Source organism: Schistocerca americana, chromosome 5 (assembly GCF_021461395.2).
Source record: "Schistocerca americana isolate TAMUIC-IGC-003095 chromosome 5, iqSchAmer2.1, whole genome shotgun sequence".
NCBI lineage: Eukaryota > Metazoa > Arthropoda > Insecta > Orthoptera > Acrididae > Schistocerca > Schistocerca americana.
The window spans coordinates 333,155,518-333,227,606 of record NC_060123.1 but is presented as its reverse complement, the minus strand read 5'-3'; the positions used below and the strand labels follow the sequence as shown (position 1 = coordinate 333,227,606).

At 41.4% G+C, this 72,089-nt stretch overlaps 1 protein-coding gene across 1 annotated transcript; it reads right to left on the bottom strand.

The window, feature by feature from the left end:
• Positions 1-16,524: 16,524 nt before the first annotated feature.
• LOC124615447 (cytochrome P450 6k1-like) lies at positions 16,525-42,784 on the bottom strand. The gene is made up of 5 exons (XM_047143339.1): positions 42,748-42,784; positions 33,567-34,466; positions 26,794-27,024; positions 24,144-24,395; positions 16,525-16,924 (listed from the first exon to the last, which is right to left on the bottom strand). Exons 2-5 carry the CDS (start codon positions 34,456-34,458, stop codon positions 16,746-16,748), a joined length of 1,554 nt encoding a protein of 517 aa, XP_046999295.1. The 5' UTR covers positions 34,459-34,466; positions 42,748-42,784; the 3' UTR covers positions 16,525-16,745.
• Positions 42,785-72,089: the final 29,305 nt, after the last annotated feature.

The window sequence follows — 72,089 nt, the reverse complement described above, 5'->3', positions numbered from 1 at the left end:
AGGTGCAAACGTGTAACTCTTTTGTATCGGCTGTGAATAAATAGTTCCCGCTATTTAAGGTCCAACCCTCGTACATTGTTTGCTCTTCAACAAAATCTTTCTTTTGCTAACCGTATGCCTCCTAGTAGTTAGAGTCTGTAGTAGTTAGACTCTTTTTATTTAGGTGGCTGTTGTTGCTGCTTGCTGTAATTGCCATAGTTCCTGTGATGAATATTTTCTGTGAGGTAAGTGGCTCATAAAAAAATGGGGTTCGTGACTGAGATGAGTTTAGGCACTTAACAGAGCTGGATGTAGTTTCATATTTCTTTAATTTCATATTTTTGGACTTATATTATTGTTAGGATTTCTTGCAATTCAGGGCCATTCTTTTGTGATAATTATTGGAAATCATGTTGTCGCTGTATAGCAGTCAGATTGCGTTGGGCTTGTAAATTGTGGGTAATAAACGAATAGTTGTCTTTGTCAGAGAAAATTCTGTAGGCCAATGTTTAAATGATAAAAATAATTCAAGTTCCTTCCCCATACCTGAAAACCTCAGTTTCTGCTAGGACCAGAGCGATATCGACTTTGAGGAAATGTAGCTTCCATTTAGAGCACGTGCAGAAGCAGCTCACGAACTATTAATTCCTCTCTATTGCAGTGCTCTGTGAACTGCTCAGCCGACCACGCTGTGGGGAATCGTCAATGTTCAGTGGTCGATGGGGGAAAACCGATTCAGGAACTAAAGATGATAAAGCAGATTTCTTAGAATTTACGTGTCTTTATCATGCCCATTGCTACGATTGTGAAAATGTCGTTACCAGAAGATAAAGCGACCACTCATATAAACCCAGATAACGCCAAATGGAAAATCTTTTCTGTCAGTAGAAAGACAAAGGTAACAGTCTTCGCTTTATTTAACCAAATACACCACAGAGGGTCAGATCCCGATTAGTGGAGAGACACATTCGGCTGTCGAGTGATTCCACTGGAAGCGACAGTACAAAAGGGTTTGCTATGCAGACAGCAGCTAATAGGAGAGTCTGAAAGTGTGATTGGCTGGTGATTTACGCCGATAAAATTTTTTCGGACTGCCGCCGCTTCCAATGGTTGTATATGCACGAGCGTTTGGTCTAGTGTTCCTCGGCCATGGCCAAGCCGTAACTGACAGTCGTTTACTGCTTTTCAATGGCCAGGAGAACTCGTAAGCAAGCTAGTGGGTATATAACAACTTTACGTTGTATATAAAACACCGCTTCAGAAACTGTTAAGATATGTTTTGGTTTCCACTGCCTGTTATATATACACATCAAAAAAGTTTAGCATCACCTCGGTTTCGAAAGATCCTGAACCTGTACAGAAAATTGGAATAGAGATCAACATAAACATCATTTCCGCCCATTTTATTGCTCAAGAAAACCACAAATTGCATGTTATACCACCATACAGCTAGACCTTCAGAGATGGTGGTCCAAATTGCTGTATTCACCGGTACCTCTAGTATCCAGTAGCACGTCCTCGTGCATTGTGCATGCCTGTATTCGTTCCAGACGTTCATCAACGCACTGTTGGTCCAGATTGTCCCACTCCTCAACGGCGATTTGGCGAAGTGTGATTGGTGTGTCACGTCGTCCATAAACAGCCCTTTTTAATCCATCCCAGGTATGTTCAATGGGACTGATGTCTGGAGAACATGCTGGTCACTCTAGTCGAGCGCTCGTTATCCTGAAGGAAGTCACTCACAAGATGCGCACGATGGGGCGCGAATTGTCGTCCATGAAGACGAATGTCTCGCCAATATGCTACCGATACGGTTGCACTATCGACCGGAGGATGGCATTGACGTTTTGTACAGCCGTTACGGCACTTTCCATGACCGCCAGCGGCGTACGTCGGCCCCACATAGTGCCACCCCAAAACAGCAGGGAACCTCCACCTTGCTGCACTCGCTGGACAGTGTGTCTAAGGCGTTCAGCCTGACCGGGTTGCCTCCAAACACGTCTCCGACGATTGTCTAGTTGAAGGCTTATGCGACACTCATCCGCGAAGAGAACGTGAGGCCAATCATGAGCGGTCCCTTCGGCATGTTGGTGGGCCCATCTGTATCGCGCTGCATGTCGTCGTGTTTGCAAAGTTTGAGTCATAAGACGACGACCGGTGGCTGCACCAAAAGCAAGCAATATTCAACATGGTGGCGTTGCTGTCAGGGTTCCTCCGAGCCATAATCCGTAGGTAGTGGTCATCCACTGCAGTAGTAGCACATGGGCGGCCTGAGCGAGGCATGTCATCGACAGTTCCTGTCTCTCTGTATCTCCTCCATGTCCGAACAACATCGCTTTGGTTCATTCCGAGTCGCCTGGACACTTCCGTTGTTGAGAGCCCTTTCTGTCACAAAGTAACAATGCGGACGCGATTGATCGTCTAGGCATGGTTCAACGACAGACAACACGAGCCGTGTACCTCCTTCCTGGTGGAATGACTCGAACTGATCGGCTGTCGGACCCCTTCAGTGTAATAAGTGCTGCCGATGCATGGTTGTTTACATCTTTGGGCGGGTTTAGTGAGATTTTTGAACAGTCAAAGGGACTGTGTCTGTGATACAATATCCACAGTCAACGTCTATCTTGAGGAGTTCTGGGAACCGGTGTGATGCAAAACTTTTTTTGATGTGTGTTCATTGAACGTACTCAGGTTACCTGCATTATAACGTAGCAGAAAGGTTTATTAGTAAATGTAGATATCGTTACAACGGAAGAACATTTAAGAAATCGCTGCAAGACTCAGACGTGCCTAAGGTTATTGTAATGTAAATATTTCTTAAATGTTCTTATTGCAGTAACTATCTTCTCTAATGGAAGTCTATTACGTAAGACCAGTAAGCTGAGGGTGATCGTGAAAATTGAACCATTTCGTAAAAGCAGTTGAGATGGTTCTTAGATACACACACCTTAAACTATTAATAACTGTGACAGCACAATTCAGAAGATGAATAAATTTTCCTTTACTTTACTACTTGATGCTGCTGAAAGCCTGAGAAGATTTTATTCATCTGATAGAAGTATTTTTCGATATACAGGAATCTTACGAAAGTAGTGCTTGGTTCAAATTTCACCCCGGCGAAAACGGTATTTGTTAAATTTCATGTGACGTTATCAACTCATCTGAAATATTCTAAAGTTTAAAGATATTGTATTAGTGAGTTATCTGGACCTGAAAATTAACATGGTAATGCATTAGAAACATTTCAAAGCACGGTGTCACAGGACACCGAATATTTTAAAGTCCATTAGTCACAGATCATGAATGCCAAAAGTATGTCTGATGCAATTCTACAAAGCTTATGTGCAATCCAAGCTCTTTTGTGTACGAGGGCGTTCAGTAAGTAGTGCAACGCATTTTTTTTATGAAAGATGGTTGATTTTACATAGGATTCAAATACGCTATATTATTCCCCACTCTTTTGGCTATAAAACCCTATTCTTCAATATAATTTACGTTCAATGCGAATGCCTTAGGCCTGGGAGGGCCTATTCTCCCGCAAGGTACCACTCAACCGGTCCACGTCGCAGAGAACATCTTGCTGTATCAGTAACCTCGCCGTCATCTAGGAACTGTTTCCCGTGGCGTACTTTGGGAAAAACAAATGGAAGTCGGAAGAGGCGAGACCCGGGCTGTAGTGCGAATGAAAAAGAACAATCCAACGAAATTTTCTGGGTTTCTCTCGGCTGAGCAGACTTGTCTGAGGCTTTAGGCTGTCACGGTGAAGGAGAAGTTTGTTTTGCGTTTTTGTGGCGACGAACGCGCTGAAATCGTTTCTTCAATTCCTGATGGAACCACAATACACTTCAGAGTTCATCGTTGTATCGTGAGGGTGGAATTCGAACAGAATAACCCCTACAGAGTCCCACCAAGATCGTCGCCATGTCTTTACCGGCTGAGGCCGTGGCTTTGAACTTTTCCTTCGGATGAGAGGTGGTGTGGCACTACTCCATGGAGTGCCGTTTTCTTTCGAGTTCGAAATGATGACTGCATGTTTCATCACCTGTGACGATGTTCGACTACAAATTCTCACCATCAGCCTTGCAACGCTCCAGCAGTTCCGCTGTGCCGCTCTTTATGGTCTTCTGTTAGGTGGCGAGGAACCCAGCGGGCACACACCTGTAAGAACCCCAACTGGTGGACGAGTGTGTCAGCACACCCAACAGAGACGTCGAGTTCTGCAGCGAGGTGTTTTATTGATCTGTCGGTCTGCCCCGAATGATAGTGTTCTCTACATCTTCAACCATACTCCGCAAGCCACCTGACGGTGTGTGTCGGAGGGTATCCTGAGTACCTCTATCGGTTCTCCCTTCTATTCCAGTCTCTATTGTTCGTGGAAAGAAAGATTGTCGGTACGCCTCTCTGTGGGCTCTAATCTCTCTGATTTTATCCTCATGGTCTCTTCGAGAGATATACGTAGGAGGGAGCAATATACTGCTTAACTCCTCGGTGAAGGTATATTCTCGAAACTTTAACAAAAGCCCGTACCGAGCTACTAAGCGTCTCTCCTGCAGAGTCTTCCACTGGAGTTTATCTATCATCTCCGTAACGCTTTCGCGATTACTAAATGATCCTGTAACGAAGCGCGCTGCTCTCCGTTGGATCCTCTCTATCTCTTCTATCAACCCTATCTGGTACGGATGCCACACTGCTGAGCGGTATTCAAGCAGTGGGCGAACAAGCGTACTGTAACCTACTTCCTTTGTTTTCGGATTGCATTTCTTTAAGATTCTTCCAATGAATCTCAGTCTGGCATCTGTTTTACCGACGATCAACTTTATGTGATCATTCCATTTTAAATCACTCCTAATGCCTACTACCAGATAATTTATGGAATTAACGGCTTACAGTTGCTGACCTGCTATATTGTAGCTAAATGATAAAAGATCTTTATTTCTATGTATTCGCATTGCCATTCCATGCACCATGCGTCAATTCGTTGCAGAACCTCCTCCGTTTCAGTACAATTTTCCATTGTTACAACCTCTCGATATACCACAGCATCGTCCGCAAAAAGCCTCAGTGAGCTTCCGATGTTATCCACAAGGTCATTTATGTATATTGTGAATAGCAACGGTCTTACGACACTCCCCTGAGGCACACCTGAAAGCACTCTTACTTCGGAAGACTTCTCTTCATTGAGAATGACATGCTGCGTTCTGTTATCTAGGAACTCTTCAACCCAATCACACAATTGGTTTGTAGTCCATATGCTCTTACTTTGTTCATTAAACGACTGTGGGGAACTGTATCGAACGCCTTGCCGAAGTCAAGAAACACGGCATCTACCTGGGAACCCGTGTCTATGGCCCTCTGAGTCTCGTGTTCGCATGATCCAACACTGCAGGAGTCACAACAGTGTCCGGTCAGCTGGCATGCAGGACATCCGACATGTTTCCAGGACCTTGTTGCGATGATGACAAATCTCTTGCCCAACAACTCACCGTGGTTTTGTTCACTGCCAGGTCTCCGTCAACATTCTGCGAGCACCTGTGAATATCTGCGTTGCTCTAGTTTTCTGGCAAGGAAACTCAACGACAACTCTCTACTTGGAACGCACTGCATTTTTTCAACCGAAATTGGGCGAGAAAAGAAAGTGTTGCAGTAGTTATTGAACGCCATTCGTCTGTTCAGTGTGTCGACGTTATTTGACCTTAGCGAATGGAATTGTCGACAGGAGTTTTCAACAATAGCATTATACCCGGGCTCTGTAATGATGCTGGTTCAAAAAATGATTCAAATGGCTCTGAGCACTATGGGACTTAACATCTGAGGTCATCAGTCCCCTAGAACTTAGAACTACTTAAACCTAACTGACCTAAGGACATCATACACATCCATGCCCCAGCCAGGATTCGAACCTGCGACCGTAGCAGTCGCGCGGTATCCGGACTGATGCATCTAGAACCGCTCGGCCACCGCGGCTGGCAATGATGCTGGTGAATTGCTGTTTGCCATCAAGTGGGATCTTCTCATTGTTTCCTAAACGAGTGGCATCCACTCGTTCCCCAATCACCGCCCTTTCTTCTAATATCCGTCCTATAACGGGGCGACATTTTTGAAGGGTCCTTGATCTGCGAAGTCACCAGCTATACGTGGAACAAATAATTACTGCGATTGGATGCTGGTACATTGCGTATTCTCCCCATCTTGGCTACTGAAGAAGCCCAGAAACTATTCATAAAAATGATGTTCATAAATACATCTCTAAATCTGTGCTCAACAAATAAGCTAGTACTGCACCTTCATCGTATGCACAGGTGATGTATACGCTGGCTAGCTGTATTTGCATCTCCCTGCTACGTCCAAAAGCCGGGGCCTGGTTGTAGCCAGTTCATTCCAGACTTTACATGACACTGCAGTTGTGACACGAGGGAAGAGAAATCTGGCAATGTTGAATGGTGATGTCATCGAAAATCAGGAAACGATGCAGACTGCTCCAAAATATCCATAACCATACTACTGTCACGTATGTAGTCTCTTATTATAGCCTATTAGGAATTGGGCTGGTAAAACAAGCGTAATACTTATTGATGTAAGAGTACTTGACACGTGAACTCTATTTTGGACTATGAAGAGAATGTAATAAGCGAAATAGTGAGGGTATAGAACACTAAAATTAGGTAGATAAAGTAAGGCACAAGACTTGGTAAATTTGTGTGTTTGTAAAGATTTAGTTAATGTTAAATAAGAATCGTATGAATATTGGATGAACATTCACTTCTTATCTACAGTTTCTTGAATGCTGGCGAAGGAAACAACGTGAGCTCTGTAGCACTTTGTTTTGCATAGGAAAGGAGACTGTTTTCTGGACAAGCACAGCAGTCCTGCACGTCTCTCTATGTGCCCATGCTCTGTAGCGTGAGCCGCTGACAGAACAATAACGACAGGTTGTACTAAAGGAACAGTGAAGTGATCATTACAGAGGTCGGTAAGAGCCACCAATACGATGATTCATTCTACCCTTAGAGTGTGCTTTTGTTCGCTGTTTTGAGATCCAATCTTTTGTGTTTTGGTCTGCTACAAGGAAGAATCATATTAGATTTCAGAACGCACGTAGTACTATATTTTGTTTAGTTCTATACTTCGGGTACCAATTACAGATAAAATACCGTCACGAGCGTATTTTATTGCAGTACCACTGACTGTACCGAGTGAGGTCTTTCCCTTCTTCAGATGGGCGAGGGCTGTAAGAGAGCTTGTATCTGTGTCCACCAGCTACAAAATCATGTAAATACTCCTTAAGTAACTCTTCTGTATCTAACATTTCTCACAAACTGTTATAACATAGACCGAACAGATAGCTCATTTAACATGCTTGTCACCGGTCTGGACACGATAACTAATCGAATGAGAGTAAGAAGGCGATTAAGCTTCTTTTTTTCTGGGGCTGCACCGTTGTCATTAAGCCACTTCTTCTCTAGAGTCCACAGCATCCCCAAAGCGCGACTGTAGAGTGTAAACAACTTTTTCGTCACAAGGAAAGACACTCGCTCGTAATCACGTCTTACTGATGCTCTGTGCTCCCACTTCGCCCTTCATATAAGTAAATTCAAAAACTTCGCGCGCAGTGTGTCGTTCTTCCTGCACTACTAATTAAATCATATTTGTCCACGAACATCTCTCATCGTTGCTGTAGAGAGAAGTGAGTCATGGCTCTGAGCACTATGGGACTTAACTTCTGAGGTCATCAGTCCCCTAGAACTTAGAACTACTTAACCCTAACTAACCTAAGGACATCACACACATCCATGCCCGAGGCAGGATTCGAACCTGCGACCGTAGCGGTCGCGCGGTTCCAGACTGGAGCGCCTATAACCTCTCGGCCATCTCGGCCGGCGAAGTGAGTCATGTTTCTAGGTTAAAAAACAACATGTACCATTACAGAGGTAGTCTTACGTTTCACAGATGAAGTCCAGTTTCAGACTGGGGGCCGAGGGTAATGTTACAGTATACTGTGTCGTGAACGAATACATGTCAATATTTTGTGACGGCTCCCAAACCCAAGGTCCTCGGCGGTACTTTTGGGGCAGCCACCACAAATTGTATAAAGCGTGGGTAGTGACCAGGGATAGCTATGTCTGTTGGCCGAAAAATAATTAATGACAAGAACAGCACCAGCTAGAATGAAGAGATAACTTATCTTTATTTCTGACGAAACGTGCATCAGCAATACAAGTCCAAGTAATATCCAAGAGTAATCCGTGTACTGAGCCTAGTCGAATACAATAGCAAATATCACACTGCAATGGCTCCGCTATAAACTCCACGAAAATCTAGCAATAGACAATTGACAATAAATTGTCCGTCTCGGGGCCAGCGCTCCTCCTTATATGGAAAAGGCAGAGGGCGCTGCGGACCCGAACTCAGCCATGGCGCGACCTCTTCCGACGGCGGTAACGCCCCGAGACGCTGACGGCCGCGACAGGAACTGTGGCCAGCGATGTCACGGTCAGGGAGCGCGTTGGGTCCGTGGTTACAACACAATACGTTGTTATAATCCTTGGAGTGCACGTGCTCATTAACGGATCCTTTCCTGGTCATTCATTACTGACATACTTATAGATGAATTTACGCTGATATTTTAAAAGCTCACTTTCACGTAAAAATATATTTTACAGAAATTCCTCTGATACGCATGATTCTTGGGTTTATAATCATTTAAGCCTTTTTGCTGAGTCGCTGCTGACTACTAGTCATGAACACATAGGAACTGGAGAAACACAAAACAAGATATACTCGAAGTTCCTTGGTGCTCGAGTGCTCAATATCTAGTTAAAAAAAAAAGTGTGTGAAATCTTATAGGACTGAACTGCTAAGGTCATCAGTCCCCAAGCTTACACACTACTTAACCTAAATTATCCTAAGGACAAACACATACACCCATGCCCGAGGGAGGACTCGAACCTCCGCCGGGACCATATACTTCCTCTTTTATAAGCTTTGTCATTTCTGTATAGCGAAAATTCACAATAGTAAAATAAAATTCCCGTAGCGTTAGACCTCTACATGCTATGGAGATGGAGCAAAACACATGCTTGATTGTCTGAAGTGCAAAAGCTCTCATGCTACAAATGTACACAACGTTACACTAACAAGAAACGTGCATAAAGTGTTTTGTTTCAGAGAAGTGTGTAGAGGCAGCAAGTATGTACACTAGGCTTGAAGTAGGAAAGGATTTCAAAAAATCTGCGTAGCATTCAGACACAATACAAAGAAAATAGACAGGAGACATTGCAATATATACCTGTATATAGCTTGATAAAAAAACCCTTAGAGTAATATTGATCTTAACGAAAACTACGTATAACACAGGAAAAACTAATAACAACAATTGTCAGAGCAGTAATATCAGTGAAATGGAAATCTGTGACATCTCTGTATATCTATGTCGGACTCTGAAACTTCCTGGCAGATTAAAACTGTGTACCGGACCGAGACTCGAACTCGAGACCTTTGCCATATGCGCGCACACCTCGATGCAGAGCGAAAATTTCATTCCAGAAACATCCCCCACGCTGTGGCTAAGCTATGTCTCCGCAATATCCTTTCTTCGAGGAGTGTTAATCTTGGTGTTCTGCAGGAGAGCTTCTGTAAAGTTTGAAAGGTAGCAGATGAGATATTGGTGGAAGTAAAGTTGTGATGATGGGTGGTGATTTGTGCTTGGATAGCTCAGCTGGTAGAGCACTTGCCCGAGAAAGGGTAGACGGCTCAGAGCCGTGACACGACGGGGACGTGCTCGGCGCCCGAGCAGCGCTCTGCGTGCGTGGTTTTGTTTACACGTCAGCGCGCGTTACTACGTTGCTATCTTTCTTTATGTTCTGACCTGCAATGAAGTTATCTTAACCCTGTGCGACTACGAAGATCACCTTTCAGTTGGAACATGCATGGCCTCGACCGCACGAAGTGTGACGGTTTATTCGCGACGAACTTCATCTTGTATCTCAAGATGTTGTAGGAACTCACTTCTCCATCAAGAATACCGTCATGTACTGAAGAAGTTTGCATTGATGTTGTGTGATGTTTTACTAAGGGACTGAAATTCAACCACCCTGATTGCCACGTCGGAGAGTTTCGTTTGATCACGCAGGGTTCGGGATCCGCACCCTGCTTGTTTTCGAGTTTCATTTTGAGGTGCACTAAGATCTACATCTACACCTATGTGATTACTCTGCTATTCACAATAAAGTGCCTGGCAGAGGGTTCAATAAACCACCTTCAAACTGTCTCTCTACCGTTCCACTCTCGAATGGCACCCGGAAAAAACGAGCACTTAAATTTTTCTGTGCGAGCCCTGATTTCTCTTATTTTATCGTGATGATCATTTCTCCCTATGGGTGGGTGCCAACAGAATGTTTTCGCAATCGGAGGAGAAAACTGGTGATTGAAATTTCATGAGAAGGTCCCGTCGCAACGAAAAACGCCTTTGCTTTAATGATTGACACTCCACGTATCATGTTTGTGACACTATCTCCCCTATTTCGCGATAATACAAAACGAGCTGCCCTTCTTTGTACTTTTTCGATGTCATCCGTCAGTCCCACCTGATGTGGATCCCACACCGCACAGCAATACTCCAGAATAGGATGGGCAAGCGCGGTGTAAGCAGTCTCTGTAGTAGACCCGTTGCACCTTCTAAATGTTCTGCCAATGAATCGCAGTCTTTGGTTTGCTCTGCCCACAATATTATCTATGTAATCGTTCCAGTTTAGGTTATTTGTAATTGTAATCCTTAAGTAGCTGAATTTACAGCCGTCAGATTTGTGTGACTTATCGTGAAATCTGATTTCTTTTAGTGCTCATGTGAATAACTTCACACTTTTCCTTATTGAGGGTCAATTGCCACTTTTCGCACCATACAGATATCTTATCAAAATCATTTTGCAAATTCGTTTTGATCATCTGATGACTATACAAGACGGTAAATGACAGCATCATCTGCAAACAATCTAAGACGGCTACTCAGATTGTGCCTATGTCGTTAATATAGATCAGGAACAATAGAGGGCCTATAACACGTCCTTGGGGAACGTCGGATATTACTTCTGCTTTTCTCGATGACTTTCCGTCTATTACTACGAACTGTGACCTTTCTGACAGGAAATCACGAACCCAGTCGCACAACTGAGGTGATACTATGTAGGCACGCAGTTTGGTTAGAAGACGCTTGTGAGGAACGGTGTCGAAAGCCTTCTGGAAATCTAAAAATATGGAATCAAATTGATGTGGTCGCATCTGCCTTTCGACCTTACGGCAACGTCATCAGTCACGTCACACAGAAATGGCAGATCTTTGAGACGTACCACGTCTTAAATCGCATGCATCAGATAAATCTTGAACTGGCAAAGCGTGTACTTTCTTATCTGTTTGGTTGGCGGCATGCGGGTGATCGTAATGTACGTCGGTCAGCAGAGAAATTACGGAATTGTCGCCAGGAGGGCCACGTCTGGTTGGATTGCTTCCGCAGACGCCTGATTCAGACGCCGGTAGGAGATGTCGCACCACCCGTGACACCTACAGCACTCCCTCGCACCTACGCCGTGCTGCAAAGGTGTCGGATGCATCGGCCCAGCTCCCTTCCCACCTGCCGTCATTGATGGACACTGACAGATCGGTTAGTCTTACGATTCCCTCTCCATCACCTCCGGCGGAAACGACGCACTTTGACGCCTCCCACAACCCGAGAAGCCACGTTACAGTTGCGATGGACGTCGATTCAGGCGCGATACTGACCTCTACTTTCCTTCCGGTTGGAGCGGCGTCTGATGACAGCCAATCGCACTCCGATATGGGACAACACGTTCGAAGGCAGAAGTCACTGATGAAGCACTAAACACGCAGTCTCACGCAATATGACGATTGTCTCATCAGGGTGGCAGCGCAAGACGGCGAACTGACATCGGAAGTCGCATCGATCTCCGTCCCCACTTACCTCAACGGTTTGTTCTCTGCAGCCTGTGACGCATTCCTTTCCACTGCCTGCGCCCTCTGTACCCAAGATGTCTCTGGAGGTCGCCGTCATCCGGCGGCATCCTGATGACTCAACCACTGGACAATCCATTGGTGCTGCTTCTAACTTGGATGGACAACGTGGCGGAGGAATTGGGACAGCCTGGGAAAACCGCAGCTAGACGCGTTTCGTCGGTTGTGACCCTCCCCCTCCCCCCCTTCCCTCACCTACTTCATCATACTGACCACTGTGGCTTTGAATGTCTTGTAGGGTCTCCACCAGTCGGATGCTAATGGAAACCCCCATGTCTCGACAGCAAGATTGCTGGAACCGACATATTACCTAGCTACGATCATTGTCAATGCTATCTGTGCCCACATAAACTGGCGATGCTCTACAATACGACTTTGTAGCACACTTGGCCATGACCCTCTTACAACAACTGCATGTCAATGGTTTTCTTAAGTCGTTTGGGTATATCTCTTTCGTTTCCCACGTCTCAGATACGGATAGTAGTGTGACAGTCCTCATCCATGAAGCATGTCCGTCGACGATGTCCAGTGTCCTCCAGATGCACAGGCATGGCTTTCACATTCTTCGGTGACCGAATTATTAACATCTACGCTGCTTCAGGATGAGAAGCGAACGCTCTCCCTTTTTTACGGAGACAGCCTTGCCTCTTTTCATGGGGCGACAAGACGCACTGGTGCTGCGTGGTGATTTTAATTCCACCCTCTACCACAACGATCAGTTGCCATGGTATTCGCATTGGGCAGAGCTTGCCACGATAGTCGACTATCTCCAACTTGTGGACATGTGGAAATGTGTTCGTGCTAACCCTCACATTCTTCCAGTAGCTGTGATCACTTTCAGATCTAGAGTTCGCTGATGGGAGGATGCCGACTGGCTGAAATTGGCCTGTCGCTTTTTCTGACCATGTTTGTATGTCCACGCAGTCACATTCGACTGCCAGAGAATGTGGCTTGGAAAAGTTATCTGGAAGCTGAATATTGCCCTATTGGCGTCTCCCGAGTGACGGCAGAGTTTGAAGGTGATTTGGGATTCATGTCACCACCCCCTGGCAATTACCCATCTGCGTTGTCGTGGTGGCTGTCCTGTACAAAACCTGCCTTCTGACTGGCCATGGTGGTGTATGGCAAAGATTCAGCAGCTTAGAGGAGGCAATTCCTGAACTTTTACTACCAAGTGTTGAGGGACTGCACTACGATGCCTTTTTCGCCTGAATGATGAGTAATAGCGAGCCACGCCAAAGCACAGATCATAGCCCTCGCATTTCACCAACTTAAAGGGACGATAGTGTGAGCCTGCACTTGGTTTTGGAAGCTCGGTCAATATACTATTCTAGCAGACAAACGACGATGGGGCCAGTCCCAGATTCGAACCATCACTGACGATGAAGACTGACAATGCGACAACCAATGTGGCACTGGACTCATCCTTTCAAGATCATTATGCTAGGTTGTATGCTAACCACCCCCAATCCCTTACTACAGGGCCTCATTGACTCTATTCACAAACACCACTGGAGTCGACGTATCACAGACCGTCGCGCCCTCAACCCTGATGAATAGTGACATGACTTTTTACAGCATGACTTAAGAGGACCCCCCATCATATCATGTCCTATGATCAGGCGTCACTAGATGAAGTGTACAACATTCGGACACTGCTCTCCTTCCACAGGGAACTGATTGCCCCTGCTTGAGCTCAACATTTGACAATGGCTTTGGCATCCTTAGACTTTGGGCAGCTGTTTAATAGGGTTGATAATTCTTTCCTTCTGGCTGTACTTCCTTCATATGGGATATCCAGAAACTATCGTCGACGTGGTCATACTTCTCCTACATCCCAGGCGCTGTATAATGGTGGGCTCACAAAACCGGTCCTGGTCAGCCATTTGGTGTGTCAGGGGTTCCCTTTGTCAGTGGTACTGTATGCCTTCGCCCTAAAACCATTGTTATATGGACTATGACAACGACTGATGGTGATGTTGCTAGGGGGGCATCGATTTTCCTGCACCGCCTATGTGGACGATTTGGTCCTCTGCCTTCGAGTGCCGACAATACCTGTGTGTCTCTTGCATGGATGGCGACATATGGCGAGACGTCGAGCAGCTGCCTCAATGTACGTAAATCACGATCTATGCATATTGGTACAGGCCTGTCTGAGGAGAACGTCGGCTCACTCGGTGTGACCGATACCTGAAGTTGCCTTGGCATTGGTTTTTTGCTGACCTGTGGCACTCTTCGGCCCTCAAGTGCAGACGGCTGTTACAATGGATCAGGTTTGGACTCGTTGAACATCGCCTCGACTCCCTTGATGTCCTGCAACGTACGTGCTATGTCAACACCTACACAGTGTCGTGTATCCCTCACGAAGCACAAGCTCTTCCGATTCCACACATCCAGGCTCGACACATGTTAGCTGTGATGGGTTTTGCTCTGATAGTCAGGGAATGATCGTCGATGTCGGCTATGAGTCTCTCATCCTTCCCCAGGCTCGAGGGAGGGGGGGGGGGGTCTTCACGATATTTCAGACAGAGCTCATGCCCTTCCTATCGGTTCAGAGTCGACGATGTGGCAATATTGCCTGACATGCCTTGTAAAGCTTAGTGCTTGGTTCATATTCTTGGCCTCATTGGCTGCTCTGGTGATGTTGACGGACACTCAAGAGCCTTTCTATCATATAAAACTCTTTTTTTATGGAACGTAGCTATCTTTCTGCCTCTTTGGCTTCTGTTTTGCACATGTTGTCGACGAAATCCGTCTACACTGAGAAGCAAGTGGCCCGCGCCCCCTCAATGTGATAGATCTAAAGTACCCACACTACACGTGGCGCAGAATGTGGTGGGCGGTAAATGCCCCTTTTCTTGACACTGCTGCACGCTCCACATGGTATGTCACCGTCAACTGGAGGCAACTGAATCATTCCCGTCTCCTAAAAGTCAGGTTACTAAGTACGGACGATCATCGTTTCGTTTGTGGCCAGCAGTAGACATCTGGCGCTTGGTCCAGAGAATTTTGGTGTTCCTGACACGTGCTCCTCCTGACTCAATAACAACGCAAACGATGTCGTTCTCGGGTGAAGTGTATTACTCACAGACGAAGACTCATTCTGTGAACTGGTTCCGTGGCCTTGCAGTTCTATATTTTTTTGGCACCGGCGAAAAGAGTATTATCGATTTTTGGATTTATATGAAGGACGACATTGCAACATTGTCCTTAATCAGAAATAGTGGCCGTTTCTATGGCCCACCCTGCATCTGGAATGTCCCTGCAATGAGCAGTTGTCTGATTCATTACTGTTGATTTTTTTCGTGATCAAACGATTCCCCTTTGTTTCCAGTAGAACTGCATGAATTTCTCCACGGCTACGGGCGGCGTTCGTGGCTTTCACTCCACAGATACCAGGGCGAAAATTTTAAAGAAAAATCCCTGTTACATACATCTGTTACCGTCTTCAACCTTTCCTTTTTTCGTTTCCTAGTTAAGGTAGAACGGTTGGGATAAGCATATTTAGGGGCCAATTCCTGATGTGGTGCATATATTTTTGTTTTTAGGGTCAAAATGGCGGTGGCAAATAGATCCCTTTTTTATGGGTTCCTTTATAACCAAGAAAGTGATGGAGAAAAAAATACAAGATGCCACCTCCAGCGGCTGTTATCTCTCGCAGCCTTTAGCACTGTGTACCGTGATTCTCCATGTAGCTATTGTTTTACTGTCAGTTACGAGTTCTATGTCAGTTTTCAAGAAATTAAAAAAAAACGGTAAAGATCCCGACTTCGAGTCTCGGTCCAGAGCACAGTTATAATCTGAGAGGAAGTTTCATATTAACGTACACTCCACTGCAGAGAGAAAATTTCAGTCTCGGAAAGTGATGGTGATGTACAGCCAAAGCGGAAATTTCGGAAAAATACTGCTACATGAAATAAGGCTCTCAGTTGGAAAAGCAATGTATTACAAGCTTCCTCTTTAAATGAAAATTGCGCTAGTCGCAGCATTATAATTGCTCAATCTACGACAACATTGACACTGAACGGTGCCAAGATATAAATGTAGTGTTTGCTCTACATTTCTCCGTACAATTTTTATGATTATTTATAAAAGAGTATCCACACGTGCTCCCATTTATTAATTGCAGTAACCATGTTTCGTAGATTCTGACTTTTCAAGTAGTAAAAAAATACTTTTTCTCTCATGTGAAGAGACTTGAAAACCTTCGTTATAAGATGTGCACGTGAACATACTATACATGTGCGTTGTCCTGACTGGCCACCACACCCAACTGATATCTAAGACTCACAGCAGATGTAAACGTGTTTAGGGTTGTTATTTTTTCTGAAATTAATGCGAGTTGGATGAGTTGGACACGTCAGTGTATTTTGAGCATGTGGACGCATGTCTAGGAGTATGCATACTTATTCTACAACATTGGTACCACAAGTTTACAGAAGCTATATTTAATGTGAGGGAGTGTTGCTTATTCAGTTTTCTTGATCCTGATTTTTGGTTGCTTGAGTAAAGGTAAAAGGAAAGTATATGAGTACAGTTTTATTGCTTTTGAGTTCCATAGTAAATTTAATTTCAGTCTTTTTCTCATAATCCAACGTGTGGAATTAATCACTGTTAACTAACACATTTAAGTTCATTAAGTGTAATACATCAAGATTAAGTCAGCACTTGATTACACAGTCTTTCACACTATTTAAATTTAGGTAGAGCATCCTATTGTGCTACAAGCTGTCGACTGAAGGTGTTCAACTTGCAGCCACTTGTCTCCGCTCCACCTTCAGGTCGATTCCGCCGATTGGTGTCAGCACGATGTTGTTGGGAGCCATGCGTAGATTCGACTGCTTGTCTCCAGCGGGCAGAAAGTCAAATTTTGACAGCAGGTGTATCAGTGCCAACTTCACTTGCATCAATCCGAAACGCATGCCTGCAACAAAATAAATGTGTCATCACTTCATTGTGGATGTGACTGATAATGCTGTGTTGTACCGTGGAAGCACTGTACCAAATACGTATGAATGGAAAGCTCGAACCAGCATCCATTTGTGTAGCCATTCGAACACCTGTCTTACTGTAGCTATAGATGAACCCAAGTTGGCGCCCAGGTAAATTGTGCGAATCGATTCATTCCCTTTTCAAAAGATTTTAGTTGGGTTGAAATCAATGCTCAGCTAATTGCACCGTTCGGATTTTACATCCAAAAGCAGTCACCCTCGTTCGGATATTACGTGCGGATACGGTCACTCTTAAATAACTCCCGGCTGGAGCGAGACTGATAGTTCTAATTAAGTCCACCGGTGTGTCGGACTTAGATAAGACTTAACCGTTTAAAAAATCGTGCTTCGTTATGTTTTTACGCCCAAAAAACGAGGTTTTGGAGGTTCCTGAAGTGCGCCACTTCTATACATTAAACCTGTACGACTCGGTTCAAACTTTTCAAGGATGCAGATAAATGGATAAATTCAAACTCAAACTTTTTGCATTTAACAATTTTTATCCGTTGTAGAGGTACGATAGATTAATGTCGAGCTAAATGTAACTTGTAAAACTCGTTCTTACGTAAATGGTATGTGCGGAAACGGTTGAAAGTGAATCAAATAAATAAAAATCCCTTCTTACCATGAAATTGAAAACTTAATTTTAAAAATATAGCTTCATTTGGATTTCACTTGCAAAAAACACGCTTAACACGTTTCTTGAATTTTGTTTTACGCATGTCTCTTCTAGGTTCCAAACTTGTGCGAATCGGTTCAAATTTTGTAAGGAGGTAGACAAGCACTGGTAGTTAAATGTCGTCCTATTGTTTTGTTAAAGTTTTAATCGTGCCACGGCATAACGGTCAGAAGTAGCACGTAAAATACACGTAAAATCCGGTTTTATACAAATCCCACGAGTTGGGTCAGTTTAAAGTGATACAGATGAAAATAACAAATATATTCTTATGGTAATTATAAGAACCGTTTGCAAAAATCTTTCATCGTTCGGGTCTTATGTGCGAAAAGTGAGCCGTTTGATGAAACTGTGTTTCGCAGAAACGCGTTGTATTTTAAGCCTGAATTCGGATTTGATAAAAAATAGTTATTACAGTTGATTATTGTGTCTCTGTTTATAACTTAAAGATTTTGTTCACCATATGCAAATCAATTCATGCACTAAACCAAAACTATACCAAGCCCTGTATGAAATGCTATACTGCTTGATCGAGCATTTAAAGTTTTATCGATGACCACGCAGACAATTTAACTAACCCGGAAATTCCTCTAAAAATAATTGTCAGAAAGAATTTCAGCTTATTTTTAATCAACATAAATTTTTTACAGCGTTTCCTTCAAATAATAATATGCTATATTGTAGAAATTATAATTTCGGACAAAACAAGCTTTAATTCGTTTATTTTGTTACAGGAGTGAGAAGTTGGTAGTATTTGGTCATGCATACGTTGTTTCGTTGTTCTGTTAATTTCTGCCAATCATACTCATCCTTATTTCGGATTGGTTGTTGCATTACTTCGTTCCAAAGTTATTCACCTGAGGTTTTCTAAAGGCAGTTCTTTATTTTTCATTTTTATCATTGCATACTTTAAATAAACAATGACAAGAATTTTAAGACAAGATATAATGACAAGAAGTATGCTTTTCAGTAATTAATTACTTGTTGTGCGAATCGTTCAGCTTGAGATGAAGTAAGTTTTTAAGTTAGTTTGTCTATGTAATTTTGTCGTATCGTAAATTTATTTACATAATATAAACTACTTAAATACATTATCATGTACTTCGCACAGTATTTAATATTTTGCTCGGTATTGTATTTATGTTTGCTATTATTTTGTGCACTGTATTAAGTCTATATTGTTGTTTTCTTATCTTTGCATATAGAGTCTCGTGTATATAAAAATAATAACTAAAGCATTGAAGAAACTAAAAAATGAAACAAAAAGCTTCCTGCATGCATGTGACCTTGTCGTGGTAGTGATGCTGGTGTAACAGTAGGCTATATAGGGCAAATCAACCATACCATGCAGGTGACTGAAGAGGATCCAGAATAATAATGCCCTGTTCAAGCAACATCGTTAGAAAGATAAAAAAACCTGTACTGGATCAGTCATCGTTTGAGTTAACAAAAATCAACATCCGTTGCCAAGCTATGTCGTTGTAGTGTCAAAATTATGGTAAAGTAAAAGCTGGGAACCAGAATGAAAAATGATCCTGTCACAGCCCAAAAAAGGCGAATGTGTCCAGGGCAGAGTTAGGGATCTAAAAGAAGGGAACTAGCTTTTCGATTTATCTGGCAGCTTCAGAGGCATTTAAGTCAAAACATCTTGATATATTCATGCTTTTTTGTGAGTTAACCCTAATTACCCAACACAGTGAGCTCTCTTAGCTGAAAGATGTTAGCATATCTGCAGTTGCGATTTATTTCCCTGATATGCGCCCAAAATCGAGAAGATTCGCCAGCCATGATAAACAGTATACAGTATCATATGGTTGACGAGCATACATGTAATAGCTAAAGACGTTTTTCAAGGGGTATAACATTTCTGGCGATAGATTTGCTCCTGGGGGATGCTAAAATATTTTTTTGATTTCTAGCTGGGGAAGAGGAGGGGTTTGATTTTTTCCCCAATGGGAACATTTCTCCCAAAACCTACCCCTGTTACATGTATGGTGAGAGGTGTAAGAACAAACAGACACAAATTTATGTCCTACTAGAGAGTAGGATGCATCTACAATAGGAAGTATCCCATAGTGGGGATGCATGCATCCTAAACTTTAATGATACATTGTATCATACTGTGTGACATGACAAATGTCATGTTGGATGACACGATGAATTTGTCATGTTATACCACATGACATCATGTATCATGTTACTTTACTCGGCACTCCATATTACATGACATGGTTACTAACAATACTAAGTAAAAACGCGCGAGTATGTCAAGATATTTGCTTCAAATGTCTTTGAAACTGCCACGTCAGCCAAAAAGCTAATTCCCTTCTTTTACAAGTCTGACTCTGCCCAGGACATATTCAGCTTTTTTGTGCTATGACAGGAACATTTTTCATTCTGGGAAACTTTCAGTCGTAAACTTTGGGAAAGAATCAAAGACGTAATTTCATTCATCCCAGAAAGGAATTCATCCCACAAAGGAGTGTAACATATTTATAAACAATTACTTATACTGAACCAGTGCTGATTCATACCAATCACTGAGAGGGATCAAACTTAAAAACAAACAAATACTGAAGCAACTTTTTTTAAATTTATATATCCGGCATATAGCGCCCATTCTCTCGTAGGAGCTGAAAATTGAAACGAAACTACTTGTCATATACTCCTTGGTCAGCTTCCATTCCGTCGTTTGTAGGACGACATTTCGCAAAATACTCGATTTAATACTGCAATTGAATGAATTATTTTATTTATGAACTTGTTGATCACACTTGTCAGAGTTGTAACAGTGACCAGTTACGACTCTAATCATTCATCATCAGAACTAAAACTCCAGAAAAGACAGAAACTACTATTAAATGTAGTTATGAAGATACTGAAAAGGTCATGATACAGAGAAATATAAAAATATACCCAGTGTGCTGTACGTATTAGTTTCGTAACGAAATACCAGTCACATTTTAATTTTTCTCTTCATATTGCCCTTTTTAATGTTTTTATAACTGTTGAACAGTTTAGCAGTAATTTTGCATATTTGTGATTTCTGTGTTTTTAATTCCAATTACAACTCAATAGAGCCAAAATCGGTTAACCGTCGTAACTCAACCAAATGTGAACAAGATATTTCTGAATAGAGCAATGTATTGTATGTAGATCACATGTACCATTTAGTCTGCCCGTTTTCGCTCCAGGAGTATGGCAAGCATGATTTAACTTATTTCTCAGCTCAAAGCGATCTCCATAATTTTTTGTTGTAGGTGAATGGTAAGGAGTTGTGGTCTTTCTATTCTCCAAAAAGAAATATACTCGGTAGTGCGCAAACAACAAACGTAGCAAAGAGTTTATTTCAGACAGTAGAGTGGAGAGACACAACGTAGTCTGTGTTTCAACTTCGTCAGTTCTAGCAGATTTCATGCCAGTTGACTTGTTAATAGTTTCATTTTCGTATTAAAATTTGTCTTAGTGTACAGGAATAAAATCAAAACAAAATAAAAACAGCGTAATGCCTTTGTTACGGTGTTTGTACTACAGTATGGCAAATATTTGCATTATTTAAAACGATTAACAACAAACTTAAAAAAGGGATCAATAAATAAATAAACATATTATGCAGTACTGATAAATGGAAACAAGGAAAGTAAAGGAATTTATGTTTTTTATTATGCGATCACATTTGTATTACTACATGACTTGCTTTAAGAATGCCAAATAATCATCTTCACTTCAATATTCAGTACTGGATCTTAGCCTAAATGAGAATCATATATTGTCACTCACTGAGTGACAATGCACGTTCCTGAATGAGCACAGAGATACAAAGCAGCATGTAGATCTACAGATAACCTTTGAGATGTTAAAATCTGTGAAAGAATACAGACGTAGTTTCCTCTGGAAATAAATAAAATTCTGACACAGTAATAAATAAAAATTGGAATTCTGTCCACTGAAGAAATAGTGTAGCCTCATTTCAAAACATACTAGTGTGGCCTAAATTTTTATTTGTCTATGCACATTCCTAGCATAGTAGGAAGAGAATTTATGAACGGATTTCACAGATATTATGTCATGCCATTTTTAACGTGTTGTTACCGATTACAGACAGTATCTGACAGGTAACGTGTTGCTGATTCACTTTAACTATGAGCATAGCATCAGGTATAAAATATATGGAGCGAAAGGTTATCTACTACTTGTACAGAAACCAAACACAGTTGTGAGAGTCGAAGGACGGGAAATAATAGCAGTTGCGAAGTGATTGAGACAGGCTTGCGATCCGTTATTCACTCTGTGCGTTGACTAAGCTGTGAACGAAACCAAGGAAAATTTAAAAAGGAGACTAAAGTTCAGAGAGAAGAAACGAAAACTGTTTACTTTTTCAGAAGGCTTTGAATTTTGGAAGACGGCAAAGGGCTTGGAAGAGTACTGAACGGAATAAATAACGTCTTGAAAAGAGGTTATAAGACGAACAGGAACAATAGAATACAGTCGAATTAGTTCATGCGACTGTGAGGGATTAGATTAAGGAACGACGCACTAAAATTAGTAGCTGGGTTTCACTATTTGGAGAGAAAAGTAACTGACGATACCAACTAGCAATAGTAACAAATGCATTTTTGAAGCAATTAAATTTTTTTACATCAAATACGCATTTAAATGTGAGAAATTCTTTCCAAATTGTAGATTTGCTTGGAAGTGAAACGGATGATAAACAGTCAAGAGCAGATGAGAAGAGAACGTTTTGAAATGTGATGTTACAGAAGAATGCCGAAGAATTAATGAGTAGATAAAATAGCTAATAAGGAGGCACTGAACCGCATCGGAGAAAAAATAAATTCATATCACAACCTGGCTAAAAGAAGAGATGGCTATACAGAACACAACTTGGAGCATTAAAGAATCACCAATTTGGTACTGGAGGGAAGTGTGTGCGTGGGGTGGAGGAGTTTTATAGAGGGAGAAAAAGGCACGGATAGGGTATACAGTTCAAATGGAAGTAGGTACCAGTACTTATAGACCATCATGGAAAGCTACATCAAAGGAGCCTTTGGACTTAAGAGCATAACAACAGCAATAATAGTAGTGTTTGTAAATTTGGTGTGATTTAGTATTCCAGTATCTGACGTTCATCTCGACTGAACTAAGTATATTAACCTCAGGTAATTAAGTTTCTGGATTTTTTGGCAAAATCATAATAGGCACCAGTTTATCAATTGGTTGAGGAGTATTTTAAACACAGAGTGGGGCCACTGCTTTTTGACACTACTACATATAACGATGACGCTGGCACAGCTAATGCAAGAGGCCGTGGAAGCGGGCCAACCAGAGCCGACCAAACCCACTCATGTCAGGGTTATCTGCTGATACAACAAGAATTGCCACTTTCGACACCAGGCAGTTACTACATTGCGGTCCAGGTGAGGATCCAGCGTCGTAATGACGACGACACAGCAGAAAGACAGCTCCACAGCTGTGCGGTGGCTTGAGTATTTCAAGACCGAGCTGCAGGCTTTGTTGGGGCTAAGGGAAGAGAATCGACGCCTTTGAGAAACAAATATGCACCAACTTGTATAAATACCCCTCCTTTTGGAATAGAATGCATACAGTCTGGCAGCCGCAAGCACTGAGGAGAGGTCCATACCAGTCTACAGGTTGATATGGATGTACAAGATACCACCACGAGACTGGGCCTCCACTAACTGCAGGCCTACTGCTGGCTCTGAGTCATGTTGTGGACTTAGAGCCTTCCAGCCGTTGGGCCACCGCTGTTCTCACTTCCAGTCGCTGCCAGCCCCCTACCTCTGTTCGACACCAGGATGGTGCAAGCGACCAACCAACTTCTCCTGCGTGGGCATATTGTCTCTGCAAGCTTCCGTCTGCAGGCGCAGGGTCTTCCTCTTCGGGATCCACGGTTGGATTCCGCACGTTTTGATACGTCCTGCCCTGAGCTGCGAGATAGCGTCCAGTCGACACACAAGCAGCCACACCCACCTCACGTCAGCGTTCCCACTGAGTCACCATTTCTCCAGGCGAGCAACACGACAGATTGCAGGAGACTGCAGGCCGTCTGCTTACAAGAGCACTTCCATCCTGCTGTCTTCAGCAGACGTTCTGGAGGGTGTTGTCACGGCAGAGTGTCGTTGCGAGTGTTGTAGTGTTTTCACTAATAAAATGTATGTTTCATCAACGATTTTTTCAAGTCGACATGGCGGATGGCTACCAGGATTCCTCCCATCGTTCTCTGTTTCCACACCAAGGGTGGTGAACTGTTTGCTCATGAAACTAACAACACAGTTCCACCAACCAACATACTGGCCATCCAGCTCCATCCATTAGAACAATTATCGATGAATGTGCTGCATACTTGTGTTATTAACGTTTTTCTCGATAGTTCTGCGTCGGTTACACTAGACGGGAAAATATTTTCATACAGATTATGTAAAAAGTTTATAAAATGTGAGGATTGAGTGACTCACCAATGCAAATGCGTGGCCCTTCGCCAAAGGGTAGATAGCTGTAAGGATGCCTGGATGCCTTCTGGTCCTCAGAGAAGTGCTCCGGGTCGAATTCCTCAGGGTTTCGAAAGAACTTGCTGTCGTGATGGAGTCCCATAATGGGAATGATCACCTTAGTTCCTTTCTCCAATACGCAGTCGTGTCCTGGCAGTTTATAATCCTGTACCACCTCGCGATTGAGAGCTGGAACGGGCGGATACATACGAAGGGTTTCTGAAAAAGAAAAGGGCAGATGTTAACGTATAAGGCTTAGCAGTTGTTGCACAGTGGCGCTTCATATAAAGTTTTAAATCTTCCCATAGCGATCTTAGTTAAATTGTAGACTGAAAATAAATCATAGAAAATGTGTGATCGTAATAATCCCGCCGGCCGGAGTGGCCGAGCGGTAAAAGGCGCTACAGTCTGGAACCGCACGACCGCTACGGTCGCAGGTTCGAATCCTGCCTCGGGCATGGATGTGTGTGATGTCCTTAGGTTAGTTAGGTTTAAGTAGTTCTAAGTTCTAGGGGACTTATGACCACAGCAGTTGAGTCCCATAGTGCTCAGAGCCATTTTTAATAATCCCACAATAGTAAGAGAAAGTATGTCGGTCACTAGTTTCTAAACAGTCTGGCTTATGGCTAGCACTGTGGTAAAAGCAGTGTTTCCTTTGCTATAAGCACCAAGGTAGATAACAGAGTCAGATACTGTGAGAAACACAGTTGTGGAATTATTCTTCTGAGGACTGACAAAAAAAAACATTATACTGCAGATTGTAATGTCCATATCACAAGATGATGTCCTCCTCTGTAGCTAAGTGAATGAATGCCATGTGCAGGACCCAGGTTCGATTCCTGGTAGCGCCAAAGAATTTTTCTTGGTGGGAGGACTGGAATGAAGCGCACTCATCCTCGTAATGCCAATTGAGGAACTGCTTGGCCGAGTAGTAGCGCCTCCATGTCACGAAAATTGACAACGGCCGGAGAACAGTGTGCTGACCCTAAGCCTATGCATACAGCATCCAGTGATGCAATTGGCAGAGGATGGAGCAGGAGTCGGTAGATGATAATGGGCCTTCCACAGGCCTGTGTACGGAGTTTACGTTTACATATATCACCAGCAAATGACGAGGAAGGAGAGAAAATATATGTAGGAGTAGAGGAACTGATGGAATGTGGGAAGGTGACGGACCATTCACTGCCCTAGGTGGTTGTAATGCTATTAGACAGTGGAAAGCAGTGTTGCTGCAGACTATGATACTCATCAACAACAATTAGCGCATTTGAAACTAAAATGAAAACCGTTAATCTAGGAAGAAGAAGTATAACTGGTGTCAATAGCTCTTCACGGCTTTTGATATTCTCCCTGTATCATCTATATGCACTGTTGCAGTCAAGCAACTAAAAATTATAGTTCTTGGGGGTATTTTTCTTTTGTCGTTGCAACTACAAAAATGCACATATTTTGTAGTTGCAACGACAGAACAAAAATACCCTCAAGAATTAAAAAGTACCTACGGACACTATGGCCACTCAAATGAAGAATAAAAACTATAAGTTTTTAATCGTAATACTGAAGTAAACTCGATTATCCCCATCATAAACAGTAATAACTGTCTCCTCTCGGTTGATTAATAACAGCTAGAAACAAAACTGCGTAATGAATCTTCTAGGAATTGTAACAAATAATTATCAAAAATGTTCCAATAAATGTTTAAGGTTTTAAGGTGCTGTTAGAGCAAACCTTGTTATTCTCTGTGGCTGACGAGCAAGTAAGGTGCCTTGTGGGAAAGAAGTTACAAACGTCCAATCTGCATTAATGAACAAATCAGAAAGACATGTCTCTCTCTCTGTGTGTGTGTGTGTGTTTGTGTGTGTGTGTGTGTGTGATTGCGTTTGTGTACGTACGCAGGACGTAGTATATAGTTGTATGTGATCAAAAAGTAAATAACAGAATCGGGTAATGGCAGTCAGCGATGAGACGGGATCTCAGACACGTAAGCAAGCTTCCTCGGTTGGGACGTGATGGTGGCAAAGTCAAAATTTGTAGATTGGTGGGCGCCTCTATTTCTGTTTGTGTTCTTATCTGTTGTAAGGTTTTCATTGCACCAGTGCACTAATAATAACTATATTGTAAATATACGAAAATAAATATGAAAAGCAACAATGTTGTTTATGGGTGTCACTAATCATTCTGTACCGAATTACCTCATAGTAAGTAAACAAGAAAGTTGGATAATACTACTGAGTGTTTGGCTTAATTTTTTTCGAAGCTTATCAGCTCGAAAAAATAAAATTACATATTTAATGTTTTGTTTGTACGTGGCTACGTGTCTGGAGTCCTGCTACACATTGAAATCCAAGGACTACGGCAGGACGCTGCTACAGACACAGAAGCGAAATATCGCGGCACTGTGGCGTAGGGCTTCCCATGTGTACCGGGGCTGCAGACATGTTCCAGAAAATAAACAAAGAAATATTATGTAATTCTTTATTTAGAAATGATAATGAAAACTTTGTGATCACCCTCGTCGTAATTTAAGCTCTCCCCTGTTAATGGCCTTAATGTGTTCACAGCTCCACTGTAACTGTGATAATGTATGAACAGTAATAACCAAAAGCATATAACGTACCGTTCACCACCTTTTCCAAGTATGGCATCTCGGTCATAATAACTTCGTACGTCACATCACCGTTGGTCTTTTTCAGCATGTCGTCAATTTCTTCGTGCAGTTTCTTCTGGATGTCCGGGTGTTTAGAGAGCTCGTAGAGGCAGAAGCTTACGGTGGTGGAGGAAGTCTCGAACCCAGCGAGGAAGAACACCCACGCCTGCGCTGCCACCTCCTTAGTCGTCAGGGTCTTTTCTGCCAGGGACAAAGTGTGTTCGTAAAGAAACTGTAACATACATCGTAAAGCAAATACTCTTAGTATTACGAACTGTCTTCCTACTAGGAGTCAAGGGACGTTAGTATCTGAACATTTCCACCCTGTAAGCTTAAGTGAGTGGAAGTTGTGCTTCCGAAATGTTCTTATATTATAACTAATTGTAATAGCAACAACAATAGCAGAAAACTTTACTGTAACCCATACTACCAGTAAATTCATACTATGGAGAAAATAAATTAAACGATTTATTGCAGCAAGATAGCCATTGTAGTTATACGATTACAATCATTTGAGAGTGTATTACAAGGATGTATTGAGTGTCTGCATAATTCTTAGTAGTAGATTACATTCAATGCAGGTATTGTGACAGATTATCATTTGAACCATTTATTGAATAGTCTCTAATTGATCTGGTCCTCTTGTTGCATATTTCTATATGGTATCTCTCACAAGACTGTCCACATAGTGTACACTTGTGGTATGTTGTATTTGCACAAATTTCATGGTGGAATCCGTGTACTGTGAGTCTTGTAAGTACGTGTCTCATCTCAAAATTTGCTGCTGTTCAAGTGCGGTCGATCATGGCCCCGGATCCATTGAATTCCCTTGGTACTTCCCCTCTTTTCTTGAGTAGTGATCTTAGTAGGTTCTCCGATGCTGATATGTTGGGAAGAAAGAACCTTGTCCTTAGATCCTCTATGAGGAAAGATTCTCGGGCGAGAAGGTAGACTAATCTTGATCTTGTGGTTTTTGCTATCCACAATGCTCTTTTGATATAGGTTGGTTTTGCTCTTTCCAATGTTTCTAAGTTCTTTTCATTTAGGTTTATCCATATGATTTCTATCCCATAAGCCAGTATCGGTATTATTTTTGATTTGAAGAGTGCCATAGCTGTGTCTAGATTTAGTGTTCTGACGGAACTTATTTCGTTTATCGCTCTGATGGCTTGTGTCGCTTTCTCTGTTGTGTGTTCAGTGAAGCACTTTGCGGACGGCTGGAGTGTTATCCCTAGATATTTGTAATCTTTTGTGATAGATATTTGCTTTCCTTGTAGTGTAATTCTTGTCGTTTTTGGGATTTGCCCACCTGGTCTGAATACCATCATTTCCGTCTTGTCGGAGTTGATTACGAACTTGCGTTTTGTACACCATTTTTCCACGTCTTCTATAGTCTCATGTAGTTTCTTAAAGTTTTTTGAGCCTATCACAATGTCGTGATGGAGAAAATAAAGCACAGTCTTAAAGAAGATATACATTCATTTCTGCAGGATGTTTAGGACCGTGTGTCTCTTACTCTCATATGAGGTAGTGTTAGTGTAAATTAAAAGAAAGTCCTGTGAGCGAATGTCTGGCAAAAAAGTACTTATTAAGATACGAACCATCTTACTTGTTTCAAGAACTAAGTTGATAGCTTATTTCTCACGGTTGATTGTCTCTACGCCTAGTCTTCAGACTGTGCTAATGTAAGTTACGACCGGATTCTGACAATGTATACCGATGCGAAATGCTGAACACCTGCAGTTCATAGATTGCATTTTACTGGTAGACTAACAGAGTACCCATCGTTGCGCAGCTAAGTATTTATTCCGATCTCATATTTGTCGATTCCCTCCTTTCCCCTTTCTGCCGATCTCCTCCTTCGTCACTTTCCTGCCCACCTACTCCACTCCCTCTCTGTCCACCTCCTCCACTCCCCACTCTCTGACCATCTTCCCCTCTTTTCTGTCTCTGTCCATCTCCTCCTCTCCCCTCTCTCTGTCCTCTGCCTCTTCCCTTTCTCTATCCATTTCCTCCTCTGCCCCTCTCTGTTCATCTCCTTCTTCCCCCACTCTCTGCCTTTCTCCTCCTCGCCTGTCTCTGTCCATCTCCTCCTCTTTCCTGTCCATCCCATCACCCTCTCCCTTTCTTCTGTCATTTTCTCCTCTGTCTCTCTCCGTCAATCTTCTCCTCCCCCACTTTCTCCACATTATCACGCTCACCCCAAGAGGAGGCTGGTGATTCTAAACTCTAGCTTCTAGATTATTACTAATTTGTTTAAATCGTTCCAAGGATTTAGGATAACTTCACATATATTTGTACACATTTTTCTTCTGTATCTCTAGCGAGTTCCGCCCTGCAGTTTCATTTTCAGGCACCTTGTAGCCTGAACTTTGCGTCGTAGAATGATGTAATTTTGCAGGTGCATCCAGTGGTATATGCGGCTACTGTCTGCGAAATATGTCGTGAACAGGGTTTGTAGTAAAGAAGTAATAAGTTAAAACGTCATACATACTGTAGCAGGTTTTCACGTATCTCTGTATCTGACGCCATATCTCTTGACTTATGTGTCGTATAATGAGAGATTTTTCTAGGTACATTCAGTGTTTCAAACAGTATTAGTAGCAATGATGTAATAAATTTAAACGTGTTGCATGATGCGGTCGTTTTTCATGCAACTCAGCGTTTATTGCGTCATATCTTCTGAACTGTGGTTCGTATTATGATATAATCGTGCTCATACATTCAGTGGTATACTTGAAGAGGGTCTAGAAAGTTTGTTGCGAATTCAGTCAGTAGGAAAGACAAAATAAATTAAAACGTCATGCTTCATGCTGCAGTTTCACTGCATGAACAACGAAAATGTAGAAACCAATGAACTTGTTTCCTTTCCCCGTTCTGTGGGGGTCGTCAGCGATTAAATTATGGGTATTCACGACTGGTGGGGTACACAGCTTTTTCACCGCCATCCCACATCATCCCATTTGATAGGTAGGTGGTTATTATCACCACACCGATGATTTACAAACGGTAAGTGATATGCGTACCAAGTTTGGTTGAAATCAGTCCGTCGGTTTAGGAGGAGATGTGCAACATACATACATACATTCCTTTTTGTAACATGTGTGTATAAGACGGGTTTGATGTACAGTAGTACGGTCAGATGCAAATCCTTGATCTATTATGGAATCAAAGCATCAGATTCTATTTAGTATCAGTGTGTTAGCGGCAAGACTGTCTGACCATGCTCGCAGGGCTGTGCACTTTACCAGAATAATAACAATTGCTGTGTATCACCTATTTCTGCGTGGCAAATTACCTGCCCTATTCAAGAACATTTACCATGTAGAAGACAGCGTTCTGGGCACTACCCAGTTTCCTACACCTCATACGACAGTACATAACAGAAACGTTTAACTAGCAATGGTTTGTTCGAGGAGGTCCAGTAGTAAGAGTTGCCTTTCACCTGACTCTAATACGATAGGTCTGAAGCTACAGAAACTATGGAGACGTAAGAGGACTGATGTGTTCCATGTTCCACACCTATCGACTATGGGCGCCTGTTACGTGAGCTTGTGTCCTATGCATGTGACAAAATCCTAGTGTACCAGAACGTTACTCTTTGGGAAGGTGAGCTGAAGAACGAATAGTAATCACATCAAGCACTAGCCCAAGAGCTTAAGTCCTGCTTAAGTGTCTCTGTAGGTCACAGTATTTTTTTTATTGAAAGTGTATTTGTACTCTGTTATCAAAAGTATTTAGATTTTAAATAAAGCAGTTGTTTAATGGAACACCACATCTGCGCAACGGTACCCCTCCTCCAGCCCAAAACTCACTTCACCTAAATTCTGGGAGAACTTCAGCATTTAAACATAAGATGACAAAATATCTTTTAGACGTAACCATGAATATAACACCCAACTACGTATTGGCCCACAACAGTCACTCAATAGCTATTACACCAAACTACACACAACTCAGTACTAACCACCTGCACATGTATCTTAGTAAATAACAAGAGCTGTATTTCTGATATTTGATACAAAGCCCACCGAGCTGTCGTCAACTTTGTGAGCTTGATCCACGTCTTGGGCCGCAAAAAAGAATGATGATAATTGCTACATGCACCACAGAGTGACACCACAAGCCTTGACCTTCATATGCGTGCACTACCAAGTGCACTATTCGGATTAACTTTTGAAAACATCATAATATAGTGCATAAAATAAGCACTGCCTGCTATTTTGCCCAGCTCAATAATGTATACGTTAACCTGTAGACGAGTTGATGAGTGCTAGTGATGGCAGTTTACCATTAATTCATTAATAATGGTAGTGTAAAATTCCGTATTACGAGATTTAGTCTCACTGTCCTTATCTGTATCAACGATTTAGAAGAAAACCTGAGCAGCCGGCTTAGGTTGTTTGCAGATGATGCTGTCGTTTATCGTCTAGTAAACTCATCAGAAGATTGAAAACAAACTGTAAAACCATTTAGAGAAGATATCTGAATGGTGTGAAAATTGGCAATTGACCCTAAATAATGAATAATGTGAGGTCATTCACATGAGTACTAATAGGAATCCGTTAAATCTCGGTTACACGATAAGTCAGTTTATTCTAAAGACCGTAAATTCAACTAAATATCTAGGAATTACAATTAAGAACAATTTAAATTGGAAAGAACACGTAGAAAATGTTGTGGGGAAGACAGACCAATGACTGCGTTTTATTGGCAGAACGCTTAGAAAGTGTAACAGGTCTACTAAGCTGACTGTCTGCACTAAGCATGTGGGTCGTCTTTTGGAGTACTGCTGAGCGATCTGCGATTCTTACCAGATAGGATTAACGGAGTACATCGTGAAAGTTCAACGAAGAGCAGCACGTTTTGTATTATCGTGAAACAGGGGAGAGAGTGTCACAGACATGATACAGGATTTGGGATAGAAAACATTAAATCAAATGCGTTTTTCATTGCAACTGAATCTTCTTACGAAATTCCATCACCATTGTTCTCTTCCGACTGCGAAAATATTTTGTTGACGCCGACCTACACAGGGAGAAACGATCATCATAATAAACTAAGGGAAATCATAGCACGCACGGAAATATATAGGTGCTCGTTTTTTCCGAGCGCTATTCGAAATTGGAGTAATGGAGAGTCATTGTGAAGGTAGTTCGACGAATCCTCTGTAATTTGCAGAGTATCCATGCAGATGTATATGTAGTAATGTCCTGTTTTAAACCTCAAAACCTTCCTACAGGTATGGCATGGAACGAGAGCAAGAAACACTATTGAATGGATGAAGTAATAAACCTTTTCGAAAAGGGAAGAGTGTAAAGACAGAAACCTAGACAGATCGGCTTCATGCCATAAAGCAGGCCACTTACGGCAATACACTGACCCAGCATTGCACCATGGTGTTCTCTGGGATTTGCCATGCACTTGCCAGTCAGCACCCAGACGATTACTGTAACCAGGGAGAGTATGACATTCAGAATACACGACTTCTACAGCCGTGACGCCACAACAAACCCCTTCTTACATGAATAAGTACCAGCTGTCTGGCCTGAGTTGGCTTGTGTCAAAGTAATGAGTCATCCTGTCATAATTTTGTCATACTGTTGGCCTCCGCTTTCTGCCGCCACTCTACCATCATACTGACAAGACCGCCTGCCTAAAGTGCCACTTGCTGGGCCGCACATGAGACCCTCCTAACCACTGAGGTACAGGTCAGCTGGCAGTCTGTGTTTGCACCCCAAATGTCTGTGCCTGTCTCTAGCCTCAGCTGAGAATGGCTCAGCAACGACACTAACGTCATAACAACACGAGACTGCGGTATCAGCCCTGATGCTGCTCAGCCACTGTTTGAGGTTGTGTCATGTTGGGACTGCACCGAGCCTAGCAGCAACAGACATTCTACTGCAGTGCTTCACTGCTGCAGAGTCCAAGTGTCTAGGCCCATCTTCGAGCCACTTACAGATGAGGGCTCGAGCTTAAAATAAATTAGTAGAAGGGTTCTGCTACCTAAGAGTGGCCTCTGTCAGCCCATCTTACCATACTCCACCAGACCATGCCCACATCCTAAACATTCCCAAAATAGCACTCTAGGGAAAATAAGATGCCAGCCACTGATGACTCAATACAGTGCATGATAAGACTAGACGTTCCACAGAGTTGCTACCATTGAAGATTCTCTATGGAGATCGCCAACGTAATTTATTTGTTAATCTACACATTCGTAATGAAGAGCATATGGATGTGTCAGTGAAGATGTAGCTGATAACATGAAGGTTGTCTATTGGTATTAACATCGCTCTTACAGTAGGAATTAGTCGTGGGTGAATAGATTTCGGAAACAGATGTTATCCAAAAGTATTACACACGTTAGAGAGACACATATGATTAAATTCATTTGACTGCCAAGTTCTAAACTATGAGAGATAATCATTACAATTTTATTATCGAACTGCAGTATGTAATGATGTGTTAAAATATCAAGGGCATTAAATCTCATGTCATTAAATGGGATCTTTGCGATGTATGATGGAAATGAGAGCAGAACAATAATATCTTAAAACAAAGACATATAAGATTAACAGCCTAGATAATTCCTTAAATTAACATTTCAATATTTTTTAAAAAAATTGTATACACTAATAAATACTTGTTATGTATAGTATTCTTCAACAGACTTGATAATTCCCTAAATTAAAGTTTCAGTACTTTTTTAAAAACCATGTGCACTAAGAAATAGGACTTACGTTCAGAATTTTTCTGCCCAGTGATTGAGAAGCTGTCATCCACGTATCCATTGTTCTTCAACTGAATCATCAACTGCAGGAAGTCCTTTCTTATGACCCCTGTCTCCTCTCGGTGTTTGACTGCGTCCCTGACGACCTTTGTGAAGTAGTCTGTGATGTCCTTTGGCGTGAAGGCTATAGGCAAAAGTGTGCGTAGTTTTGGATTCGAGAATCCCAGAGCCTGAGTCAGGTATGTACGCAGGGATGGCTTGAAGAAGCGCCTGCCCCACTGCCGGAACTCCGCCTCGGGGTTGTGCTGGCTGTCAACGTCGATGCCGAAGGCGCAGGAAGCAATGACGTCGGTGGAGTAGCGGGCAATCAGCTCACGGACTTCCACAACACTGCCCGCAGGTGTGACGTCAGCCAGAATCTGCGCACAGTCGCGCACTATGCCGAACATGGCGCGCATTTTTCCCGATGTGAACGTGGGCGTCAGCTTCTGTCGCAGACCCTTCCACTTGGTTCCTCCGAGGAAGAAGAGGTGCGCCGTCAGGTGATCTGTCTCCTCGTCTACATAGATGCCCCGGTCGGGAAAGTAGTTGAAATCCTTCACTATGATCGTTTTGATTAGCTCCGGATCCCTCACAATGAGAAGAGGGTTGTTTAATGAGTAAATACCGACGACATCCTTGCCTTCTGCTTCGAAATAAATGTCCCTCAGATCCTCACCAGGGCTTTTTTTCATAAGTGCTGTGTTCCAGCCATTTCCCAGCGGGAAAAACGGCTCCAAATATGGCAGACCTTTTTTCTTCCAGTAAGTGTAATTGATTTTAAATGTAACATATAGTATCGCAAAAAACGTTGACAGAAGGGCCAACGCCTCAGTCACCCATGAGTCGAAGATAATAGCCATTTTGGTTCCTAGAGACATAAAAAGGGGAAACAGAACATTAGTATAACAGGATTATATTCATCATAACACGTTAATATTTATTTCCTGGCTGTGTTGTTCATGCAGTCAACTGCTACAATGTAAAAGTAACAGTAAAATAGGCTGTTAACTGTATTCCAGTGACTGCATTACAAGTTGGCCATGCGCAGTGGCCGCGCGGTTTGAGGCGCCATGTCACGGACTGTGCGGTTCCTCCGCTGGAGGTTCGAGTCCTCCCTCGGGAATGTGTGTGTGTGTGTGTGTGTGTGTGTGTTGTTCTTAGCATAAGATAATTTTTTAGGTTAAGTAGTGTGTAAGTCTAGGGCCGATGACCTAAGCAGTTTGGTCCCTTAGGAATTCACACAGATTTGAACATTTGAACTCTGTTAGCTTGCATTCGGCATCCTTAAAATGTATTTTACATGTGACCACATTAGTGTGTTTTTCCCTTGATACACTATGAGAGTTATTATACTTCTAAGATAAAACAATGAGCCTTACAGTTTTACTCTTGACATTGCCTTCTATATTTTATGCAATAGCAGAATATGAAAAACGAAAAACTAACAGAATGAATGAAAAATGTTGGGTGTCTCTCTCCCAGGCACCTCTCTATTTTAGATCTATTGAATATTTGAAGTTTGACCATAAATAATATGGTATAAACATCACGAAGAAATTTGAAACTGGATCCTAGGAAATTCTTTCTTTTTGCAGTTGATATCTTCGGAAAAAGAAACTAAACTGTTCTAACACTCATAAAATGTTAGATGTGTGGAAAAAAGTGTGGAGAAATTAAGCACATGTTACTGTGTAGAAACAGACGCAGATAAAATGTAGTATATTGAATCTCCATTGCCACAACAGAATTGTAGAAAAATGTGAGGTATTCCAACATAGTTACACCTGCCATATGGGATGTAACACAGGATAAGGAACACTCTGATTTTTTCGGCAAAACTGCTTCTCTAGGCTTAGATGTGTGTCTTTCATTTATCACTAATTCATGTTTCAGTAGTATGAATTTTTAGCCATAGTCCATAAATTCTGTATGATAAAATATCTGCTTTACGTCACATGTTAATGTGATGACCATTTTTTCTATCCAGACAGAAGATTTATATATTCTTCGCCATGGAAAGCAAATTCAGTTTTGTAAATTACCAGTCAGCCCTTCGAAACACGTTGGACAGCAGTACATTTGTCTAAATGTTCACTTGTGGCAGTTTTATATTTGCCAGTAAGTCTTAAATAAATGTTTGACTTTTACTTATTTTTCTTATTCCTTTCAGAGCTGCCCCAACATCACCAGCTTGCCACGAACCTAATTTGTATTTTCACAAGTTACTATTGCACAGTTATTTAGTGGCCCATGAAATAGAGAACAGATAGATAATGGTATCAGCACCACAATATTATACTAAAGGACTTTCACTGAGGTACTGGTTTAAATAACCTGCCTTAATTCTACGAGTGTGGAATTTCATCTGATGGAAACTTCCTGGCAGATGAAAACTGTGTGCCGGGTCGTGACTCGAACTCGGGTCCTTTGCCTTTCGTGAGCAAGTTACCAACATATACAATGTATCATACGTATATTCACTGGAAACAGAAGGTTTACAGTTCTTTTCGAAATAATGCTGGTTTTTGTAACAGAAATAAAGGGGGCGTGGTGGCATACACGACCATAACATTAAAATTTGGTTTATATAAGTAATTTTCCTTTGAAACCCTATAATGTATATCAATGTAATCAGGAAAGACTACAGAATTAAATAAAGTCATAAAAAATTTCGGTTTTTCCACCATTTATAAGTACCCTGAATCCTTAAACAGATGTCTACAGAATGATCGTGAGCAAGCACCACATAATATTCACACAGCATGTTTTCGAGCGATGAAGACTTTCTTTCTTAAAGATAAGTTACCCCAGAACGTTACTGCATATAATACCACTGAAAGAAAATACACAAAGTACATCAACTTACAGATTTGTCTCTTCCCAGGGTTTCCAATGAATCTCAGTGCAAATGCGGCTGAACAAAGTTCTTATAGGAGTTCCAGGAAGTGCTTTTTCCAGTTCAAATTCTCACTGATATAATCAGCCAAAATTTTGGAAGTTTCGATTTATTTATTATTTCGTCACCATGTGTTACACTTGTCATAGGTGTAGTACCTTTAGGTGTACAAAATTGAATTTGTTGAATCCTTTCGAAATTGAGAGTGAGACCATTCACAGAAAACTATTGAATGGTACTTTTAAGGACACTGTTTATCATTCCTTACGATTACAATACTACTGTCATTCCCAAAAAGGACTAGTTCTGTTTGTTTTGTAGTAAACAAAAGACTATTTTCATATGTTAGGGACTTCAGTGGACCTCAGATTAAGGCTTGGGGAACCCTACATGTGATTCCTCCACTGTTAGAAGAATGTTTACTGATTACATTTACTAAATTGCCAAGTACAGCTATCTGTATTCTTTTCATTAGCTATGGCATTATCCAGTGGTTGTCTATACTATCAGTCCTATAAAATCCCAATTTATGTAGAATATTCTGATTCACATAGCCAAATGCCCTACATAGGTCGTAGAACATTTCAACCAGTGCTATTCTAGCAAAATTTGGTAAGTGATTGTGTAAATGCCATTCTCGTTGGAGCAACTCTTGTGAAATCCGAACTGTGATTTACGGAAGACATTTTTGTTGCTTAGGTGGAATACTATTCTAGAATACGCCACCTCCTTAAAACGTTTGGAAAAGGATCTCAGTAGTGTAATAGGTCAGTAGTTACTGACATCTCTCCTATCACTTTTGTTATGGAGGTGTTTGACAATGGCGTATTTCAATCTCTCTAAAAAAAATGTGTTGGGTTGGTGAAGCATTGCATATTTAAGATAATACAATACTTATTATATGGGAAGAAATCTGTAATAACCTGATGAAGGTTCCATCAAATACAGATGAGCTTTTATTTTTGAGTGGCTATTTTCATAACTTCAGAAGGTGAGGTTAGTGAGATATTCATATGATTGAATGTTACGAAAGTTGCATTCTCTTTAAACAGCTGTAAGTTTTCTCTTGTGCTGTTTATCCCTATATTTTCTACTACATTTAAGAAATGATTGTTAAACATATCTGCCACCTCTGCCTCATCATTTATAGCCATTCCATTTAATTCAATAGTGATGGTGCTCTGTTCCAGGGCCTGTTGCCTGGCTCATATTTCATTACATTCCACATAGCTCTAAGCGTATCATGAGAATAACTTATTTCTGATATAATATGTGAGTTTCTTAATTTTTAAGGACTTTTCTTAGTAATTTTGAGTAAGTTTTGTAATGTGCTACAAGTGTAGGATCTTTACTTGTTCTTGCAAATGAAAACATTTTCCTTCTCTTTCCACATGACGTATTGAGCCATAGTCATCCATGGTTTTCTGGATGGCTGTTTAAAGTCCTTTCTGACTAGTTCATGTGAAAGGCTGCGCCAAATAATGACAAGGCTTTATCATGAGGTAGATTAAATTTTGTGTCAGCATTTGGTTAATTTTTCATTTTTTTAAGTAAGGGCCGTTTTTATTTTTTTAAAAAGATACAAATACTTTTGTAAAAAAACTTTTATTTTCTGATTCTACACAATTTTAACTATTTTTCTACATAGTTGCCTTGTTTATTTAAGCACTTGTCATACCGTACAACTAAGTTTTTAATTCCCTCTTCAAAGAATTCGACCGCCTGCTCCGACAGCCAAGAGTTCACAGCCGCTTTCACTTCATCGTCGTCACTGAAGCGCTGCCCGCCAAGATGGTGTTTCAGGTACTGGAAAAGGTGAAAATCGCTAGGAGCAAGGTCGGTGCTGTATGGTGCATGGTCCAAAACTTGCCAGCCAAAAGAATCAATCAAATCCCGGGTCTTTTGAGAGGTGTGAGGCCTAGCGTTATCGTGCAGGAGCAAAACTCCTTTTGTCAGCATGCCACGCCTTTTGTTTTGAATTGCTCTGCGGAGCTTCTTTAGAGTTGCACAGTAGGCATCTGAGTTGATTGTCGTTCCTCGTGGCATAAAGTCCACTAGCAAAACACCGCGCCGGTCCCAGAACACAGTTGCCATAATCTTGCGCTTTGACAGCGTCTGTTTGGCTTTGATCTTGACGGGTGAGGCTGTGTGTCGCCATTCCATCGATTGTCGCTTGCTTTCGGGAGTGATATGGGATACCCATGTTTCATCTCCAGTGACAATTTGACTCAATATGTCATCCCCTTCTTCCTCGTAACGAATCAAATGTCCAATGAAGTGGTAAATCTCTTCCCTTTGTGGTCCTCTGTGAGGAGTCTGGGTACCCACCGAGAATACAGTTTCTTAAAGTTTAGGTTTCAGACACAATTTTGTACAAAACCGATCTTGAAACATGTGGAAATTCCAAAGAAAGAGTGGAAATTGTGAATCTTCTGTCCTCACGAATCTTTGTTTCGACTGCAGCCACCAAATCATCAGTGACCACAGATGGCCAGCCTGAGCGTTCTTCGTCATGGACGTTTTGACGGCCATTTTTAAACTCTCTAACCCATTGACGCACTTTACCTTCACTCATTGCATTCAAGCCATAAACTTCTGTTAACTGACGTTGAATTTCTGCAGCTGATAGGCTTCTCGCGGTCAAAAAACGTATCACTGACCGTATCTCACACGCGGCGGGCGATTCAATAATCGTAAACATTATAAAGTAGCACAGCGATGCGTACACGTCAGCTACAGAGCTGCAACTTGCATCAGTGTGAACGGGAAGGATGCCTGAAAGTGGTGCGGTGGCTTGTTGCGGCGTCCGCGCGAACTACGGGACTATACGCGCGAACGGCCCTTACTTAAAAAACAACCCTCGTAGTTCACAAACAAAGCAAGCCACACTGTTGAAAGTAACCTATGTATCAGTTCTTCAGGGAAGAAACTCCCACTAAATTCCTTTGTTACTGTTGGCATCCCTTTTACTGCATACTCTCTCTTCACCCCTCAGAGCACAGATGAAATGTTCTCAGGTCTTCGCATAGGATGCATGTTTACCAGAGAACCTTTTTTCTATGTTTGACTGACAAAGCGCTGAGTCAGTGCCAAGGAAAACTGCTCTAACTCTATGCGACAAGGCAAACGGATGTGCAGAGGGACTAGCCGCATTCCTTTCACACACAGCACGCTGCTTCTCTCGCGTATATGCTTGTATCTGTCACCAACATTAATAGTATGATTGTACGCAAGCTTTCCCATAACACTTGTTCAGTTAAATTTTCAGTGAGAATACAGAAGATGTTACACATACTCTGTGTACTTCATGAGGATTTTTTTATCAACTGATCAAAGTTTGTAGCTACATTAACATTGACCTCTACGCTATATTTATAATGTTTATCATAAAAATGTATAAAAACAGCGATTTGACGGTAGAAAAATCCATAATTGTTTTTTTTAAGTTCAAAAAATATTTCTATACAATCCACTAACTAGTAAGAGATGCAGTGCTAGACAAAGCTGACGGAAGTGTGTTTTTCTTCCTATTTGTGTCTAGCCTTCTGTGTGATCAAGGTCTGCTGCCTTCCATTCATTTAAAAGTTTCTCATGAAACGGGGCGGGGGTAAAATCTCTGCGTGTGAATACCGTCGTACTTTAGTCCAAACTTTGGTCAGAAGTTTAGCGCAAGATATCACACAGTTTTCACGGCCTTACTGGTCTTTTACGAGACACGATATAGCTCAAGATAGTGTGATTCGTCACAAAGAGAAATAGAGAACGTGCTGCTGTGATAACAAAACCACACATGACAACAATGTACAAGATAAAACCGCTGTCTTTTACCGTGCGCAAATCCTTGTGAGCCACATAAAGATAGGATGCCATCACATATGTCCCCAAGGCTTGCGATGCAACGTGTAGTCAAATAAAAACTAGGATTTGTGACTGAAGGTGGTTTATTTTCTAACTAACAAATGTTATACAGTCACAGAAGTAACAATGACAGCTACAGATAAAACTAAGTAAGGCAAAAACACAACGACATTACATCTGCTTCACTCGAAATATTGTATATATATCAACTGATCGAAGTTCGTAGCTACGTGTGGGAGAGATATTTCAGTAGAGAGTATCAGCTTGGGACTAAATTTTACTATATTTAATCGATAAAAAATTTCACTACTGAAATTTTGAGAAAGGACAGAATAACTTAGGGCAAAAATCATAGTTTACATACACTGTGCCTCGAAATCAAGAATCAATCTAAGAAACTAACAAAACTATTAGAAAAAGAAAAACTATATCTCTTAAAACAAATTATTTGACTAATTAGACAATAAACTACGCGCATGTTGGCCTGCAGTTTTATAATGTTGCTTTTTACGTGAACGGCAGTGTGATGACGAAGTTACTTTACCACGTACAGAATTTCCATTGTACAGAAACGACAAGTTTAAGAGCCCGAGAAGGGCATAGACGACATTTCATAAGAAATTCTATGACTAATTTTTCTAAGCCACTGTCGCTACATCCAACATTCCTGTCAAATTTTGACTAGCCCGTAGTGTGTTTCTACAAGTAAGACAGGTGATAGGCCGGCCAGTGTGGCCGTGCGGTTCTAGGCGCTTCAGTCTGGAACCACGTGACCGCTACGGTCGCAGGTTCGCATCCTGCCTCGGGCATGGATGTGTGTGATGACCTTAGGTTAGTTAGGTTTAAGTAGTTCTAAGTTCTAGGGGACTAATGACCACAGATGTTAAGTCCCATAGTGCTCAGAGCCATTTGAACCAGCCAAGACAGGTGATAACCGTCAACAACATCATTCACCACGATCGTTTAACTACAATTTCTCAATTAATCGGAAAAAGAACAAAGACAATCTCGAGAACGTGGCGCTACGCCATTTCTGAACTACACGTACTGATTTAATATCGGTTTCACAAAACAGTCACAAACATATCTCGAGGGAGGTCATCGACTGCGCTATTGCTCTCACAGTGTGTATGTGACTCTTTGATAATACAACTCCAGCATTTTTTCAGCTGAATTTAGATCTATTGGTAGGAAGTATACCATTTTGTTGTCCGGGTCCGACAGAATCTAAGTCAGGCGAGCGTATAATTTCTCACACCTTTTCAGATAGTTGACTGAACAAACCATATGCGCCTCACAGTTCACAGTTCTTTCGCGTTTTTATTAAGCTGATGAAGGAAAATATTTGAACAATATTGCATAACGAACGCATAGCTTTAATGCACCACAAACTGAAATAAGCAATTAAACTTGTAAAAGAATAATACTGTGAATGAAGAGTTCGTAATGGCTAACATAACAAGCTGTTCTTACATAAACGCAGTCACACGACTAATATTCCAAATTATTTACGGTAACAATGTGCTAATTCTAGCAGTGCAGGAATCACGTCTGAAAATATACACCGACAGTGTAAGCTATTGTGAGTTTGCATATAACCCCCCCCCCCCCCCCCCCCGAGGCACAATAACAAGAAGAGGGCTGGACAAACTTTAAAGTCGATCTCTACGACGGCGAACTGCTTTGCACTGAAGGAAACTTTCTGAAATTATTCTGTGAGTACGCAGCAACTTATATGCTACAAATGAAAACGGATGGAATCGGTGAGTGTGGCGGAGCCATTGTACCACAAACTTAATCATTTCTTGTAGCCAGTTTCAGTAGAATATTGTACCCGTTAGATATAATGAACACAAGGACGCATGACAAACAGACTTTCTACCACCCTGTCAGTTTGTCTGTTTTCAGAAATATTTTTAAGGCGGAAGAGAAAAATGACGTTTTGCTAGATCTACAGTTCCAGACTTTTAATAAAAATAAAATGCTTTTCAGAATATGTGCCGCAAATATCGCCGTACGAAAAGAACTACGAGTATATTGATCCTGCGTACTGGTATTCGGCTACTTACAATGCCTCAGCGGTGAACATGAGTGCGTTAATTCTCGCTAACAGCTAAGAAAAGCATTTTTACTCTGTAATCACAACTGAACCAGATAAAATGGGACGTTTGATGACAAACCATAATATCTGTATGATAGAGCAGTGTAGTTTCGCATGTTACTCGTTAGTTGACAACGTGAATTAATGTTTAAACTACGCACCTGTTCTAAGTTGATTGGTATTTATGTGCTGTCGTTTATTTACTACAAGCGAGAGGAAATTTGCGTGTACGGAATGAGATCGGTCACAGAATGAAAACTGCAAACTATGGCAATAGGATAGAGCAATACTTGCCTGCTGCTGACCCAGTTGCTGCCGCGGAACTCTGTACGATATATTCTGCACGCTGCTTATATATGCGGCTGAAGGTCACAGTTTCGCGAGTCATGTCTCCACGTGACTACTCACGAGATAAAGAGATGCGCGTCCCTCGCAAATACTAAAAGGCTTACATCTGTGTACAGTAGACGTTTTCTGTAGCTGTCTGACAGAGAAATCAAACGACGTTACTGACGATTCGTCACATTTGAATACAGTAACCAACACGTTTTACAGAAAGATTTGCGTGTCTTCTGTCATGTCGCACATCCACATCTGAACTCCACATGATGTACCAATATTATATTTTATCCTACCTATTCCATTTACAGATGATGCGTGAGAAGAAATATCGCAAGTACTCTCATTCTCAACATTTCGAGAGTCCACATTCAAACATAAAAGAAACCTTTGTTCCCAGTTTCTGAAGCACGAGGTGAAAGGCGTAATCCGTGCCTTCACTCGTTTTGGTTCGTGGGCTCTGGGAATACAGAGTCGTTCTAGTACCGCCTCCCAATGAAGCTTGTTGGGCAATTCTTCTTCGATCTAGCACTTACGAAGAAGACTCGTAACGTAGCGCGCAGCTCTTCTTCGAATCTTCGTTCGACCGTTAATCCTACTTGATTTGAGTCTCAGATCCCTGAATAACATTGACGAATTACAAGAACGAGCGACAGGTAGGCGATCTTCTTCGTGGATGGGTTAGTCTTCCTTATAACTCTTCCCATCGTCTATCTTCTCCAGCGCTAGATTTATGAGATCTCTCTACAGGTACGAAATTATGCCAGTATTCAATCTTCTCCAGTCACTAAACCTCAGATCGATGTGTAAGACGCAGAAGCAGAATGACGAAATGTCAGGCTTTAAACTTCGCTCCTACACGCGCACTGCTACGTCACGGAACTTACGTAAAGGAATGGAACAGCAGTTTGTTTTGGGCGCAAAAAGTCCAGTATCACTAAAATTCCCACATTCATCATCCTAGACTGAACCTGGAATTGTGAAATGATGCTTCAGACTGGTGTTATATTCGTTTGAAAGTCACCCACAGTTTTCACCTTATGCCCTTCCTCCTATATATAAACACACAACCGCACTGCAATCTCTTCTTAGCAAAAGGTCTGCTTTTCCTTCATTATAAACGGATAGTGTATTATAACTAGGGCATAAACAAAACTTTGAAGTTTATGCTCACATATAAATCAAACCTACATGTGCTAAAACTAAACCTTGTTGTCAGAATCATCCTTAGAATGCGCAGTTAAGATAGCTTCTCTTCACTTTCTTAGGTACAGTATAGGCACAACAATATCCTAATAGTCCCTTAATCACTCCTCTGTATTAGTATTTATAGTTTGCTATCAACGGACAAGTAGCCGAGGAATAGCCTCGACAATTCTTATGACGTTTTAGTTTGACTGATTTTCAAATGTTATGAACTCTTCGCCATGTCATAGATAGATCTTGCAAACAAAATATAGAGTGAGGGCATCTCATTTTCTTTAGATGTAACCATTCGTCATTAGACCACGTAGTAGTCTACTCATAATATTATTTCAGTACGAAACAGCTTTCATCAGTTATTTTTATTACTGACCTGCCGAACATCTTGAATTTTTCACATACAGTTGTATTACATTTAATTTTAATGACATGATACTACAGCCATCTAGATTTTCAATGTAAGTATCGTACTGATTTATCTGTAATCAATGTGAAAATCTTAATGAAATGTAACATAAAGGTTTTTCCAAAAACAAGATCAGACGTTCTAAGACGAGAAATGTCATACATTTTTATTGCAGAATGGTAATGAGATCCGAAATCTGTTTAACGGGATTAGGTCATTTTATTCTGTGAAATTAAAAGTAATCTTCGTCTGAAACGGGAACAGGACGCCTCTAATGGGAACAAGTAATCTTGTTGCTCCCAAATGCTGAACAACTTTTATTCTACTGTAGCAATATATTTGTATGTATCATAATTAAATGTACGGTAAACATGGCACGTAGCCGCACATGACAATTATTTGAACGCTGAAGTCCATAACAGAACTTTGAACAGGATGTTCCGATTTCTTTATCGAGGGAATCTCCCAAAATTGCTCTTATGTTCAACCAAAATTACTATATTTCTTCAAGATGACTTTTCTCTGGGGATCTTTGACACAGCAGTAGTACTGGATACGTCCTGTCATCCATATGATGGAACCCATTTCTTTAAAAAAAATTCGATTGTATCTGTCCTGTGTTTTACTCAGACCCATTTCTGGGATGCCAAAGGACGCCTACCTGGAAAAGGGCGCATAAGCAGCGGCGATCGTCGATACGGGTGCGTGCTCGGCAACGTATTGGAAAATTACTTGGTGGCAGCGGAATGTGCAGTTGGAGGTCTAGATTGACTGAGGACGTTTGAGAGCCCTGTAGGGCAGAGCATAGCTAGAAGGCGTCGGCTTTGCCTGCGGAATGTTACTGGTGCCATCACGCCAGTTAGAATTGAAATGTCAGTTCTCCGATCGTCGGAGGAAGCGAGCCTGCTCGGGGAACCTTTGCGTGCTCGTATTGTGGACTCTATGGTGAGGCATTTTGTAAAGGGCAGTAATTTTGTTCTTAACTAATGTGTGAGCCACTAAATTCTGGTTCCTTTTGCGTCCAGCTTCTATTTGTGGCCATTCCTCTTATTCACTGTTGTGAGCCAAACGTGCTCATTTGTATTTTGGTACTAGGCTGTGCTTAGCCTATTTTCCGGACATGCATTCGCGATTTGTGGCGAACGTGGATTATATTTGTATTTTGTTTGCTACTCGCCATATTACTGACTAATGCGGTTTGGTTATTTGTGTAAACAGGTCGCACCTTTTGCCAGATCATTCTCTAAGTTACCTGTGCGTCATATTACTTATTCAAAGCTCAGCAACCTTTTTTAATTCATTGGCGCTTTTGGTATTTTATAAGAATATTGCTTAATGGTTACAGTGCTTACCAAATTGGTATAATTTTTTGGAATTCTGTATTTAATTAGAATACTGTTTAGTGCTTTCAGTGCTTGTCAGACTTGTTTTATACGTTGCTGTTTTATACTTTAATAGAATAGTGTTTAGTTCTGCTTATACATGTGTGTTACAGGACAGATTAGCGATTATTTAACGTATTTAGTAGAGGCAAGCTTTGAAACGGGTCTCTTTATACGTTTTGGTTGGTCTTGTGCCGTTCACCAAATCATTTTGTAAATTCCTCGAACAGCTGTATCTGAACTAGCCGCCTGTGTAATAATTTGCTTATGATTTGTTTGTCTGCCGTTTCTGCCCATCGGGCTTAGTTGATTCCGTCTATATTTGGTCGGCTATTGCCGCCGTTTGCTTTTCTGTAACCTCTGAAATTAAGTGTTTGCTTCCTTTGGTGTTTTACATTTCAGGTGTACACGATGTAATACACCTGGTGTCTGGAAGTCGATGAGAAGATATGCACTTCCATAACAACCTCCAGCGAGAAGCCTTCTTGAGCTGACACATCATCAGTGTCAGACACGACATCAAATTTCTCGAGATGATATTCGGAGGTTGCCTGGCACAACGAGTACAAGAAGCGAAAGACTGAACTGTCATGCCCGGTGACTTATATCTGTGGTGTACTTCTGGACTGAACATATTTGAAAATGGCCTAGCAGCTGATATTGCAGCAACGCCAATAAAGGTTACAAATGCAACCAGTTATCGTGTAGAAAATGCGGAACTTTTCTTAATGTGTATGTAATTTTGTTCTTAACTAATGTGTGAGCCACTAAATTCTGATTCCTTTTGTGTCCAGCTTCTATTTGTGGCCATTCCAAGGCAACTCATTTGCATTAGATTATTCATGCAACTGATTGAAGTATACAGTTCCATTTATTAAAGATTATTATAAGTAGTGAAAACAGCGTCAGTTGAACGATTATGTAGCACACCACTGTAGGAAGGTACGTATCATTTTGATATAGACGAATGTTTTTCACCTCAGGGCAGCAGAGCTAATACCATCGTGAAATGCAAATATCGCTCAACAAATCCGATCTATCGCTAATGAAGCGGTAGAGCTCGTTGGAGAGTGGAAACGTACTGGGACTGTCACTCAAGACTGTAACCTCTGCCCAGATTTCAACAGTTTTCATTCGTCAGAACAAGTCGAAGATTCCTTCGACCTATTCATAGCACAGTGTTGGTGCCTTCTTGACTTGTTACATTGTATTCACGAGACCATCTCGTCACCGCTCTTTCTGCAGTCATTGCACCGCAGCTAACTGTCAGCGCGATCAGTCAGTATGATGATCCCGTGCCCCTCACGCCAATGATTTGATCTCTCTTACAGCCCTAAAGACGGCAATAAACTGGGCATGCTCTTTTGTAATCTGCATCCGAAAACTTACAGTAACGTTAGACACACGCAGTAGCCATCATGTACGCACACCATTTTACATCTGTGGGAATTGTTTCTTATGTACTGAAAATAGGCTGGCATAACGATGAAATTTTAATCAGTGTACGCAACAGATATGGAAATACTGGACACTCCGCTTCAGAGTGAAAATTTCGTTCTGGAAACATCCCCCATGCTGTGGCTATATCATGTCTCCGCAGTATCCTTTCTTCCAGGAGTGCTAGTTCTGCAAGGTACGCAGGAGATCTTCTGTGAAGGGTGGAAGTAGGAGGCGAGGTCCTGGCGGAATTCAAGCTGTGAGGACGGGTCGAGAGTCGTGCTTGGGTAGCTCAGGTGGCAGAGTACTTTTCCACAAAAGGCAAAGGTCTTGAGTTCGAGCCTCGGTCCGGCACACAGTATTAATCTGCCAGGAAGTTTCACTGGACCATCAGTTTCGCGGCGTTCGGTCAAGGTTTTCACAGAGTAACACCTTCCACTTCCATCAGTGTACAATAATCCAAATTCGGTATCCCATTTGAATTTCCTTTCAGCTTGCGTTTCGTATGTCCACTCGAACTTAATCCAGCGTTCTCTTGTTTTACGCAAGTCCAACTTTTTCCTTCTGCGCAGTCTCGCAGCAACTACAAGACTTAACGCAGCGAAGACATTCCAGCTCCAAGCTACAATAATAAATCGAAAGCTATCGTAACTGCCATAGTAGTATATTGTGTTGCTGTAGGGATCTACTAGCAATAGCAACAAAAGTTAAAGGTTAGCATTGAAACTGATGAGTTATACCTACAAGTTCAATCACGTAAGAAAATAGAAATGGTTCAAATGGCTCTGAGCACTGTGGGACTTAACTTCTGAGGTCATCAGTCCCCATAGAACTTAGAACTACTTAAACCTAGCTAACCTAAGGACATCACACTCACTCATGCCCGAGGCAGGATTCGAACCTGCGACCGGCGCGGTCGCGCGGTTCCAGACTGTAGCGCCTAGAACCGCTCTGCCACCCCCGCCGGCAAAGTAGAAATGTCCTGGGAGAAAAGAGTGAACCTTATCTGAATAAAAGAAAGAGAACAGGTAACAATTACGTAAGCAGACGCTCTTCATTTGGTAACGCCGGGTGAAGTGGCGCCCTGGATTAGCCACTTGGTTCGTATTCGGGAATAACGGAGTTGAAATCACCATTCGGTCATCCAAATTTACGTTTAATGTGATATTCCTAAATCAATTAAAGTGAATTCCGTGTTTTGAAGGAAGGCTTTGATAGTGGCATTGGTTACCTTATCGATCCAGCGAATTTTCGAAATCCTTCATAACATCACATTTCACATGCTTAGATTCTCTTCTGTTCTGGTTTTCCCACAGTCTACGTTTCACTACCGTACAATGGTGTGCTCCAAACGTACAACCTCAGAAATTTCTTCCTCAAATTAAGGCCTGCATTTGATACCAGTGGACTTCTCTTGACCAGGAATGACCTCTTTGCCAATGCTAGTCTGTCTTTTATGTTCTCTTTGCCCCATCCGTCATCAGTTGTTTTGCTGTATATTTAGGAGAATTCCTTAACTTCATCTATTTGTGATTTTGAGTTTCCTGGTATTCTAATTTCTGCTACTTCTCATTACTTTCATCTTTCTTCAATTTACTCTCAATCGACGTTCTGCATTCATTAGACTGTTCATTCCCCTTTTTAATCCGAGCACTTCGTTCTTGGGCATCCACTCTTCTTGTTCGCTCTTGGCTCTTGTAGATGTTGTATATTATCCGTCTTTCGCTGTAGCTTGCCCAATCTCCCTCAGAATTTCGAATATCTCGCATTATTTGCCACTGTCGAACGATTTTTCCAGGTCGACAAATTTTATGAACGTGTCTTGATTTTTCTTAAGTCTTGCTTACATTATCAACTGTAACAATCTAACAACCTCTCTGGGGGCTTTACTTTGCCTACACCAAACTCGTCGTCATCTAACAAGTCCACAATTTTCTTTTCCATTCTTCTGACATATTGTTCTTATCAGCACCTTGTATACCTGAACTGCAAAGCTAACTGTGCGATAATTCTCGTACTTGTCGGGTCTTGCTCTCTTCGAAATTGTGTGGATGATGTTTTTTTCCGAAAGTCTTACGGTATATCGCTAGACTCATACATTCTGTACACCAACATGAATACTCGTTTTGTTGCCACTTCCCCCAATAATTTTACAAATTTTAACGGAATGTTATCTACCTCTTCTGCCTTATTTGATATTAAGTCACAAAAAGCTCTTAAAGTTTCTGACTGTAATACTGGATCCCTATCTCTCCCCTATCAACTCCTGTTTCTTCTTGCATCACGTCATCAGACAAGTTCACTCCTCATACAGGCCTTCATTGTACTCTTTTGACATTTTTGCTCTCTCCTCCGCATTTAACATTGGAATTACCGCTGCATTCTTAATGCACTCTTCATGTCACCCCCCTTGCTTTTAATTTCTATGCTCTGAGTCAGTTCCTCCGACAATCGCCTCTTTTTTGATTTCTCTACGTTTTTCATGCAACAATTTCACCTTAGCTTACCTGCGCTTACTTTTCATTTCTTTCCTAAGTGAACTGTAATTCTGTGTTGCTGAATTTCCTTAACATTTTTTACTTCCAACTGAAGTATTTCTTCTGTCACCTGTGGTTGCTTCGCAGTAAACTTCCTTGCACCAATGTTTTTCTTTCCAGCTTCCGTGATTGCCCTGTTTAGAGATGTCCTTTCCTCTTCAACTGAACCGTCAATTGAGCTATTCATTATCGTAGTATTTATAGCTTCAGAGAACTTCAAACGTATCCCTTCATTCCTTTGTACTTCCGTGTCTCACTTCTTTGAACACTGATTCTACCTGAGTAGCCTCTTAAAGTTTAGCCCACCATTCATCGTTAATAAATTGTGATCTGAGTCTAGATCTGCTCCTGCGTACGCCTTACAATTCAAATCTGTTTTCGAAATCTTTGCCTGACCATTATGTAATGTAACTGAAATCTTCCCGTACCTCCCGGCCTTTTCCAAGTATACCACCTGCTCTTGTGAATTTTGAACAGCGTAATCGGTGTTACTAGCTGATATTTATTGCAGAACTCAATTAGTCCTTCTCCTCTCTGATTCCAAGTATCTGCCGTAACGCTTTCTTCTACGCCTTCCCCTAGAAACGCATTCCAATCGCCCTTGATTATTAGACTTTCATCTCCCTTTATGCACTGAATTCCTCCCGTAATTCGAAAGATAATGTGCCTCCTAACTATTTTCTTACATAGTGTTTGTAAATCGTCTAAATCACCCCCGATTATCTCGTGTGTCAGAACGTCTTTCATATAGGATCTTTTGTGTTCATACTGTCGTCGAGCAGAAAAACTATATTTGCAGACAGGGGGCATTGCTAGATGAAGTAATTTGGAGCACCAGCCTCTTCAGATATATGTACGGTTCCAGAATGAGATTTTCATTCTGCAGTGGAGTGTACGCTGATGTGAAAATTCCTGGCAGATTAAAACTGTGTGCCAGACCGAGAGTCGAAATCGGGACCTTTGCCTTTCGCGGAGAAATTTGGAAGGTAGGCAAAATTGAGAGCACTTGCCCGCGAAAAGCAAAGGTCCCGAGTTCGAGTCTCAGTCCGGCACACAGTTTTAATCTGCCAGGAAGTTTCGTGTGTACAGTTGTTTGTCCTCTTAAAAATTCGTATAACATACTGGTGCGTGATACAGGGATTGGTTGCCCGTCAGAAAAAGAATCTACCTTCTTGAAGTGCTGAGGTGGCCCAACGTCATTCGTTACTTGGAAAGAATTTGTACGTTCTTCCTCCTATTTTAGTATTGTCCTATCAATACTGTCAGAGGAAAGGAAAGGTAAAAGTTATGCTTAACAACTCATCAACGAAAAGTTCGGGTAGGAAACGGACTGGGTAAGGAATGTGAGAGTTCAGCTGTGGTCTAGGAGTCACACAGTACGCTCACCCTGTCGTCCCATTACTGACGAAGCTTCGCAGAATTTCTACACAGTATCTTTCTTGACTCCCATCCCGCAGTTGGAGTGTGCTCCATGTCTCCATTTTATGACGTATCCGAAAACACAGTACGGTGCACCGACACGTACGGGACAAAGGAACGGATATAATGTAAATGAACGAACGCACAAAAAGAAAGAAAGGAAAACCTTGTTTCATGGATATTGGGATTTCCTGTCTATCATTTTCTCCTACCGCCTTAACGATTGGCGCTCCAACGATTGCCCTTATTTAGTTACACAAGTTTAGTCTCCTTCGGCGGGAGGAAGGTTTAGTGTAGTTAGGTTGGCAACGCCTGAAGAGCCAGGAGTTTATTTTTGTTTCGTAGGCTCACAACTGGCGGTGCCTCGTAGGGTTAGTACTGCTTTTTTTTTTTGTTTCTTTTGCTAGGTATCCTTGATGTAGCAGTTAAATAAAAATAATAAATAAAAAAAGGCCGATGAAAAACGAAGCAAAGTAGGCACAGTGTAGACGCAAAGCCGCTAGTTAGAGTCCATTTACCCCTTCATTTTTTTAAAACGTCACTGTGATTCGCTGCTAAGGGTATCAGTTTGTAACAATACAAGAAAATGAGTGGCATCTTTGGCTAGTAATCACCACGTCCACAGTCCCGTGTCCGAACTCCGCCAAGTGAAAAAAAAAAAAGAAAAAACATTGTAGACTTACAGCATAAGAGTTGACCATCATTCTGCCAATGGCGTTGTCAAACATGATGGATGAGCGGACGGAGTTCCAGGGCACTCTCTTGCCTTGGAGTGGGAAATCGCCCATAAAAGGGGGAAGAACCACCAATGCTCAACGGCATGATATGGAGGGCAATGGAAACCACTGCACTGAAGACACACACAGTGTATCCACATGGCATGTGGCCTGGAATTTGAGAAAGTGTCATGATGATCACTCCATCAGTTACACACTCGGGACTGAAGATCAATAACCATTGTTGAGAAAAATATTTTGTTTCTTCTAAACAGAGCAAGCCATGATAGGAAACTTGCATAGGAAACTCGTAAAGGATCGATTAAAAGAAAACTATTCAATGAGACTAATTTTACGTCAATACTTGTTTTACACTGAAAGTAGCTGATACATATTACATTTTTCTACAAGTTGTCTGAATGATGATGCAGTTCGAAAGAACTGAATATGCATGAACTAATATGTTGCGCTGAATACACCAATAAAATACTCTCTGGAAGTTCTGTGGAACATGAACACACATGTTTTGGTATAGAGTCTTTCGCATCAATTAATCACTCAGCCGTCAACGTTAAGACTTACATCTACAGCTGAGAAATTTGTTTGCAGAGAACAGGATTTCATTATTAGATACAGGGAAAAATTTAATAACTTTGTCATGTTTATCATATGCCACATTAGGTAGACAAATGGCGTACTTGTATCAAAATATATATAAATGTTCAATAAATTATTTGGAAAAATGGAAATGAGAAACATCAAATGTAATTAAACTGCGTATTGATTTCAAAAAAGCAAACAAAGTACACAAGGCATTTCTATTTAACTTACACATTGCTGTATAATAAATAAATAAAGTTTAAATATATGGAAATAATAAGATTAATTTTCCGACGTGTCGGCCAATCACAATAAACTGAGCTATGCCAATTAATTGTACTATGTCCGATTGCTGTTTCCATCTACAAAATCTTACCGCATCCCTCATTACTGCTTCAATCGGATCTTCATAATAACTCCGAAGTACACAGGTGGGCTTCTTACGTATTACAGTACCGCGTGGAATAATGACTCATACAATCTTTCAATTAGTAAAATAATACTATATTCATTTTTCGATGTACATCACAAATACAGACTTTTTACTTTTTCTCACAACCAAAATGGCTACCTTTATTCAGTAACAGAGAGCGAGTCCTTCCCCTTACTGAGGAACAGGAAGAACATCTTCTGTTTTCTAACATTTGAAAATAAAAAATAAATGACGGCAGCCACAGGCTCTACGCTGGACTATCGCTACACCTTTTCTCTTTGCTTTTGAAGAAAACGAAAACATAGAAGTAAGACATGCAATAGGTACATCACAAAGGCCCTCCTACTGTATAATGTCGGAAATAAGTCTTTATTTAGAGAGACGGTATACAGTAGCCTTATTTACATTGGGGCTCATAGTTTACTCACTTGGTGCTAGCCAATGGAGTTTTAATACCTTAATGCTACTAAAAGTATATTTACAAAGCTTCATTTCTTTGTCCATTGGAAATTCATAAACATAAATACATTCACATACATTTATATTAGATAATTGGCTGCCAATGTTGTGCTACTGTCTTAGTTTGTTATTTATCCTTAAATTTGTTAACCTGTGTGGTGTGAAACATGGGACAAAATTTTAAATTTCTTAAATTATCCTTACACCCTGTTCTGAAAATAGTTTTTTCTCATTTTCTTTCGCTTCATTAGCAATTCTGAGAAGGCGTCCTTTCGTCACACACTATCTCATTGTTCGCTGGACTTATCGCTAGCGCAGTGACTAAAGGTGCCACGTGAGCAGTTGCACTGCCCCCGAATCTGTTGTAATGTCTCTCCAGGTATATGAAGGCAGTATTGTTCATGCCCTCCAGTCCGGCGATTGGATACGACGGATTCAGCTCCAAAGCTCAACCCGAAGAACACCAGTACCTTATCTAGCACCTGGAAGAAGTTTTCTGCCAGTGAAATTCAAGGTAGGGCCGCATTACAGGATTTGGCATCGTCTTCCGTTGTGCATTGTAGTTCGGCGGTCCTCAAACATCAATTAGTGGTTATATGGATTTCCTCTGATTTCTCTGTCGCACACGCATCACATTCAGTGTAATCACTTCGCTAGGAGGTAGCGTTTACTCTTATCACAGCTCAGCCGTTATTTTCACTATTATCAGGCCTTACTATTTTTGTATCACTTCCCACGTGCGAGTATTTTACTCGTCCGTCGCGTTGCGTTTCACATACGTACATAAATGGTTGTCCTTCAAGAATAAAATACCACATAAAATTGACAATAATACACACATTTTAGATAGACATAGACAGTGACAATAACAAAGTTGACAAATAAATGTACAATCCACATTACATGCATGGACTCCATGAAATGCACCATCTTACACACCAATATGTAAATTAGAAGGAATCTAGCTTTTGTTTTGAATATTTGCATATCCTTTCTTGTCTTGCAGGACCGACCTCTTGCGCATTTTTACCTTCACAACTACATATGGAAAATACGTTCCAGAACTAGTCACTACATGGTAAAAAGAGGATTTGCTATGGTCTGCTTCAGAGATCAAGCTGTTTCTAGGATTGCTACTTGCAGTGCGTCGTTAGTGTACTTATTCTGTCCTTTGCGTTTGATAAATCTTCATACTGCGTACAATATTTGTAAGTGCTCCTTTGTTAGTGAGTATTGGGAATATTTTATCCCTTGACAAACCTGACTTCATCACTGCTTCTTAATCGTCGTAATATTTTACATTCATTGACACATATTACAAGCTGTATATCTGCCTTATTGGTGCGACGACATAGACATGTATACCTTCGTAACGTGTGACCGGTAACTTCACTGTATTTTTGTCATGTGTAATTACATTCATAATTCATTCCCGCTAAAGAAGAAGGTGCTTATGCTAAATGTACTACTTTCGCTTCTGCGTGTGTCAAGAACTCAGTGTAGAAAATATTGTTTCACTGCATTTTGTATTCATCCGTAGTGCTAATTGTATATCATATTTTTATTTCTATTCACCTTACGGTTGCTCAAGCTGTAACAATTAGTCGCTAAGGAAATATTTTTCACATTAAGTCGTTTTTCATTCTGATGTATGTGTAGCAAATTACTGTGCTGTTGTGTACGTTAAATGTACGATGTACCTTTGTACTACTGACTTCACTGTCTCTTCTTTACTCTTCACTACTTCTTCAAGATATTCGTTTTCACATCTATTTACTGTACACGTATCATCATACTTCGCTTCCACACTCATACAATCATTCATTCTAAGACTTAAAACAGTATATAAACTGTTCTTTCTTACATCGCTTTCGAGGCCATTTCCTAGGTACCATTGTAATACTCATCTTCATATTTATCGCCATGTACCCATATAATTATTCATTAAAAATCATGCACATAAATCTCCATTTATATCCATATATTACCTGTGGGGTCCTCACAGTGACACCACCGCCCTATTTATTTCTTCCCACAAATATAAATAAACTCAAATTACTCTAATACACTTTCATTCTCTTCCTAGTTTCACTCCATTTCTGATATGTCACCACAAAAGTAGATTAACTAACTAATACTAATTAATACCTACTAGTTAATACCTACTTCCAAGTATTATCCAGCAGTGAAATATTATTTTCTTCTCCATATTGCTTTTCAAATATACAGTACTTACCTAAATTATTTTGTTGAAGTTCATGTAATTAAATTGTGTGCGTGTTGATTTGTTTTCGTATTTACTTAGCTTATCTCCTGCGTGTTGTACGATTCATGTTTACAGTTTCATCTTGCTGTAATAGCATATTTGTTGGTATACATTCTCCCTGTACTTTAAGCTCAGTACTTCTGATGTTGCCTGTAAAGAACTGTAGTTCTATAAGTACACAACTGCTCTTCTCGCTAAATATTGTATGATATTTTATAGTTTACGCCGCAGTAACACACATTTTTTATGTGTATATTTCATTCTACCTTTCTCATTGTCACTTACTCGCGTTCTGTATCTTCTTACGTTCAGTGCTAATCGCATTCTTTTAAGTGTACATGTTATTATTTCTCTTTCAAACTTGTCTTGATAATGTTGTATATAGTCGGATAGCTCATTTCCCTAATTTCCTTCTACTTTGAATCCTTATACGTATTTCTATCAATATACATTCAATAGCCCATGTTAAGTTCACAAATTTAATGTATTCTACACTCCTCATAGTTTACTTGCTTCGATGCGCTTCTTTTCGTAAAACTACGTTTGCTTAACCTGATGGTACACTCAAATGTCTCTATTCGTTTTGTTTGTGTGGCTGATTTACGTTATAGTAAACAGCTGATAGGTACTCCATTTTGTTTCTCTTCTGTTTTGTCCAGTCGGCTGTGCACCGTGGATGCCGATTCGCTTAAATTCCAAAATGGTTTTCATCATGGTGCGCGGTGTGTCTTAGCACATCTCAGCTGTAACCGGATGTCCTTAAAGGAGACACTGACCTTGACTTTGTGTTCTTCGTGCTCTACCCCTACAATCAACTGTTAGCCGCTTCGCATGTAGTTGCTACTGTACGCTCAGCTTTAAGTGTAGCTGCACGTCTAAATACGTTTCACCGCTCTTGGCTCTCGCTTAAATCTCGTGCGCTGTGAATTCCTTACTTTTCCATCACTCTTTATTCAAGTTTTTGTGTACGATGTAGTATGACTAAGTCATCGTATGCTTTTCACTTGCTCAGTATTATGTATACTTGTTTTGCTTCTTCTTGTATACTCTGTGTTTTCTTAAGAAATATCACAAGGTTTCCTTTGCTTCTATAGATATTTCAGTCTTAAAAAGTACAATATCGAAACGCAAGGAAAATTTTTGTTCACTAGGTTGCATGTCATTCTTTGCATGTTAGATAGTAGATGAAAATTGAACATTCTTTATTGGCTAAATGGAAGAGTAGAAGAGGGAGAGGGTACCGGAAATATAAGTATTGTACCCCACAGCTAGAGAGGAACCGAGCGCCGGTCAGTTTATTCGTCAAAGGGCGACAAATATCCTACCTTCATGTGTTTTATTGATAAAACAGACTGGGAAATAAAGAGAAAAAATGGTTCAAATGGCTCTGAGCACTATGCGACTTAACTTTTGAGGTCATCAGTCGCCTAGAAGTTAGAACCAATTAAACCTAACTATCCTAAGGACATCACACACATCCGTGCCCGAGGCAGGATTCGAACCTGCGACCGTAACGGTCGCTAGGCTCCAGACCGTAGCGCCTAGAACCGCACGACCACTCCGGCCGGCAAAGAAAGAGACTTTAATTTTCATTTAACAAATTTCCGCAAATCTTCCTGTGGATACATGCCTTTTATTTTACCATTTTTTATATTTCCTCTGAAGTAGCACCATGGATTTAGCTTGTCAACAATGATATATGGACCAGCGTATAACAATTGCCAGTTTTTATTCAATGCTCATAATTCAGTGATTTTGGGTGAGTTCTTAGTAGTACTTCCTGTCCAGTCTGGAATTCTGTGACGTTTTTTAATTTCTTCTCGTAAATTCCTTTCCTTATTTGAGCTTGCTTTTCCAATGTTATTGGCACTTGTCATACTTTCTCATCTAAGGCTTTACTTTGTGCCATAATTTTGGTTTCGGGTTTGCCCATTTATCTAGTTCCACTTTCTCAAACATAAGTTCGGCCGGTGTGTACCCTGTTGATGGGTGTGGTAGGTGATTTACTATATGCTGAAACGAACCCAGGTAGTCTAACAATTTCTTTTAGTTCTGTGATACATATGTCGGGATAAATCTATTAAATTCACGAAAGCGTCGGGCCACTGGACTTGCTTCCATATGGAATTTGGATGCTAAATTATGACGTATGTGTTGTGATTTCAAAAATGATTTCAGTTGGTCACTTGTAAAATTTGATGTATTATCAGTTAGTACTGCACGGTGTTTCCTAATGCGTGGTATGTAGTCTTTTAGAATACGCCTAACTGTTTTGACTGCGTATAGCTGAAGATAGTTACTAAAAGCGTCATACAGGGTGACGATGTATTTGACCCCACAGCGGGCTTGAGGGTAAGGTGCTGCGGCGACAATAGACACAAGATCTCTTCGTTGCATTGGTTTTGTTAGGTGTAGTCGTTAAGACATGTCCTATTCTGAAGTTTGACCTCCTGACAAACCGCACAGGGTCTGATAACGTGCTCTATGCGTCGCCTCGTATTAGGAAAATAACAATACGTAGAAATTTTGGCAGCACACTTTACCGCGCCATAGTGCCCCCATGTGCAGTGCGTGTGTTGAATTAAGTTGTTCACGTATTACTGAGGTATGCACACACATCACTTATCCATTCGTCGATCTCTTCTATGAAAAAGTATAATGCAATACTGCTCTAAATGTTCGTGTGTTCTAGACTGTAAATTTTTTCCTCGCTCCATCCCAGGTCTTCTTCTTGCAAGCGTTACATGTCTTTGCACATTTCGATATAATATGATTTAAAAGTTCCATTATTTATTGAAAGTATCCTGAAATCAGACGTTTGTTCTTCTGACTTGTGAAAATCGGTGCGGCCTTGTGGTAGCCGTGATAGTGCATCTGCCAAAGCATTCTGTTTCCCTTTTATGTACACCATTTCTAAATCAAACTCTTGAACATACATGCACCGCCTCGCTGTTCTGTTATGAAAGAACTTGCACGTAAGAAGAAAGGACAAAGCTTGATGATCACAGTAAACGTTAGTATGTTTCCCCAAAGGTAATATTTAAATTTGCTGGACACCCATACTACCGCTAATTTTCTAACTCAGTTACAGAATAAGATCTTTCTCATTCTGTGAGGGTTCTGCTAGCAACATTGATTATATTGACTACTTCTTTACCATCCTTTGTTATTATTTGAAACAGACACGCTCCGAGCCCCTGATAACAAGCATCGATGCTTAAACAGAATTCCAGCTGCATATCTGGGTGTTTAAGAATAGGTGCGTTAATCAGCGCTTGCTTAATCTGCTGAAAATCATTTTCGCATTCTTTAGTCCACAACCAAGTATGGTTTTTATGCAGTAAGTTTAATAGTGAACTACCGTTCAACAATTGTTGTGGCAGAAATTTCCTAAAAAACGAAGCCAGTCCCAGAAAACCTCTTAATTGTTTTTTGTGTAGGGTGCTGGGAAACTGCGTATCGCATCCAGTTTACTGGGGTCAGGTACAATTCCTACTGGTGAAATGATATGCTCTAAGAATTTTACTTTGTATTTTCCGTATTCGGACTTTTTTAAGTTAACTGTGACATCGTATTCATCAAATTTTTGAAAAACCTTTTCCAAAACACTTACATGTTCATTCCATGTTTGGGTCGCAATTAATAGGTCGTCAACATAGAGTGTAATCTGGCTAAGCATTTCCATTCCAAGAACTCTGTCTAATGCTTCAATAAATGCACCAGTGCTGACGTTTAATCCAAAAGGTAGCACTCTAAACTGGTAGCTCCTTCTGCCATTTATGAAAGCTGTATATTTTCTACTCTCTTCATGTAATAAAATTTGCCAGTATGAAGACTTTAAATCGAGGGATGTTAAGGACCTAACACCATGAAACTTTAATAACTGCTCTTCTAAACTCTCTGGCCTTGTTGTTGTAGGAACGATTATTTTGTTTATTTCTCTCCCGTCTATAGCTCGCGTCGTGTAAGACGGTGCTTCCGCGCTTAGAGGCGGATGAGTGGAGGGATGAGAACTGCGCATGCCTGGCAGCAGAGAGCGGCCAAAGAAAGTTCACGTTGCCGAATTGCTTTGCTGCAGACAACAGTCAGTCTCATTTGCCTACGGTACACCGTATTATACGTTCAGATCTATGAGGGGAATAGTAAATATTACAACCAATTTCAATCAGTCGTCATGAGAGACATATTAATTCACGCCTTGACGATGTTGCGTCCACTGGTCCACAGATTCTGCGTGACGTGGGGCGGTGAGAACAGCTGACACAGCCGTGAACTTAATCTCAAAATGACAATTGTCTAACGACAAGATCATTGAAACTGCTTGCAATAATTATCATTAATTTCGATTTGAACTGTGTTATGAGTAAAAATTTAACACACGACAAAATTAACTTAAAGCACAAACCGAAATCTATATTTGCTTGACAACTGCATCTACTCAATAGAATTTTTAAAAATGTGTGTAAGGTACGTGTGTTGATGTGTTTGACTTAGTTAAGTGTAATCACTCTGCGTAAAAAAGAATTAGTGGTAGAAAAGACTAATGAAAAGACTATCGTAAAAATGGTCAGTAAGTTGTCATAATTTCGGCTGTTAACGGGCATTATGAGTGTAAACTAACTCGCTCGATATTACAGTGAGAGAGAGCATTTATAATCCAATGAACAAGCAAACAATTAACCATCATCTGCGAATAACTCCAGGTAATGATGACCGATAACATCGAAAACCACGATATCTCGACCAGTTACTGTCATTTTAGGACCTTATCCAGTTCGTGCCTTGAAAATGACGGGGTCTTACATGTAGAAATATCAGACTTTTGACAAATTTATCCAGCTGCATTCTCGTGTGTTATTAGAGCATACAACATGGTGGGAGAAGCTTCACTTCTCCTTGGCAAGATGTTGAACATTATGGTCTCCATAATTCACAAGATACAAAGTCCTGAAGTTCTCATTATTATGTATGCCACTGATATGTTGACAAATACGTCTTTAAACCAAGAGTATTTAAAACTAAGAAATGTTATTACTTTGTTCCTAAGTCTACATCGAAATACCACTGTCACTTCTATCTGTTTCCAAACAATCTGATTGTAAATTTACGATGATTGCTTCAAGGCGTATATCCATCATCACTTCCCTGACAAATTATTCTTTCTGAAGCTTTTCAGCATGCCACACAGACTATGACCAAGCTACAGGTGGTGTTTTGTCTATTGCCTCATGCACAAGCGATTCAGTGAATGTTATCTTGAATGTCCTTTTTTTTCCTAGCGTATAACCTTATCCTTTGCTCAAATTAATTTCATAGGGCTATACTGACAGTGACACAAGGGTAAACGCAAAACTGTATGACCACATTCACGTGCAAGGAAGTCAAGTTTGGACACTTTGTCACGTGACTTGTATAAATTAACGAGCTGCAGGAGATCGCCATGAGTCTTGTTTAAAAACTGTGCTTCATATTTTTATTCTTAAGGCAGGGAATAATATCTGCTTTTCTGGTGTTTATACTTGGTATTTTCTCTGTGACAGTTGAATTATAACTGGCAATGATCGAATTCAAAGCAAGTTATGACAAGAATTGTGAATCACGTCACAGAACTGACAGTGTTAATTTTCCGAATGGTAGTCACTGCTATTTTTCTTACACGTAAATACAAGTTTGCTCTCAGAAACAAAACCAGAAGAAGAGTCAGCATGCAGAATAATTATCCGAGAACCTATTCACATGGAGCACTTTAAAACATCATTGTTAAAACCATCCATTTGTATTATAGGTTCTATGCGATTTCGATTCTTTCCAGGCGACACGAAACCAACATTTTCTTCGGTTCCTACAGATCTGACACTTTCGCTTACAATTCTCTGTACTGTTCTCTTGCCGACACCACATCGTTCTGGAGTCCGTTCTTGTGTCTTCAGATGTCAACAGTAGGAGACCTGCTTTCAAATTCACGTTTCAAAAAGTTATAAATGCGGTAAATAATCCCCCTCGCCTGATTGTGAAGCACTTCACATTTATTGCCGTCACCTGGCTTTTTTTTTTAAATCACACTTAAAAATTTACAGATACACATTCACACCTATTGTGCTACGAGAAAAAATGAAAAAAAAAGACTGACAGCTGAATGAATAATTCGCTTGTCGCGAAGTACGGCAACAGTGCAGCATGCAGGAGCGAGATTCTCGCTGTCTAGTTGTAACTCGCTGCTAGCCGCTCGGAAAGAGAATGAATACTATTGGCTACCAGTGTCTAGTGGAGGGGGATGAGCAGAACGGTTGAAAATTGGGCCCCCTTCCAATATGAGGACGACTTTTTAACACCAACCGCACCGTTCCGTCAGTTTTACGAACCGCGAGAATCGGACTGCAATAAGGTGAGTGCGATGTTTCAATAACCTTCCATCTAATCATACGCTCTATTTCTTGTCTTACTGGCTCTTTTTTTGCCCAAGGACTGTCATATGACGTTGTTACTGGCTCTTTTTTTGCCCAAGGACTGTCATATGACGTTCTACAATAAGTTCCATGAGGGCACACTTCCACTTTATATTCAAATCCCTTAATAAAACTGGGTTGTTTGCGAAAAATGCTGTGATACTTAAAGAGTAATTTTTGTCAATTCACTTCGCTATTCATTGTTAAGACCAGTGGATTTACTTCTTTTACTGTCTGCTGTTTGCTCATCGAGGATCTCTCTGTCAACATCATCATGTTGTACCTTTCATTTACCATTAAAATTTGAGGGTAGATAAGCTTAACATCAATGTCAGGTGTCTGCCTGGTCTGATTTGCCGTTGTAGTTCTTATTAAGTCTACCGTCAGTGTGCGTTCTCCTATGTGAAATTGACATTCCCCGGTGCCAATGTCTATCTTTACCCCATACCTTCTGAACACCTCCATGCCAAGTATACAGTTCACTATAAGTTTGTCTACCAACAAGAAAGTACACTGCAAAATTACAACACATATGCTAATGAGTACGCTGGCCTGTAATTTTATAACTTTAGATTTACTTCCCATCGCCGTTACCATCTTACAGTTCTCTTCGGGTAGTGTAGGTGCATTTACTTCCCGCGTTATCTCTTTAAACAAGTTGGTTGACGTCAGGGTTGTTGAAGCTGGCTCTGAGCACTATGGGACTCAACTGCTGAGGTTATTAGTCCCCTAGAACTTAGAACTAGTTGAACCTAACTAACCTAAGGACATCACAAACATCCATGCCCGAGGCAGAATTCGAACCTGCGACCGTAGCGGTCTTGCGGTTCCAGACTGCAGCGCCTTTAACCGCACGGCCACTTCGGCCGGCGTTCTTGAAGCGCCAGTGGCCAAAACAAGTGGTATATCTATATTTCCCATCTTTACCTTTATTGTTGCTTGAATAATTTCACTTACCTTGAGTGTTGTTTCTTTGTCTTAAGTGAATGAATCTTCTTTCATTTCTGCTATCTTCTCATACTTTAAAAATTGATTACAGATCTGCTGTGCGTGTAAGCTTGTTTCAGTTTCTACTTCCTCTTTCCTATTGTTAGTGTTTATGTCGCTAATATTATTACGGTAGAACACTTTCAGTTCATTATTTTCTTCCTCTTGAAAATCTGTTTTTAAACTACGGTTTAGTCATGCAATATTATTTTTATTTCGTGGGGGTGGTAAAGGTATTGTTTCATTTTCTGCCTTCATTTCTACTATGTTCATCGTACGTTCGCATGCTCGCCAGTTCGTACCCGGTTGTTTCTGTTTGACTGTACAGGCTGCCGGTTCTCCCTTTGATCCCTGTATTCCGATCCTGGTAATTTGTATTCCCTTGTCGCCTAGTATCAAAGTGTTCTCTCGAATTTCTCCTCTCTCGGCCATTGCCGTACCAGTGGGGCTGATATTTATTTTCGTACCTTTGGTCACCCTGTGGCTGATAGGTAAACCGATTGTACTTCAAAAATCAAATGGCTCTGAGCACTATGGGACTTAACTTCTGAGGTCATCAGTCCCCTAGAACTTAGAACTACTTGAACCTAACTAACCTAAGGACATCACACACATCCATGCCCGAGGCAGGATTCGAACCTGTGACCGTAGTGGTCGTCCGGTTCCAGGCTATAGCGCCTAGAACTGCTCGGCCACTTCGGCCGGCCCGATTGTACTGATTTCCGTTGTGGCGCGGCGGTGCGAAAGGGTGCCATTCATTCATACGTACACGACCATTACAGTTTCCAAAGCCAATTGCCGTTACCGTAGTTGTCCCTCCCATTTTGGTTGTATTCATTACCGTTGCGATAACTAGACATGGCTTGCTCATCTTCATTAATTAGATCTATTGAATCGAGCACTGAGAGAAAATACTCGAGATCATATTCGAGAATGGTTACTAATTTTTCCCTAACATTTGGAGGCAATTTGTTCTTAAAGATTTTCAAAACATCGACTTGAGATATCGGATTATTCCATTAGCGGGTCTTGTTCAGATATGTTTCAAAACAGTTTCTTAGCCCCCCCCCCCCCCCTCCGAATTTTATATGATATGATAACTGGTTGAATACCTCTCGTCTTAATCTCTGCTAGATAGCTGTTGACCAGCATTTATCTAAAAATGCATTCTCATATTGATCATATGACTCGCACAGTTGGGACATCTCTGTAGCACACAAAAAGGCTTCGCCTTCTGTGTGTCCTACCACATATTTGATCTTTTGAGCTTCTGTCCAAGTCCTAGGCAGTACATTCCTAAAGGCTCGTATAAACACTATCGGATGCGTTCGCTTTGTTTCATTTGAAAATACGGGAAACTGTCGGTGTTTTACTAAACTCTCGTCCATTAACAACACTGTCCGGCAGGGCGGAACAGCATTTACATGCGGTGATGACATACTGTCTCATAAAAGTTTCGCCCGTTGTTCGCGTAGCGCGTCGGCATGCGCTCGCGCGGCGTGGTATGGGCTTTGTTGTCCGAGCCACTGATTTCTCTCACCGGCGGACGGCTGTTTATAGCTCCGCGTACCACTCCCGGCGATGATATTACCACACTTTGTTTGCTAACTATGTCTTCCATAAATCTTTGTTCTACCTATTTGATATCATGCTCTACGCGTTTTAAAATTTCTTCTTTCTTGTCCCCCATTACTTCCTTTACTGCTTCCACAAAAGTACGCTGTTCGCGCACGCATTTTTCCGCGAACATTGTGTTTTCCTCTTTTACATTATCCTTTACTGTTTCGTAAAGTAGCACAATATCTGAGTTAATTCTTTTATGTTGTAACTTAAGTAACCCTATCTCCACTGCGACTTTCTCTACATTTTCTGGTAAGTCGTCACAGAACGAGTTCAGCTTCGCTGCTTCTGATTGTACATTATCTACACTCCTGGAAATGGAAAAAAGAACACATTGACACCGGTGTGTCAGACCCACCATACTTGCACAGGACACTGCGAGAGGGCTGTACAAGCAATGATCACACGCACGGCACAGCGGACACACCAGGAACCGCGGTGTTGGCCGTCGAATGGCACTAGCTGCGCAGCATTTGTGCACCGCCACCGTCAGTGTCAGCCAGTTTGCCGTGGCATACGGAGCTCCATCGCAGTCTTTAACACTGGTAGCATGCCGCGACAGCGTGGACGTGAACCGTATGTGCAGTTGACGGACTTTGAGCGAGGGCGTATAGTGGGCACGCAGGAGGCCGGGTGGACGTACGGCCGAATTGCTCAACACGTGGGGCGTGAGGTCTCCACAGTACATCGATGTTGTCGCCAGTGGTCGGCGGAAGGTGCACGTGCCCGTCGACCTGGGACCGGACCGCAGCGACGCACGGATGCACGCCAAGACCGTAGGATCCTACGCAGTGCCGTAGGGGACCGCACCGCCACTTCCCAGCAAATTAGGGACACTGTTGCTCCTGGGGTATCGGCGAGGACCATTCGCAACCGTCTCCATGAAGCTGGGCTACGGTCCCGCACACCGTTAGGTCGTCTTCCGCTCACGCCCCAACATCGTGCAGCCCGCCTCCAGTGGTGTCGCGCCAGGCATGAATGGAGGGACGAATGGAGACGTGTCGTCTTCAGCGATGAGAGTCGCTTCTGCCTTGGTGCCAATGATGGTCGTATGCGTGTTTGGCGCCGTGCAGGTGAGCGCCACAATCAGGACTGCATACGACCGAGGCACACAGGGCCAACACCCGGCATCATGGTGTGGGGAGCGATCTCCTACACTGGCCGTACACCACTGGTGATCGTCGAGGGGACACTGAATAGTGCACGGTACATCTAAACCGTCATCGAACCCATCGTTCTACCATTCCTAGACCGGCAAGGGAACTTGCTGTTCCAACAGGACAATGCATGTCCGCATGTATCCCGTGCCACCCAACGTGCTCTAGAAGGTGTAAGTCCACTACCCTGGCCAGCAAGATCTCCGGATCTGTCCCCCATTGAGCATGTTTGGGACTGGATGAAGCGTCGTCTCACGCGGTCTGCACGTCCAGCACGAACGCTGGTCCAACTGAGGCGGCAGGTGGAAATGGCATGGCAAGCCGTTCCACAGGACTACATCCAGCATCTCTACGATCGTCTCCATGGGAGAATAGCAGCCTGCATTGCTGCGAAAGGTGGATATACACTGTACTAGTGCCGACATTGTGCATGCTCTGTTGCCTGTGTCTATGTGCCTGTGGTTCTGTCAGTGTGATCATGTGATGTATCTGACCCCAGGAATGTGTCAATAAAGTTTCCCCTTCCTGGGACAATGAATTCACGGTGTTCTTATTTCAATTTCCAGGAGTGTATATTAACGTGCGTATTCCTTTGCATTACCTGTAAGTTATCCTGAGTTTTTCTGATTCGGGATACCTCCTGTCCATACGTGCGTGTGAGTGTTTCAAATTTTTCTTCCACTGTGTCTTTCAATTTCTCACACATATCGTGAACTGAAGTTCGTACTTGTTCATTAATTTTCCTATCCAGCTCCATGGGGATTTGCGAAATCTGCTGTGTGAACTTCGCATCCAGATTACTGAGTTTTGTGGGCAAATTTTTTACTTAGCCTGATATGTGTGTCACGTTTGTATTTACCTCCCCGATTTCGGACTTAACTGTGGTCATTTCTGCTTTCATATTAGTCATGTCTGTTTGTGTTGTGTCTAAAATCGACATCTTTGAATGCATTGTGCTCACGTCTGCTTGTATTGTTTCCAAACTCGACTTGAATTTACTGTGTTCAAATTGGTCTCTAAACTCGACATTCATGTCTGTTTTCATTGCGTTCATGTCTGTATTGTTTCTGTTAAGGCTCCTTCTGGCCTACGCCTGTCAGCATCTGCATCTGTACTATGCGTACTACTTCCATTTAAAGTATTCCTTTTCCTTGAGGTATCATTAATTTTATCTACTGTAATTAACGTATTGCTTGTAATGAAATGTTCCGTATTGACGGGCGTCGAATGCAACAATGGCATGTCCCTTCCAGCACCCAAATAATCACCGCCTGACAGTTCCAAACCACTCATTGTTACGTTTTGCAAATGCAAGTCTACTACATTGGCATTTTGAATTTGAAATGACGTTTCATTATCATTTTATCCATACACTATGAAAATCTTTACGTCTCTGCAGTTAGCAAAATTACTACCTTCTCTGTTTGTATTTTACTTCCGTGTTATTTCTCGCGTGACAGAATGCATGTACAGCTGTATGTAATTGTAATCTCAAGTGTTGTTCGCTCAATATGCTTTTCGTACTGATAAAAAAATTTCATTCTCTCTACTTGATTGCAATTGCATTAGCCTCTGAAGCTTTAGGTTCTGGATTTTAGGAAACAGGTGCTTGGATTTTCTAATAGGTCTACTAGGAACGCATTCTCTACATGCATTGCGCGGGCCTACCTTGTTGTTCTCTTGTAACTGATACTGGCCTCTATTGTACTTTTAGTTGTCAACTCTTGGTATTGTTGTCGTCTTCCTTCTAAATTATTTATCATTATTATTTTTAATTAGTATTTTTCCAGTATTACATTATTGTTTCCGTCATGTCATCAGAGTACACAGAACATAAATAAATTATTAACAGACATGTATATTCATTGTCTTAACAATACTAGTACTCACTGTTTTGCTCACTACGTATCGTGCCTTTCAGTTGTCGCCACTTTATAATATAATAATAAATAAAGTTTAGATAAATGGAAATTATGAGATAAATTTTCCGGCCTGTCGGACAAGCACAATAAGCTGAGATATGCCAATTAATAATACTACGTCCGATCGCCGTATCCACCTACAAAATCTGGACAGTGTCCTTCATTACTGTTGTAATCGGATCTTCGTAACAACTCCGAAGTACGCAGGTGGGCTTCTTGGATTTTTCTATATTACAGTACTACTTGGAATAATGACTCATACAATCTTTCAATGAGTAAAACAATACTGTATTCACCCTTCGATGCACATCAGAAATACAGACTTTTTACTTATTCTCACAACCAAAATGGCTATCGCCAATTACGCTCTAAAATGTCGTTCGTCTACCTTCGTTCCTTAACAGAGAGCGAGTCCTTGCTCTTACCGAGGAACAGGAAGAACATCTTCAGTTTTTTAACGTTTGAAAATCAAAAATACATGGCGGTAGGCGTAGGCTCTACGCTGGACCTTCACCTTTTCTCTTTGCGTTTAAAAAAAAGGAAAACATAAAAGTAAGAAATACGAAAGGTACATCACAACGTGCAACACCAGTCGGAAGTTCCAGCAATCACGAAGACACAAACATCTGCATTACTCCAGGAAGGGCATAGAATGATTTAAACAGAAGGCGAGAATTTCGAAACTCAATGCATAATGCTTTGAACTTTTGCGCAACCACGTCATTCCAGCTCTCCAACAGCGTGGATGTGTGGATGGGATAATTTTTATGCAAGACGGCACACCTCCGCCCGTTGCAAATCCAGTTAAGCAGTTGCTGAAGCGCCATTTCGGGAATGCTAGAATTATCAGCCGCCATTTCCCTACAGCCTGGCCTCCCGATTACCTGATCTTAATCCTTGTCACTTTTGGCTGTGGGGCTTTGTGAAAGATGTTCGCTAAGGTCGCAGGTTCGAATCCTGCCTCGGGCATGGATGTACGTGATGTCCTTAGGTTAGTTAGGTTTAAGTAGTTCTAAGTTATAGGGGACTGATGACCTCAGATGTTAAGTCCCATAGTGCTCAGAACCATTTGGACCATTTTGAAAGATGTTGTGTTCAGTGTTCCGACTGCAAACATAAACTGCATTGGAGGCACGCATTGCGCAACACATTCTGAAAGTCACCCTGGAAACACGTCGATCAGTTGTGGAACATGCTGTTTCTCGATTTCAACTTGCTGCGGAAAACGGTGGGCAGCATATTGAACATGTTTTGCGCCAGTCACAGGGAAATTAATAATCCGATTTGGTTTTGAATGATGCTTTTTATATGGTTTTTGGCCTCAGGACACTTAAAAACCGAGGTGATTGATGCTTTTTATGCGGGTTTTGGCCTCAGGAAATCCGATGTGATTGCCATGGTGGATGGGCTTACGTAACTAACAGTATCACACCTGTACACCCATGCACACTGAGTATTACAGTTTGTTTAACGTCAAACGTACAGCTTAGGCATTGTCGTACGATTCATTTGTCATATGTAGTCGACCACTATTTAATTACGATGCTTACAGCGCCTCTATTGCCACATTTTGTAGCGATTTATTTTTCTTGTGCCATACGTTCTCCTCCATCCCCGATAATATTCCGTTGCAATTTGACATCATTCTGACCAGTAGTGTTATTTCTATAGTGGTTTGAAAGTTTATTTATAATCACTCTATATTAAACACTCACCAATTCGGACTTAAATAATTCGTAATTTGCGATAATTTGGACTGATTTTTCATTGCGAAGAGAATTGTTGCTGTACTGTATCGGACATCGTTCACTACAAGCTCATTAACTGTAAGATGTTGTACATACCTCCTTCCTTTCATACAGCTTTACCGGTGACTGACAATGAGACGCGTATGTATCACTGTGGGTTAAAAGCACGCAACAAAGTCAGAGCCTGCTCTATTTTAGAAAACATTTCTATGATTCAGACTTTCGATAATTCGTTCACTGGCATCCATCCGAATTACTCTCAATTAGTATGGTTTCACTGAACAGAAATAAGGCAATAAGGAGCAAAGAAGTGAAGCAAATGAGTAATTTCGTAAGCATCCTTCTGCCGGTAATACTAGAAGAAAAGCAAACGGTGATTTAAAGCAGTGTCAAAATATATCATGAGGGCTCTTATACTGATTGGATGTGCGCCCTGATATTCATTCTTCTAGATAAAACATAAAACTAAAATGACGGCTGACACAGGGTCAATTTTCTTACTCTTCAAGCTACAAACGTATGTCCGTCGTAATAAAAAGTCTGTGCTTCTCGCGATAGATTAATCCTTTTGAAGTGAGAGATGGTTTTAAAGCACTTTTAATTCACGATAACCGTTTTGTCGGTGCAAACATCTCTGATTATTTTATCTCCCTGATATGAAATGTGCACGCGAGTGTCTGCTTATCGGTGTATGAACCGTACCATTTGAGAAAATTGCATCAGCGTCAAAACGGCAACACCTCGCTGTCTGTAATGTAACTCATCTTATCTTCAAGAAAGACATAAAAATACATATGGAAGATTTACACCAAATGTCGCAGCATGGATGTTCGAACGTGTACTCACAATGGAATGGTCCGGCATTCACATCTGGACCTATACTCTGCAAGCCACTTTATGATGTGTAGCCACTAATACGAGGGTCGTTCAATAAGTATTGCCCACTTTTTTTATCGCAAAAGTATGCTTATTATTAAGAGCGTGACAGATACAGGGATTAGTGATCACTAAGTTGTTGCAACTAGACTGGAAACCGTAACATCCAAACCGACCGAAGAAGTCGATGAAAATTCGCTTGACATCATCCTGAAAGATAGTCTCCACTTCTTCCAGTCTGACTGTGTAAACGTAGACTAGATGGACTTTAAATACAAAGAAATAGTATCAAAAGCAAATGAGAGATATATGCCTAATAAAGTAATAACAGATTGTACTAATCCCCCATGGTACACGAAACAGATCAGAATATTGTTGCAGAAGTAACGAAAAAGCATGTCAAATTTAAAAGAACGTAAAATCCTGAAAACTGGGGACGTTTTACAGAAGTTCGAAATTTAGCGCGAACTTCAATGTGAGCTGCTTCTAATAGTTTCCGCAACAAAACTGTGTCTCGAAATCTGACAGAAAAGATTATGCTCGTACGTAAAGTACACCAATGGCAAGCCGCAATCAATACCTTCACTGCGCGATGAGACTGGTGATGTTATTAATGACAGTGCCACTAAAGCAGAGTGACTGAAGCGGTTTTCCGATATTCCTTCACAAAAGAAAAGGAAGTAAATATTTCATAATCCGAATCAAGATCAACTGTCAACTTAGAAGTTGATCTCCTCAGTGTACCGAAGCAGTTTGAAACACTTAAGAAAGGCAAGGCCTCCGCTTCAGACTGTATGGCAGTCAGGTTCCTTTCGGAGTATGCAGATACAATTGTTCCACACTTACGAAACATACGCAACCCCTAACTTTAAGAAAGACCCGTAGCCAAATACTGGAAAGTTGCTCAGGTCACACTTCTACCTAAGAAACGAAATATGAACAATCCGCTGAATTACAGTTTCATATCAGTAACGTCTTGTTGCAGTAGGATTTTGTAACATATACTGTGCTCGAGCGTTGTGAGTACCTCAAGGGGTACGATTTATTGGTCGGCCGTTGTGGCCGAGCAGTTCTAGGAGCTTTTGTCTGGAACCGCGCGACCGCTACGGACGCAGGTTCGAATTCTGCCTCGGGCATGGATGTGTGTGATGTCTTTAGGTGAGTTAGGTTTAAGTAGTTCTAAGTTTTAGGGGACTGTTAAGTCCCATAGTGCTTAGAGCCATTTGGTACTATATACTGACAATAGTCAACATGGATTCAGAAAGTATCGTTCTGATGAAACACTACTAGCTTTTTATTCTCATGAAGTAATGTGTGCTACCAAAAGACACATTAAAATGACTCCATATTTTTAGTTTTCCAGAAAGTGTTTGACACCGTTCTTCATAAGCGACTTCTAATTAAATTGCGTGCCTTTGGAGTATGACCGTTGTGTGACTGGATTCGCGATTTCCTGTCAGAAAGGTCATATTTAGTACTAACTGACAAAAAGTCATTGAGTAAAACAGAAGTAATATCTCGCGTTCCCCAAGGAAGTGTTCTGTGGCCTCTGTTGTTCCTGATCTACATAAACGATCTAGTAGACAATCTGGACAACCAAATGGTTCAAATGGCTCTGAGCACTATGGGACTCAACTGCTGTGGTCATAAGTCCCCTAGACCTTAGAACTACTTAAACCTAAC

What these genes read in the sequence shown, in the direction of transcription:
- LOC124615447 (XM_047143339.1), bottom strand. Translation starts at nt 34,458, where the DNA reads ATGGCTATTATCTTCGACTCATGGGTGACTGAGGCGTTGGCCCTTCTG. An exon ending in TGGGCAGAAAAATTCTGAAC is followed by an intron (nt 27,025 to 33,566) that starts GTAAGTCCTATT and finishes TGTCCCTGGCAG; the next exon opens with AAAAGACCCTGACGACTAAG. An exon ending in CTTGGAAAAGGTGGTGAACG is followed by an intron (nt 24,396 to 26,793) that starts GTACGTTATATG and finishes TTTCTTTTTCAG; the next exon opens with AAACCCTTCGTATGTATCCG.